Genomic DNA, 72,089 nt, shown 5'->3' on the forward strand with positions numbered 1-72,089 from the left:
TTGTATTGTCTTCTTTAATTATGAATCTTTTAGTTTAAAATGCTAGTTTTATGTTCACATATGTGATATTCTAGTATTTTTACTGTCCATCGTCGACAGGTTTTACTCTCCAAAATGTTTCTCTATTTATTGCATAAATTCACGATATGGCTGAGATATTGCCGATGTGACGTTAAATATTAACTCACTCACTCATTATGCCCACTCAAAAAGAACCCAAAGTCTACGTCCGTCCTAAACCCTATCCCCCATGAGAGCCGTAATGTAAACAAACATTTGTGTTTGTAATTGAATCTCTCACGGTTCATGACGTTATTCTCATTTACTGACTGACTGAAGTTGGTTTTTACGCCACTTTTAGCAATATTCCAGCAATATCACGGCGGGGGACACCAGAAATGGGCTTCACTCATTGTACCCATGTGGGGATTCGAACCCTGGTCTTAACTACTGTTAACTATGTTCTTTGTACTATCAGTAAGACTATATATTTTTCACGCTTTTTAAACAAAATGCCATAAACGATTCAAGTGCTCTGGATTATTTTTATCAAAGTACCTCAGTCATTAAACGTTTTCTGATTGGTTTGTCATATTTTCGCAAATAGCAGTCATCGAGAGGGCCGGCGAATCATCTTGGAGGTTACGAGGATGGGGAATGGTAATGAATAAACGTAATTATCACCAGCTGTTCACAATATATTCCAAAGGTATATTTTTGAATATTGAAGAATCACATGAGGGGTTGGTTTTATGGAATATGCAAATATACAAATATTTTCCCCGCTACCTAAGATCACCAGAACAGATGCTCAAATATGACTTCATAATATTTTTCAAACTGAACATTCGTGCAACCTTGCTGTCTCACCCCTGCTGGAATTTTAAATGAATTCGCTGAAAAATATGAAGGACCCCAGAAAGGTCTGACTAAAATATCCCCAGAGATGTGAAATGTAAATCCAATGTTAAAGATTAAAGTTGATTACTTATAAATAATACTATATTGTTTTAAAAATCGCAACGATTCATAATTATATTTTTATAAAAGTGTTCGAAAGCGGAAATCAGCAAGATCATCAGAAAAACACTCACTTGGACGTATGCGAACCGTTATGTAAACGAACGCCTGTGTGTGTATTCGAATCTCTCACCGTTCATGGTAATTGCTTAGTCTTCGCTTCACATTAGGAAACGCAATTCTGATAGCTACATTCATTGTACTGTCAATATGACGATATATATTTTTCCTTTTAACAATCACAAAATACAATTAGGAGATAAACATCATGTGTTGGCCAATTTCCGGGTGTTATTGAGTATTTGAAGCACGGGAATTCATTTGAAATCGACATTGTAAACACAAACGTAAACTAAAAGGTCCACACACGTTTTTGTGTCTGCACTCATTGACATCGTGTATGGGTACAGCAGTGAAATGTCATCAACCGGCCGTTTCGGCTGTCTTTTACGGTAGCATCTGGAACTACTCATTTGTGACGTCATTCGGACTCTACGTCACAATATGATTTGAATGACGTCATCACTGCTGACGACGTAACAATACAATGGTGTGAGCGATGTTTGTATGTATTAATACGCAGCGAATGTCCGGGAATCGAATACCATTTGATCACGTTTCTCAACCAATCAGATTAAAGAACACAGTGACTTTTGGTTTACAATAAACGATTTATGTACTCTGGATTGTTTTCATCAAGGTACTCCGATCAAAAGGCGCGTTCTGATTGGTTAGTCGTATTTTCGAACAAAACTTTCATCGCGAGTGGGGACTAGTGTTTTTGGAGGTTACGGAAAGGGACGAGTGGTGACGAATGCCTAAAATAAACAGGACATGACATTTACTGTAAATCAAATACTTCTGGTAAGACCAAAGGTACAGAGATGGATACAAATACATGCAGAAACTAAAGCAAGGGATATTTCATCTCAAGTTTCTTTCTTCCTGCTGCCAAACATGGGAGGGAACTCACTGGATACAACTGCCAGCAACATATACTCTACAAAAAAAGAAACGCACAGGTGAAAACTCAGGAATGTAAACACTTTATTTTGTTTCCAAATAAAACTTTAACTAATGATCGCACGAACGTAAAATTTCACATGGATGTTGTCAAGAGTCAGCTTTACAACATGCAGCTATCATTTGTCTCTGAAACCATTGCACCGGGCGTACAGATGGCGTGGAGGTCAGTACCTGTTGTGACCACCTCGAGCTTGCAACACAGCTTGGCACCTCCTGTCCATGGACATGATCAGTCTTTGAATCCGTGCTTGGGGATCCTCCTCCATTCCTCCTGCAAGGCTTGAGACAGTTGTTGCAACGTTTGGGGTTGAGGCTGACGACGTCGAACGCGTTTCCCAAGCTGATCCCACAAATGCTGTATTGGGTTCAAATCGGGGATTTTGAAGGCCAGGGAAGAACTGTGATGTTCTGATTCGTCAGGTAGTCCATCGTGATGCGAGCCACGTGCGGTCTGGCGTTGTCCTGTTGGAAAACGTGACGTTGAGGGTTGATGACAGGTAAAGATGACGTTGCAGAATTTCATCCCTGTAACGAATTGCAGTCAGGTTACCACGGACGTGCACCAAGTCACTTCTCCGTTGTAAGAAATGGCCCCCATACCATCACACTTCCCCTCCAAATCTGTCCGCTTCAACTACACAATTACGGGCGTAACGTTCGTTTCTCCGTCTATAGACCCTCGTCCTACCATCGTGTCTTTGAAGTTGGAAACGAGATTCGTCGCTGAACCAAATTCGCTGCCAATGTCTCCAATTCCATCTCTGGACGTTCCTGCACCATCGAACACGTGCCAGGCGATGATGAGGTCGTAGTGTGCATCCTACGTGAGGTCGTCGAGGGCGTATCCCGTGCTGTCTGAGGCGATTTCTGATGGTCTGGGCGGAGACGCGGCGAAGACCTGGGACGTTCTCTGCTGTTTGTGTTGCTGGGACGGCCCGGTTACGTAAATGGAACACCCGGATGTAGCGGTCCTGTGCAGCATTGGTTACCCGTGGTCTACCACTCCGAGGTCGGTCGCGGGTCGAGCCCAGTTGATTGTAGCGCCTCCATAAACGGGAAATTGTTGTGTGATGCACGTTGAAGTGTCTTGCAACTGATGACTGAGATTCGCCTGCCTCAAGACGTCCGATGGCGATGTTCCGGTCAGCTTCGCTAAGTCGTGGCATGTTGAATTCGTCAGTAAACTGGCGTTGAAAGTGAATTGAACACGTTAAACTGCCTTCCTCATATACCCTACACACTGGTGCATAGGTGAAGCAACTTTCACGTGCATATCGTTCGAAGTGTCATTTACACGTGAAAATTCCATGATATTTTCAAAACCATCATCAAACAACAATATTTCATGAAATGGTGTGTTTGAGCGATACTTAATGGATATGAACAAGTATACATTATGTTTGGTTAAAGTAACCGGGTTTTGTTTGCATAGAAATAAAATAAAGTTAATTTTAAATTTCATTATCACCTGTGCGTTTCTTTTTTTGCAGAGTATATCAAAGCTTGAAAGGACATTGTCTACCACGTTTACATTTGTAAAATTGTTTAGCATGCAAAGTTTAGCATTGTTTAGCATTGATGACATCATTGTTTATTCAAACCCGCCTTGAGAACAATTTAATTAATATCAATAGTAAAATCAATAAATTTAGAACGTAAAAAACTGTAATCGCAGGACAGTAAAAATACTAATGTATCACAGATATAAATTTAAAACTAGTATGCTATCATATAATTAAATCACTATAGAAAACAGTATTAAAAAAAACGGGCTATAGACCACCAACTACTGAAGGTAGATCACCATAAAAGAACACATATTCTGCGATTAGAAACGTAGTTAGATTAAATATACTTTGAATGGTTTGGGATTTGCGTATACTCTCAGGAGGAGTACTTTACAGTACTTTAACCCGCTTTGAGGATACAACCACTGACAATCATAGTTACGAATTTAATCCACCAATTTTAAAATGCCATTGATATGTCCCGTATATCATAAGGTGGTAGTGTTAGCTGCCATATCAGTATCATGTGACATGAGTGTGAGCTCGCCTGCCCAACCTATAGTGCCCGTCATGAGTGTGATGCAAAATGATAAGGTGTGATAAGGTGTGATAAGGTGTGATAGGGACAGTAACATGGACACAAATATGTTACTCTGCTAACTCATAATTGGGACCAGTTGACTGTTAGGCGCCGAACACAGAACTACCATTCAATAGACATGCATGCGTGAATGTACTAAATTTGACGTGAAGCTCTATTTCACCTCTGCAGATGACCAATTATACTGATATTATAAATTCACTCACTCACTCACTCACATACACGGTGACATGATCTGCGGCTGAAACTGTTGAGTCCACCATTTGATTTGAAATATATTTGCACATTGAATACACAATGCCTATTACTAAGAGGTCAAATGTTACATACACTGGCTGACAAAAGAATCTTCACCGTCGTTTTGAATGAGAGTGAAAAAGAATGAAAGACAAATATAGTTATGTAAATCAGTGTATTAGCATATTTAATGTTTCACAATATCGCATTTTATAAACAGATAAACGATGAACCTCCAAGTAATATAGTTTGAACACAGATAGGGCTGAAAATGACAGAGATAACAGGTTTATTGCAGAGCTCCAAATGTTTCTCTTTTGGGGATTTACATGTTTCTAAATACTGTAGCACATCCAGCCCATGTTGTTAAGCACAGACGGGAAATGCAGGATCAATGCCACTACGAGACATGGTAAAGACACGTGGCACTTTCTGGTGAGCGGATGTTCTTGGGAGGAGGTTGTCATTGATGACGAAAAGGTTTTGACATCTGTAAGAATCTCATATCATATAGCGAATTCGAATCACCGGCAATTTGACAGAAAAGTGAAGCATGGTCGAAAACAGGTTATCGATGTTCTCTAATGAAGTAACAAATATCCATTTTGTAAGAAAAATATTCATTTCAGAATACATTCAGGGGTCTTAAAAGCAAAACAAAACATTGTCTCCTTCCATACAACAGACCTCCAAACAATACATCTCTTATTTGTCTCGAACATCGTACTGTGTGAATGCTGTAAGTATACATTTTAGGGTACCGACCAAAAAGCCCATCAGGACAAAAGCCCCTCGAGCAAAAGCCCCTCGCTAATTTCAGCACCCCCGTAAAAGGCCCTCGATTCATATATGTCATTGCTCTTACATATTTTATCAAGTATTTTAAGTATTTTATCACATCAATGTAAGGAAATGGAGAAAATGGGAAAGACAGTTGACTAAAAATTGATCATGAATTTAATACGCATCAACAAGGCAGGTATCAAGTTGTCCTATGTTCACAAGGAAGACTGCAAGCAAGTCATACATGCGTTGGGAATGCACCAAACACAGGGAACTGGATTGTAGAGGATTACTGAAAACCAACCTTGCGGTTAGAGGTCCTTTTTGTGTACCGCTTCATTATTTATAAATGTACATTGTAAATTGTTAAAGGACTGGCCTTAAAATATGTTTAACATTTATTTCTTTGTGCATTTCTTACTCTCACAATAACGTTTCGCAACATTATATGTTTTAATGTAAACAATATTTTTTGTGTATATGAATAATTCTTGCACTTACAATACATTATCGTAAAAGTATATTTATTTCTTATTCAGATGCCCTTGTCTTTAGTATTATTTTCCCATTACTACATGAAGTGGGGAGCTTTTGTCCTGAGGGGCTTTTGACCTAGACTCACATTTTAGTATTTTGCAGACTGATGGCAATCAGTTCTGTTGCTGTGTTAGTCAATTGTAGAGTGATGTACAACTAGCGAACATTCTTTCCGATGTTGATACTTAACTCAGTTTGAAAACAACAAGTAAAATACACGAAGGGATATTTAACGATTAGTAGGGATATTTTGTACTGTATGGTAAAGGTATCTGCAAGCCAGTAGTAGACTGTTGTCTAGTGTTGGAGTCAAAACTACATACAGTAAAAAAATGCCTCATTTGTCTCGCACATCTGCTTGAATACAATAATTAAATAACAACTTGGGATATTTAAACGTTTTGCAAAGAGATGAAAGTGGATAGTATCGTGAAGCTAAGATTGAGTGTCGAAAGAATACGAAGTCACGCGAGGAACATGCTTTTTGTTGTTGATAATAAAGTCTGTTTGAATATGTCAAATATAGGTATTGTTACATTTCATGATTAGTAGAGATACATGACAGTAAACTGTTGAAGATGTCTGCAAGTCAGCAGAAAATTGCTGTCCAGTGTGGAATAAGACACTGGTGTCTTTGAATTATTCATCACCTGAAAAGAAAAAAACATATTTTATTTCAGGATACAGAGTAAAGTCCAAAATGTGATAAGAGGAAGTTTCCATCTTGAAGGTAAATACTCAGCTTTATTAACTAGTAATGTCACGATTCATCGATGCACCAGTGCCGGGAAGTTTTGCGGGATATGATACACAATTCATACGTTTTAGTATCGATTCATATTTTGACATATATCGAGTATTATTTTGATGTTGCACCATTTATTTCATTATTATTTCATACAAAACATGTTAATTAAACAGGACATTGTTAATTATTAACAGTGAACGTAACTCATTTTTCTCTTCTTAGTTTGTTATACAGAACACCAGGTATGTTATATATATGGTATGGTATGAGTTTGCCATTCAGGTGAGGACGTCTAAGCTCAATATGTCGGAAATGTATCGCGATACGTATCGAATGTGACCTCCGTTTCGAGATACATATCGTATCGTGAGGCACATATACCGTGACATCCGTATAATTGACTGCTGGGGGCATGGAGAGCCCAGTCGTTTCTGGAATGCAGAGGTGACACTCCTAGCAATACTTATGATCGTTGGGTCGAATCCCCATTCGCCCTAATAAAGCTTCTGGGTTTTCGGTACCATAAACGTGATCGTGAGTTTATGTGTATATGAATCACTACTAAAGAGTCCTGATACCGGGTGTTCGCGAAAGGATGACCTTACCCTGCCCCACTGGTGGAACCGGTCATAAACATATGTAAAGGGATTAAATGCGTGCACGTTTGTGTGTGAGAATGTACATCCCCTTTCAATTTGTATTGAATATTCAGTACTTTAAATGTCATGGTACGTCGTAAATTGTCAAAAGCTACAAAGTGGCAAATTAATGACATGAGAAATACAGGAATGTCCCTCAGCCAAATTGGACATCAAGTTAGGCTCAATCCTTCCATCATTTCAAAATCATTTGAATCTGTTGTTCGTGTGCAGGAAGGCTTCAGAACAAACTGATGGAAAGTTAGTATCTGGTCTTGAAGGACTTTATTCCTTAATTCCGTGAACAAGATGTGTGCATGGTTAAGTAAAGATAAGTGAAATTCGTAATATTATGCATGAAGCGACATCATTTTCCAATCTTTTCAATCCCCATCTTCAAATAAACGAGATAATGTTATTGTGCCATTGGCTATTTCTCCTTACCCCTATCTTTTCACTACAAAATTCATTTGATGCGGACATCTTTGACACATTTTATGCACCGGTTGAATAAAGTCACTTAGTCTGAGAAAGGTGGATGTTGCGTGGTTAATTTCCATATGCTATGAGTTACCGTCCTCACGAATCAACTGTATTGGTAGTATTCCAGAAACGATTGTGTAGTTAAATATTCAGATTGTTTTTGATAAAATTAATTCGCCCACCAGGTTATGGAATTATGTACAAATTAAAACAATCTAACTCTGAGTTGAGCTCTATGCACAGGACCAAACACGACCACGGGTTAATGACCTGGGATGTCACGATTAAGAGCTGAAAGATTGCTTAATCAGCGTTAAAGATTATTGATTCAATTCAATTATTTTAGTCAGTATAATGGGTGTTAGGCCCAGGGTACAAACAGTATGTACAATATTCTTGGTGTACAGAATACATAATAAATTTCAAAATATAGATTGCATGATACAATACATAACATTTCACATAGAAAGTTACAAATGACCAAGGCTTAGGTTGTGAATATATGAAATCAGGAATGCCAGCAGGTTTTTGGATATTGAGACAGGACGATTTGCCTATACAACAAACTGCTGGATGGATCTATGCCACATTAAGAAACGGCTATATGTGTTTAAGGATTTTTCATATTTTGATGAGTCTTGTCACTTCAGGCAGTTTTTAGTTTCTAAGCAAACTAATATTGTTATGTTACATCCATGTCCATGTTGACATGTTTATTATACCATCTGTTGCAGGGAGGGTTCACTGTTATCGAGGGTTGTCACGTCCGACGTATTGCCTGTAATGGACTCCGGCACACGAACAGTAGTAGGTTTAATTAGGAATACACATAAGTTCTCTTTCTTTGTCGATCCAGAATATTACTGAACACTTTCAATTTCTACTGTTTGACAGATTAGATAGGAGGGTTTGTATTTTACTGAAATTTTACTTCGATGGTGAGAACATATTTAAAGTGAATTGTGATTTGACTTTTAATTATGTAAACTGTATTGTCCTTGCAAAACACATACCTTAATTTGACAAGTTAAACCATCAACTGATTATAGTATAATGTCATATAATGTCCTCATCCAGGCATCTGATCACAGAACCAAAACAGAGTACATTTGATTTAAGTAATTGTTAATTTAGATAACTTGCAATTTGAATATTTGTATAGTGTGAGAGGTGCAGGTTTTGGTTGTATGTTCAGTGAGGATTTTGTTTCTATTTATAGGTTTGTTTCGGTGAGGGAGTATTAATGAAACGTGATTCTTGTAGCGAAAAGTATTTTATTGAAAAGGCGTTTACGTTTGTGTACCTAAATGAATCGGCATCCAAATACATTATAGTCAATGCTGCTCATGCTAAAAGTGAATTCATGTGATATATACTCATGCCAATACTTGTTGTCACCCCCCTCCCCACCCCAACCCCATACACACCTCACACCCACACCCCCTCTCCAATTAAAGAAATTGAAGGGGGTGACAACCATTATTGGCATGAGTATATGTGTAATGAACAAGGAAACAAATGAAAACATCCATGAATATGTTTCAAATCTAAAATCACGTAAGACTGAAAATAAATTAATCATATTATATTGGAAACTTAACACGAATATTTTCAGAGCACGAATCGTGCCCAGTAAACTAACCAAGTTTATCGGTACACCATGATACTAAGTGTGTATTGACTGCATATTTAGTCTTCCTCTTATTACAATTCCCCGTGTGAATGTTGGATCACACTAGATTCATGCCTTGGTATCATTGAGCTTATTTAACTGTTTAGATAATCTAAATGTCAATAATCTTACCTTGACATCTAGGCAATCCACAACCGACTTTCCTAATCTGTTCAGTTGCTTCACTGCCATACGCTGGGGCCGGGTGTCTGTATGACCTTTTTCTTCTCTCATGTTTTATGGCTGTTACTCCGCAGGTAACTGAACAATCGGGGCTGTCCCATGTAGACCACGGAGTGAATCCCCCATTTACTGGATCTGACGATAAACAGAGAATTACTACACATGCGTGGCATTACAAATATTATGCATGTAGCCTTCATGTTTGAGTGTCATGTGAGAAAGGGGCATTGCCTTCGGTGGCGGGGGTGGAAGGGTGGAGATCGAAGTTAAATTGATAGTTTTGTCATGATTACATAATATAAAAAAGAGGCAATCGATTTTTGTGTGTGGGGGTGGGGGGTGGGTGGTTATTTGGGAATCAACCTATATGTTTTTAAACAATGGACATGCCGATCTCGAGCAGTCGTTTTCCATGAAGTGTTCATAAACATGGTCGGGGTAGAGTCGATATTTACAGCGAAAGGTGCCAGTATGTTGCTGTACATTTCAATAATAAACAGTGAAAGGTGTTCAATTCTTGTTTTGAACTATTTATTTTCTTCACGTGGTGTCTGTCGAGTGAGGAAAGGTTACGCGCAATTGGCCTATTGGAAGTTGGAACAAGAGGGTACATGGCGTTTGCAGTGGCTGTGTCCGGAGTTAAGGGGTCGCTGCCAACCGAAGGGACTTTTTCCCAACATAATATGGAGTTGCAACGCTTGAAAAAGAGGGGCATATGGTGGTGAAGAAATTATATTTTAACCAGCTGACACACATCCTTCTTGAAATATATAGGCTGTCTGTCTTTGAATTTGTAAACTGGGACAACCAACCAATAAATGTAGAAAACTCGTCGAATAGGATTTGTTAAAGGATTTCCATCTGTCAACCGAAGGTCTCGGAGTTTTCTTTCATACGTAGGGAAATAAGGCGTAAATCAACTTGAAATTGTTTGTCCTTTAGCGGATGTTATCAAACCCTTTATGAACAAGTAATAAATGTGTGCTTGTAAACTAACTTGTGCTTATCACACAGTTCTAACATATATTCATGAATTGTTTGTTTCTGAGGTGGCGATGCAGGGTCTTCAACGCCCGAGAAATAAACGGAATGTGCGCAAACTGGAAACTGCCGGCCAATGACAATGGAGGGTGGTCGTCGTTTGACGTGTCTTCAGTTGAGTCCCAGTTCACTTGCACTGATGGGTGTGGTCATGGTGAAATGAACGTCAACCAATGTCACATTCGTCACCACTCGCCCCTTTCCGTAACCTTCAAGAAGACTCGTCCCCCTCTCGATGCTTGTTATGTGCGAAAATACGACAAACCAATCAGAACGCGCGTAAATGACTGCGGTGCTTTGGTAAAAATAATCCCGAGTTCTTAAATCGTTTATGGCATTATGTCATTGCTTAAAAAATCATGAAAAATATATATCGTCATATTGAAAGTACAAAGAACTTAGCTAACAGGATTTTGCTGTCTAATGTGAAGTTTTGGATAAGAATCATGCGATTGACGGTGAGAGATTCAAATAGACGCACGTGCGTTTGTTGACATAACGGCTCTCATGGGTCCAACTGAGGGTGATCTTGCGGGCTTGCTATCGAGATTGTACGTGCGCTTCCAACAAGTTTAGGAAATGTAATTATATATCGCTACGAGTTTCAAAACAATAATATTATATCTGTATGTAACTAATCAACTTTAATCTTTAACATTGGGCATATATTTCAATTCTCTGGGAATATTTTAGTCTGACCTTCTTGTAGTCATTCATATATTTTTCAGCGAATTCAGTTAAAATTCCACTTGTGGTAGCAAGGTAACACGTATGTTCAGTTTGACTAATATTATAAAAGTCATTTTTTGAGTTTCTGCATTGGGATTTAATGTAGCGTGTGTTTTTTTACAAATTTGATTTGCAAATTTAAAAAAAACAAATCCCATTTGTGATTATTGAACCCTTTTCAGAAATATAATTGGAAATATAAGGTGAATATCTGATAAAATTACGTCAGGATATGTCTTTAACAAATATCTTTTTTTCTTTCTTTTAGTTGTACCAAGAATTCTTTGGAATAAATAGCAAAAACAAAAACAGCAATACAATGTATGAGTACTTCGGTGATATTAAGTACCATTGGAATCAAACAGGAATAGAGTTATCGTTCCTGTTTGAAGTAGTTCTGATGTTCCTACGCCAATATGAAATCCTTCCAGAGGGCACGAGTCGCTATTCGGCTTGTCCCGGAATAACACCAGTTGGTCACGAATGCCAATGTCAGTCTGAGACATCATACCTGATTTGGCGGAGGTTCGGTAATGGCATCCTACTGGCACAAATCGTCTGTGCTCGTCTCGCCTCGCAGCCCAGCATCCATTTGTTTGGAAAATACATGAGAGGTAGATGTCTGCTTAATAACATTTTTTTCTCTTCAACCCAGCTCTCCTTGCAATGGTAAAACTCTAAACATAGCAAGTCTAGATTTCCCCCAGGTTCAGGTTCCTGAAGCTCCCAACTCACTAGGGCTACTTTTCAATTTAAATGGGTCTATTTGTTACCATCGATATTAAATATATTCAGGGACTAAGCGATAGTCTTTTTGGTCAGCGATATAGGCGGCCGACAACGTTGGCTTAACGTTGCGTGAGAAGTAGGACAGCATCCCTCGCCTTGTGATCACGTGGACATGAAAGGGAGACGTCCAAGTCAAGGACATGCGTGAGTGGGTGGAGACTGACTTGCAGCATCCCTTACTGTATAAACTCTGCTGTATAAACATCTCATTATTATTTGTACATCATTGGCTTCCACGCCTGTCCTTTGTCTACTCTCTGGCTTCATCAGCTTTCTGCCTAGCCAATTATGTTAATTAGGTTGTTTTCTTTGTTACATTGTTACATCAAGTATATATATACTCCCCCTTCTTCATGTCCCATTATGCTTGACAACGGTACAAGAATCTGTATCGAAACGTCGCACTCACGAATAAAAGAAGTTGTTATCCTTAAAGTTTGTTCTATTTTGAACTTCTCAACTTCTAAAATGCCACTCAAAGAAGCATCCCTCGTCGTTTAAACTTTGAATTTTCACAAGTTTCCCAAAGGTCCATTGGCGGTGGTCATGGCGTATATTGTTATACTTCACTACCGGTTGTATTGTGTTCCCTGTTTGTTGTGTATTTAACACAAAAAACTATCCCTAGAACATAACGTAATCGAGAATTACTCAGCTGTATCGGTTTATAGTCAGTAAACTACAAGCAGCCACCACTCAACGTCTGTTTACAAACACTCCCATTCCACATTATCCCGCCAAATAATATCACTTTTCCGCTCCATCACATCACACCACACCGAATAAATATTGAAGAATATTGTACATAATCGTAGCAATGTGTTTTACATGTATCGGGTCTGTACCTGCGATAGGGTTTGCACCCGCGTTAGGATCTGTTTCTGCGTTAGGATCTGTACCCGCGATAGGGTCTGTACCCGTGACAGGATCCGTACCCGTGACAGGGTCTGTACCCGCGATAGGGTTTGCACCCGCGTTAGGATCTGTACCCGCGATAGGGTCTGTACCCGTGATAGGGTTTTTCACCCGCGTTAGGATCTCTTTCTGCGTTAGGGTCTTTACCCGTGACAGGGTCTGTACCCGTGACAGGGTCTGTACCCGCGATAGTGTCTGTACCCGTGACAGGGTCTGTACCCGCGATAGAGTCTGTACCCACGATAGGGTTTGTACCCGCGGTAGGGTCTGTTTCTGCGTTAGGCTCTGTACCCGCGATAGGGTTTGTACATAAATGTGAATGCGGGTCCGAGGTAATAATAATAATAATAATAATAATAATGTCCACTTGTATGGCGCCGTTTCCACACACTAGTGTATGCTCATGGCGCCCCGTGTGTAAAGCTAAAACACTGCAGCAATTGTACAAGTCATTCGTAATATTTCCTGAAAAGATGGGTCTTCAATGAAGATTTGAATAAGTCCATAGTGACCATAGTTCTTGAGATTGACAAGGGGGTGTTGTTAGGAGGAACTGTTGGTGTGATCTCAGCTGTCGTGGTGGTGTGTACACTGAGATGAGTTCAGAGAGGTACTGAGGCGCTAGGTCATGTAGACATTGGAACACAATGGTCAAGATCTTGAATTCGATTCTGGCTTGGATGGGCATCCAGTGAAGAGACTTTAGGACAGGGGTTATGTGAGATCTTTTAGATGTTAGGGATACAATGCGGGCTGCAACGTTTTGGATTTTCTGGAGTTTTGTCAAGTGTGCAGAGCTGAGTCCAAACAGAATGCTGTTTGGTAGGACCGCTGCTTATCGCCCCCTCCTACAACATTCCCACTGTGCCCATTACATTGAACAAGACATCGTTAGTCGATCCTGCCAAGGCAATTTGGACATAATGTCTCAAATATCTATTGAAAGTTTCAATTATGTCCCAGTGCCCCCTACATTTTGGAATAACAATTTTTTTAATCAAATGTACACGAGTAACACTTGATGTCTTTAAGTCGCACTAGATAGAGACAACATGTTTCTTGTTCCCTCTTAAACAATGTACCATAAATATATCGATATTAATCTGTCACTCCTGAGATTATATTCATGAAAATGTGAATTTTATATTGCATCTCAAACCATAGAGTTAAATGCATAAATGCATCCGTTTTAAAATGACTCGATTCTGAATAAGGTTAGACGATGGAAATGGACTCCAGTTACCAGAACGGAAAAACACACAGAAACTAGTCACAATTTAATTACCATACCTTCCGACATAGCCTGCTGGAACATCATCACCACCACTCCGACAAGAAGCCATTCCAATCTCGAACAGAACATCTCGGAAAACTGAAATGAAGATTATGTTTAATAAAACATGGATTTCGTACTAAAGTATAGTAACATCTTTTACATTTTTGTATTTGTGATAAAACCAAATAACGTCCAAATACACAGTTTCACGACGGGAAATGGCACCTATGTCACAACCAGGTGTATATGCGACCCTACCATTCCCATTTTGCTCAAACCTAAAGCCGTTGAAGACACATGAGTATAGACAATAACAGAATGTTTCAACTGAATACTGCAAAACAATCCTCATCCAAGAATGTCTACAGTGTCAACATACACCGTGTAGTATAGAATGGTACCTATGTCACAACATATGCTACCCTACCATTCCCAAATTTTGTCTCCAACCTATAGACGTTCAAGACCCATATGTGTGGACATTATTCAGCCGAATACTCTAAACAAGTCCTGATCCAATTAATTCCTCAGTGTCAACATACACTGTAAAGTAAAACAGTGAATATAAAGAGAATCGCATGAAAGGCGTCTTAGTATGTCCATTGCATAATTTTACAGGTAAAACCAACTATAATAGCTGTTAGAAGTGAAGTACTTACGTTTATGCTACATAAAAAGGTATGTGCGCCTTTTCAAATCCCTCAAATCCCGAGACTGACTGGCGCCTGGGTAAGGGATTTTTTTATACTGGCATGTTGTTGTTCAAACTGTTTGCTGATTGGATAAGCTAATTCACTTAGGATTAGAGTATCTGCAAGTTGCCAATGCTTGGATGGATATAGGATCTATTGGTGGAGATATTTAAGTGTCAGTGGTGGTGGAGATATTTACATGTCAGTGGTGGTGGAGGTATTTAAGTGTCAGTGGTGGTGGAGATATTTAAGTGTCAGTGGTGGTGGAGATATTTTAGTGTCAGTGGTGGTGGAGGTATTTAAGTGTCAGTGGTGGTGGATGTATTTAAGTGTCAGTGGTGGTGGAGATATTTAAGTGTCAGTGGTGGTGGAGATATTTTAGTGTCAGTGGTGGTGGAGGTATTTAAGTGTCAGTGGTGGTGGAGATATTTAAGTGTCAGTGGTGGTGGAGGTATTTAAGTGTCAGTGGTGGTGGAGATATTTACATGTCAGTGGTGGTGGAGGTATTTAAGTGTCAGTGGTGGTGGAGATATTTAAGTGTCAGTAGTGGTGGAGGTATTTAAGTGTCAGTGGTGGTGGAGATATTTAAGTGTCAGTGGTGGTGGAGGTATTTACGTGTCAGTGGTGGTGGAGGTATTTTAGTGTCAGTGGTGGTGGAGGTATGTAAGTGTCAGTGGTGGTGGAGGTATTTAAGTGTCAGTGGTGGTGGAGGTATTTTAGTGTCAGTGGTGGTGGAGATATTTACGTGTCAGTGGTGGTGGAGATATTTTAGTGTCAGTGGTGGTTGAGGTATGTAAGTGTCAGTGGTGGTGGAGGTATTTAAGTGTCAGTGGTGGTGGAGATATTGAAGTGTCAGTGGTGGTGGAGGTATTTAAGTGTCAGTGGTGGTGGAGGTATTTAAGTGTCAGTGGTGGTGGAGGTATTTAAGTGTCAGTAGTGGTGGAGGTATTTAAGTGTCAGTGGTGGTGGAGATATTTAAGTGTCAGTAGTGGTGGAGGTATGTAAGTGTCAGTGGTGGTGGAGGTATTTAAGTGTCAGTGGTGGTGGAGATATTGAAGTGTCAGTGGTGGTGGAGGTATTTAAGTGTCAGTGTCCCAACGGGTCAATGACACGCCGATTTAATGGAACTGGCGCAACAACATTGGCCTTAGGAAGGGCCTGTATATGGCCCCAGCACTTTTATGAAAATCATAGCAAACCCTCGGTGTGTGTCTGGAGCTCTCGCAATCTGGTGCTTGTTCCAGGGTTGGTAACAGTTTCCCGGGACTTTCCCGCTTGAGCATAACGTTAAGAACTGCATCATTTAAATGCACCTTTGATCGATTTGTCTGTGACGGGCACTAAAATATTTTTATCGGGAGCGATTACTGCACAGACCTCAGAGTTCAGAGATGCAAATCAGGTTGAGCATTGCCCTCGTTTAAGATAAGGTAGCAAGTATATAATCCTAACTCATATCAAAAGGCCACGGAAGGTAATGTGTACCGTAACCTTATGTCCTCTGCTGAGACATGGGATGGGATGTTCTGGGGATTGTTGACATGAGGTGGTGGATGTAGTGGTGTGATGAGGATGTAGTGGTGAGGTTGATGTAGTGGTGAGGTGGTGGATGTAGTTGTGAGGTGGTGTACGTAGTGGTGTGGTGGTGGATGTAGTGGTGAGGTGGTGGATGTAGTGGTGAGGTGGTGGATGTAGTGGTGAGGTGGTGGATGTAGTGGTGAGGTGGTGGATGTAGTGGTGAGGTGGTGGATGTAGTGATGAGGTGGTGGATGTAGTGGTGTGGTGGTGGATGTAGTGGTGAGGTGGTGGATGTAGTGGTATGGTGGTGGATGTAGTGGTGTGGTGGTGGATGTAGTGGTGAGGTGGTGGATGTAGTGGTGAGGTGGTGGATGTAGTGGTGTGGTGGTGGATGTAGTGGTGGTGTGGTGGTGGATGTAGTGGTATGGTGGTGGATGTAGTGCGTGTGGTGGTGGATGTAGTGGTATGGTGGTGGATGTAGTGGTGCGGTTGTGGATGTAGTGGCCTGGTGGTGGATGTAGTGGTGGGGTGGTGGATGTAGTGGTGTGGTGGTGGATGTAGTGGTGCGGTGGTGGATGTAGTGATGAGGTGGTGGATGTAGTGATGAGGTGGTGGATGTAGTGGTGAGGTGGTGGATGTAGTGGTGAGGTGGTGGATGTAGTGGCCTGGTGGTGGATGTAGTGGTGAGGTGGTGGATGTAGTGGTGCAGGTGGTGGATGTAGTGATGAGGTGGTGGATGTAGTGGTGAGGTGGTGGATGTAGTGGTGGTGAGGTGGTGGATGTAGTGGTGAGGTGGTGGATGTAGTGGCCTGGTGGTGGATGTAGTGATGAGGTGGTGGATGTAGTGGTGAGGTGGTGGATGTAGTGATGAGGTGGTGGATGTAGTGGTGAGGTGGTGGATGTAGTGGTGAGGTGGTGGATGTAGTGGTGAGGTGGTGGATGTAGTGGTGAGGTGGTTCATGTAGTGGTGTGGTGGTGGATGTAGTGAGTGGTGTAGTGGTGGATGTAGTGATGTGAGGTGGTGGATGTAGTGGTGAGGTGGTGGATGTAGTGGTGAGGTGGTGGATGTAGTGGTGTGGTGGTTCATGTAGTGGTGTGGTGGTGGATGTAGTGGTGCGGTGGTGGATGTAGTGGTGCGGTGGTGGATGTAGTGATGAGGTGGTGGATGTAGTGGTGAGGTGGTGGATGTAGTGGTGAGGTGGTGGATGTAGTGGTGAGGTGGTTCATGTAGTGGTGTGGTGGTGGATGTAGTGGTGCGGTGGTGGATGTAGTGATGAGGTGGTGGATGTAGTGATGAGGTGGTGGATGTAGTGGTATGAGTGGTGGATAGTATGTAGTGAGTGAGGTGGTGGATGTAGTGGTGAGGTGGTGGATGTGATGTAGTAGTGGTGGATGTAGTGGTGAGGTGGTGGATGTAGTGGTGTGGTGGTGGATGTAGTGGTGCGGTGGTGGATGTAGTGATGAGGTGGTGGATGTAGTGGTGAGGTGGTGGATGTAGTGGTGAGGTGGTGAGATGTAGTGGTGTGGTGGTTCATGTAGTGGTGGTGAGGTGTGGTGAGATGTAGTGGTGTAGTTGTGGATGTAGTGGCCTGAGTGGTGGATGTAGTCGTGTGGTGGTGGATGTAGTGGTGTGGTGGTGGATTTAGTAGTGGGTGTGGTGGTGGATGTAGTGGCCTGGTGGTGGATGTAGTCGTGTGGTGGTGGATGTAGTGGTGTGGTGGTGGATGTAGTGGTGCGGTTGTGGATGTAGTGGCCTGGTGGTGGATGTAGTAGTCGTGTGGTGGTGAGTGGTGGATGTAGTGGTGCAGTGGTGGATGTAGTAGTGCAAGTTTGTGGATGTAGTAGCCTGGAAGTGGTGGATGTAGTGGTGTGGTGTGGAGTGGATGTAGTAGTGTGGTGGTGGATTTAGTGGTGAGGTGGTGGATGTAGTGGATGTAGTAGTGGTAGTGGATGTAGTCGTGTGGTAGTGGATGCTTAGTAGTGTGTAGTGGTGGATGTAGTAGTGCAGTTGTGGATGTAGTAGAGTGGAAGTAGTGGATGTAGTCGTGTGGTGTAGTAAGATGTAGTGGTGTGGTGGTGGATGTAGTGGTGTGGTGGTGGATGTAGTAGTATGGTGGTGGATGTAGTGGCCTAGAAGGTGGATGTAGTCGTGTAGTAGTGGATGTAGTAGTGTGTGTTGAGTGGATGTAGTAGTATAGTGGTGGATGTAGTGGCCTGGTGGTGGATGTAGTGAGTGTGTGGTGGTGGATGTAGTGGTGTGTGGTGGTGGATGTAGTGGTATAGGTGGTGGATGTAGTGGCCTGAGTGGTGGATGTAGTGTGTGGTGGTGGGTGGATGTAGTGGTGTGGTGGTGGATGTAGTAGTGCAGTAGGTGGATGTGAAGTGTGACGGTGGTGGTGGATGTAGTGATGTAGTGTGAGTAGTGGGGTGGATGTAGTGATGTGTAGTGGTGTATGTGGATGTAGTGGTGTGGTGGTGGATGTAGTGGTGGGTGGTGGATGTAGTGGTGTGGTGGTGTGATGTAGAATGTAGGTGAGGGTGGTGGATGTAGTGGTGAGTAGTAGGTGGATGTAGTGGTGAGGGTGGTGGATGTAGTGGTGATATAGTGGTGGATGTAGTGTAGTGTAGTAAGGTGGTGGATGTAGTGAGTGTGGTGGTGGATGTAGTGATGAGTGGTGGATGTAGTGGTGAGTGGTGGTGGATGTAGTGGTGAGAGTGGTGGATGTAGTGGTGTGGTGGTGGATGTAGTAGTGGTGTGGAAGTGGTGGATGGTGGTGGATGTAGTGGTGTGGTGGTGGGATGTAGTGTGATAGTGGTGGATGTAGTGGTGGTGGATGTAGTGGTGGGAGTTGAGGTGGGTGGATGTAGTGAGGTGGTGGATGTAGTGGATGTGGATGTAGTGGTGAGGTGGTGGAGTAGTGGTGAGAGTGGTGGTGGTGGATGTAGTGGTGTAGTGGTGAGGTGGTGGATGTAGTGGTGTGGTGGTGGATGTAGTGGTGGTGGTGGATGTAGTGGTGAGTGTGGATGGTGGTGGATGTAGTGGTGAGGTGGTGGATGTAGTGGTGAGGTGGTGGGTGGATGTAGTGGTGAGGTGGTGGATGTAGTGGTGAGGTGGTGGATGTAGTGGTGAGGTGGTGGATGTAGTGGTGAGGTGGTGGATGTAGTGGTGAGGTGGTGGATGTAGTGTGAGGTGGTGGATGTAGTGGTGAGAGGTGGTGGATGTAGTGGTGAGGTGGTGGATGTAGTGGTGAAAGTGATGTAGTGGATGATGTAGTGGATGTAGTGGTGTGGTGGTGGATGTAGTGGTGAGGTGGTGGATGTAGTGGTGATGGTGGTGGATGTAGTGGTGAGGTGGTGGATGTAGTGGTGTGAGGTGGTGGATGTAGTGGTGTGTTGTGGATGGATAGTAGTGGTGAGGTGGTGGATGTAGTGGTGAGGTGGTGGATGTAGTGGTGCAGTGGTGGATGTAGTGGTAGTGGGAGTAGTGGTGGATGTAGTGGTGAGGTGGTGGATGTAGTGGTGCAGTGGTGGATGTAGTGGTGTGAGTGGTGGATGTAGTGGTGAGGTGAGTGTGGATGTAGTGGTGTGGTGGTGGATGTAGTGGCCTGGTGGTGGATGTATGGTGTGTAGTGGTGGATGTAGTGGTGAGGTGGTGGATGTAGTGGTGATGGTGGTGGATGTAGTGGTGAGGGTAGTGGTGGATGTAGTGGTGAGGGTGGTGGATGTAGTGGTGAGGTTGGTGGATGTAGTGGTGAGGTGGTGGATGTAGTGGTGAGGTGGTGGATGTAGTGGTGAGGTGGTGGATATGTAGTGGTGAGGTGGTGGATGTAGTGGTGATGTAGTGGTGGATGTAGTGGGTGGTGGTGGATGTAGTGGTGAGGTGGTGGATGTAGTGGTGAGGTGGTGGATGTAGTGTGTGGTGGTGGTGGATGTAGTGGTGAGGTGGTGGATGTAGTGAGTGTGAGGTGGTGGATGTAGTGGTGGAAGTAGTGGAGTGGTGGTGGATGTAGTGGTGAGTGAGGTGGTGGATGTAGTGGTGTGGTGGTAGTGAGTGGATGTAGTGGTGAGGTGGTGGATGTAGTGAGTGTGTGGTGGTTCATGTAGTAAGGTGATGGTATGGTGGTGGATGTAGTGGTATGGTGGTGGATGTAGTGGTGTAATGTGAGTGGTGGTGTGTGATGTAGTGGGATGAGGTGGTGGATGTAGTGATGAGGTGGGTGGTGGATGTAGTGATGAGGTGGTGGATGTAGTGATGAGGTGGTGGATGTAGTGGTGAGGTGGTGGATGTAGTGGTGAGGTGGTGGATGTAGTGGTGAGGTGGTGGATGTAGTGGTGCGGTGGTGGATGTAGTGGTATGGTGGTGGATGTAGTGGCCTGGTGGTGGATGTAGTCGTGTGGTGGTTCATGTAGTGGTATGGTGGTGGATGTAGTGGTGAGGTGGTGGGTGTAGTGGTGAATTTAAAGGTGTAAATGTATTCATGTCGTTTCTACAACAAAATATAACACTCTCTTTAGCTCGCAACGAAAACATCAAAAATAGTTTTATGGAACGTTTTACTAGAACCTTAAAGTCTCTGATTACATGGCTCGTAACAATAACAAGTGTTCTTATCAGACCTGATATTCAATTACAACCATGCACTGCATTCGTCCTCAACTATCTCCTGCGCAAGTCCGTAAAGGCATCTGTTATTACGCCGCTTTTAGCAATATTCCAACAATATCACAGCGGGGACAGCAAAAATGTGCTTTACACATTGTACCTATGTAGGGAATCGAGCCCGGGTCTTTAGCGTGACGAGCGGACGCTTTAACCATTAGGCTACCCCACCGCCCCAACAAGACACTAACACTAATGACGTAGCGGTATGGGGGACATGTCTATGTGAAATATTTCAGAACAATCAACCCAAAAGCAAGACATATTTATTTAGTTTAGGTGATTTAGTTCATTTTAGTATCTCAGGAAACCTTTCAGCAAGGAACTCGATATCAGGTGAACAGGAGAATTGTTTTAAGTGTCTCGACGTTACAAGAGAAACACGTTTACATATTATAAACTGAACGATTTTCACGATGAACAGGTGATAGGCACGCTCTATACCAGCGAGCTAGAAAAAGTTAACAAATTACGTAGATATTCGGTGACTGGTAGAGATCAAAAGAAGAAACCCGTGACCCGTGAAAGCGATTCTGGGTTGTGTCTTCGGTCGAGCTCAAGTTTGGTAAACTGTACGTGACCTACATTACAAGGCCACGTCGATGTCTTGGGCAGTCTCCGTGACCCATAACTGGTGGGTGTAACTCAGGCTGGTTGAGATGTGTCGATTTGAGACAGGGACCCACCAGTCCGTTTGTACTGAATTAAATATCCATGTCAAAGTAAAGGCGTGAGTTTAGTCTTATGCCTCTATTAGCAATGTTGCAGCTATATCACGGCGGGGGGCACCATATATGGGCTTCACACATTGTACCCATGTGGGGAACGCTTTGACCACTGGGCTAGCCCACCGCCCCTAAAGTAAAGGAAACGGGTAATACTGAACTGTATTTAAAGTCATGTAACGCTATCACAACTTCATTCTTAACAGAAATGCGCATGCAACACTGCCCTTAAGACATTGTCTTTTAGAAGATTGTTAAATAAGGAAATAAACATCATGTGTTGGCGAATTTCCGGGTGTTATTGAGTATTTGAAGCACGGGAATTCATTTGGAACCGACGGCGTCAGCCGGAGGTTTCAAATGAAATATTCCCGTGACATCGAGTACGGGTACAACATTGAAATGTCATCAGCCGGCCGCTTCGGCTGTCTCCCATGGTAGCATCTGGAACTGCTGATTTGTGACGTCATTCGGACTTTACGTCACAATATGACGACAGCTGACGACATAACAATACAATGGTGTGAGCGATGTTTGTATGTATTAATACGCAGAGAATTTTCGGGAATCAAATACAATTTGATCGCGTTTTTCAACCAATCAGATTAAAGAACACAGTGACTTTTGGTTTACAATAAACATGGGATATCGCCCACTATATTATACACACATTATTTCGCTCGCTAGGTCAGTGGGAAAGCACAAGTGACTTTAAGTCGCCTATGCTTAAAAAGATCACCCTCTATGTTAATAATGTTAGTATTCCGATTCAACCCACCGAAGTGGATGATGTCGCCTGTTTTGTCAACATGCTGGATGGAATGGGACTGCTGAATAAATACATGGGAAACTCGATCTCCAGAAGTGAATTTCTCTTGGGGATGCCTTGTTCGTCTTTGACTTTGACAACTTGTGTGCAAATTTAGAGTACCTGAACTTTGTGAAATTGGGGAGTGTAAGACCTTGAACTCGAAATCAACTGACTCTCACCAAAACACTGTCTTGACCCTGAAAATTCCATCCTCGAAATTGCACAAGCTTGCAACGTGCTTGTGAAGTTACGTTCATTGATAGATACAGTTTCAACAACAACAAAAGAAAAAAAAGACGAAATTATAACCCCAGTTTAAATTCCCACGTCAAAATATACTGAACCATAATACCGCTTAGCATGCGTGTATAAGGTTGGGGACTCATTGCCAGCACGGAGAACAGCACACCAGGAGGTCGTCACTTGACAGCCATGTGCGCTAAAGGAAACAAAGCAAATTTAAACATTTGATTTCACAGGACACTTCCCACAGAAGGAAATAAAGTTGTGGTCTGATCTGTGAAATAAGCGCTTATTGTTGTTTATGGGTGACTGAATAATGACTTAATAATGATCACCGCTATATCCAAAAAACACCCCTCCATACCCCACCTCACCCATCCATAGCCCGCCTCACCACTCCATACCCCACCTCACAACTCCATACCCCACCTCACCACTACATGCCCCACCTCACCACTCATGCCCCACCTCACCACTCCTCACCCCACCTCACAGCTCCATGCCCCTTACCACTCCATACCCCACCTCACAACTCCATGCCCCACCTCACCACTCCATGCCCCACCTCACCACTCCCACCTCACAGCTCCATCCCTCACCACTTCATTTCCGTCACCTCAGCACTGCATCCCCACCTCGCTATTACATCCCCACCTCACCACTCCATGCCCAACCTCACACTCCATGCCCACCTCACCCTCCCACCCCCACCTCACAGCTCCATCCCTCACCACTTCATTTCCGTGCCTCAACACTGCATCCCCACCTCGCTATTACATCCCCACCTCACCCTCCATGCCCAACCTCACCCTCCATACCCCACCTCACCACTCCATGCCCCACCTCACCCCTCCATGCCCCACCTCACCACTCTGTGCCCCACCTCACCACTCCATCCCCCACCTCGCTACTACATCCCCAGGACACCACTACATCAACAGCCTAACCACTACGTACTCCACGTCACCAATACATCCTCATTCCATAGCTACATCCCTCACCTCACCATAACATCCACACCCGCGCCACTACATCCTCATTCTACCGCTACATCCCTCTCCTCACCACTACATCCATATGTCACCACTCCATCCCCCAATTTACCACTTCATCCCCCACTTTACTACTACATCCTCATCTCACCATTACATCCCCCAAACTCACCACTACATCCATCACCCCATCACTACATCCCACTCCTCAACACATCCTCATCACACCACTACATCCTCATCTCACCACTACATTCAAATGTCACCAATCCATCCCCCACCTCACCACTACATGAACACTACATCCACAACCTCATGTGTAAAGAGGATGTAGTGGTTGTGCATGTAGTAGTGTGATGGGAAATATAGTGGTTGCTGTAGTGGAGAGGTGTTGGTGTTGGGGATGTTGTTGGGTGTTGAGCAGTCGGATGTGGTGATGAGGTGATGGATGTGATGGTGAGGTGGTGGATGTGATGGTGAGGTGGTGGATTTAGTGGTGAGGTTGTGAATGTATTGAGGTGTGGGATAAAGTAATGAGGTGTGGATGTATTGATGAGGTGGTGGATGTAGTGGTGAGGTGGTGGATGTATTGGTGAGGTGGTGGATGTATTGGTGAGATGATGGATATAGTTGCGAAGTGGTGGATGTAGTTCCGAGGTGGTGGATGTAGTGGTGGTGGGGTGGATGTAGTGATGAAGTGCTGGATGTAGTTGCGAGGTGGTGGATGTAGTGGTGAGATGGTGGATATAGTTGCGAGGTGGTGGATGTAGTTCCGAGGTGGTGAATGTAGTGGTGAGGTGGTGGATATAGTTGCGAGGTGGTGGATATAGTTGCGAGGTGGTGGATGTAGTGATGAGGTGGTGGATGTAGTGGTATGGTGGTGGATGTAGTGGTGAGGTTGTGGATGTAGTGATGAAGTGGTGGATGTAGTGATGAGGTGGTGGATGTAGTGATGAAGTGCTGGATGTAGTGGTGAGGTGGTGGATGTAGTGGTGAGATGGTGGATATAGTTGCGAGGTGGTCGATGTAGTGGTGAGGTGGTGGATATAGTTGCGAGGTGGTGGATGTAGTGGTGGTGGGGTGGATGTAGTGGTGAAGTGGTGGATCTAGTGGTGAGGTGGTGGATGTAGTGATGAGGGTGGTGGATGTAGTGATGAAGTGGTGGATGTAGTGGTGCGGTGGTGGATGTAGTGGTGAGGTGGTGGATCTAGTGGTGAGGTGGTGGATGTAGTGATGAGGTGGTGGATGTAGTGATGAAGTGCTGGATGTAGTGGTGAGGTGGTGGATGTAGTGGTGAGATGGTGGATATAGTTGCGAGGTGGTCGATGTAGTGGTGAGGTGGTGGATATAGTTGCGAGGTGGTGGATGTAGTGGTGGTGGGGTGGATGTAGTGGTGAAGTGGTGGATCTAGTGGTGAGGTGGTGGATGTAGTGATGAGGTGGTGGATGTAGTGATGAAGTGGTGGATGTAGTGGTGCGGTGGTGGATGTAGTGGTGAAGTGGTGGATCTAGTGGTGAGGTGGTGGATGTAGTGATGAGGTGGTGGATGTAGTGATGAAGTGGTGGATGTAGTGATAAAGCGGTGGATGTAGTTATGAAGTGGTGGATCTAGTGGTGAGGTGGTGGATGTAGTGATGAGGTGGTGGATGTAGTGATGAAGTGGTGGATGTAGTGATAAAGTGGTGGATGTAGTTATGAAGTGGTGGATGTAGTGGTGAAGGTGGTGGATGTAGTGATGATAGGTGGTGGATGTAGTGATAAAGCGGTGGATGTAGTTATGAAGTGGTGGATGTAGTGGTGAGGTGGTGGATGTAGTGATGAGGTGGTGGATGTAGTGATAAAGCGGTGGATGTAGTTATGAAGTGGTGGATGTAGTGGTGAGGTGGTGGATGTAGTGGTGAAGTGGTGGATGTAGTGATAAAGCGGTGGATGTAGTGGTGAAGTGGTGGATGTAGTGATAAAGCGGTGGATGTAGTGGTGAGATGGTGGATGTAGTGGTGAGGTGGTGGATGTAGTGATGAGGTGGTGAATGTAGTGATGAAGTGGTGGATGTAGTTGCAGGTGGTGGATATAGTTGCGAGATTGGTGGATGTAGTGGTGAGTAGGTACTGGTGGATATAGTTGCAGGTGGCAGATGTAGTGGTGAGGTAGTGGATATAGTTGCGAGAGTGGTGGATGTAGTGGTAAGAGGTTGTGGATGTAGTGATGAAGTGGTGGATGTAGTGATGAGGAGTGGTGGATATGAGTAGTGAGGTGGTGGATGTAGTGATAGGTGGTGAATGTAGTGATGAAGTGGTGGTGGATGTAGTTGGAGGTGGTGGATATAGTTGCGAGGTGGTGGATGCAGTGGAGAAGTGGTGGATATAGTTGCAGGTGGCAGATGTAGTAGTGAAGGTGGTGGATATAAGTTGCTGAGGTGGTGGATGTAGTGGTGAGGTTGTGGATGTAAGTGATAGAAGTAGTGGATGTAGTGATGAGGTAGTGGATGTAGTGATGAGGAAGTGCTGGATGTATGTGGTGAGAGTGGTGTAAGATGCTTAGTGGTGAGATAGTGGATATAGTTGCAGGTAGTCGATGTAGTGGTGAAATTAGTGGATATAGTTGCGAGGTAGTGGATGTAGTATAGTGGTAAGAGGTGGATGTAGTAGTGAAGTAGTTGATTTAATGATAAAAGTAGTGGATGTAGTTATGAAGTGGTGGATCTAGTGGTAAGGTAGTGGATGTAGTGATAGGAGGTGGTGGATGTAGTGATAAAGCAGTGGATGTAGTTATGAAGTGGTGGATGTGTGTGATAAAAGCAGTGGATGTAGTGATAAAAGCAGTGGATGTAGTTATAGAAGTAGTGGATGTAGTGGTGAGGTGGTGGATGTAGTGATGAGGTGGTGGATGTAGTGATAAAAGCAGTGGATGTAGTTATGAAGTGGTGGATGTAGTGATAAAGCAGTGGATGTAGTGATAAAAGCAGTGGATGTAGTTATGAAGTGTAGGTGTAGATGTATTAGTGGTGAGTGGTGGATGTAAGTGATGAGGTGGTGAATGTAGTGATGAAGTAGTGGATGTAGTGATGAGAGTGGTGGATGTAGTGGTGAGAGTTGTGGATGTAGTGATGAAGTGAGTGGATGTAGTGATAGAGTGGTGGATGTAGTGGTGTGAGATAGTGGATGTAGTGATGAAGTGATGGATGCTTAGTGATGAAGTGATGGATGTAGTGATAGAAGTGCTGGATGTAGTGGTAGAGGTGGTGGATGTAGTAGTGAGGTAGTGGATGTAGTGGTGAGATGAGTAGTGGATGTAGTACTAAAAAGTAGTGGATGTAGTGATGAGAGTAGTGGATGTAGTGTTGAGGTGGTGGATGTAGTGGTGGTGGGGTGGATGTAGTGATGAAGTGGTGGATGTAGTGATGAGGTGGTGGATGTAGTGATGACGTGGTGGATGTAATGGTGAGGTGGTGGATGTAGTGGTGGTGGGGTGGATATAGTGATGAAGTGGTGGATGAAGCGATGATGTGGTGGGTGTAGTGGTGAGGTGGTGGATGTAGTGGTGGTGGGGTGGATGTAATGATGAAGTGGTGGATGAAGTGATGAGGTGGTGGATGTAGAGGTGAGGTGGCGGATGTAGTGGTGGATGTTGTGGTGAGGTGGTGGATGTATTGATGAGGTGGTGGATCTTGTGGTAAGGTGGTGGATGTAGTGGTGACGTGTGGGATGTAGTTGTGAGGTGGTGGATGTAGTGGTGAGGTGGTGGATGTAGTTGTGACGTGTGGGATGTAGTGGTGAGGTGGTTGATGTAGTAATGAGGTGGTGTGTGTTCTGTCATATAGTTGTGAGGTGGGAAATTGAGTGGTATATATGTAGTGGAGTGTAGGGGATTTGAGTGGTGTGATGGAGATGTAGTGGAGTGTAGGGGAATTGAGTGGCGTGATGGGGATGTAGTGGAGTGTAGGGGGTGGAGTGTGGTAATGGGGAGATGTAGTGGGGCGTAGGGAGTGAGTGGCGTGATGGAGATGTAGTGGAGTGTAGGGGGGTGAGGCGGCGTGATGGAGATGGGCGGAGTGTAGGGGGAATTGAGTGGCGTGATGGAGATGTAGTGGAAGTAGAGGATTGAGTGGCGTGATGGAGATGGAGCGGAGTGTAGGGAGATTGAGTGGGGTGATGGAGATGCTTAGTGGGTGTAGGGGTTGAGTGGGGTGATGGAGATGGAGTGGAGTGTAGGGGAATTGAGTGGCGTGATGGGATGTAGTGGAGAGTAGAGGTGAGCAGCGTGATGGAGATGGAGTGGAGTGTAGAGGGAGTGAGTGGAAGTGATGGAGATGGAGTGGAGTGTGGGGGTGTAGGTGGCGTGATGGAGATGGTTAGCTCTTCACGCCGAATACCCTGGTTCGATTCCCCATTTCTAATTCCTCTACCCTGATATTGCTAGAATATTACTTCAAAACGGCGTAAAACTAAAGTCACTCACTATTATTAGCATCCTATTCCTCTGTCATACCCGATACAGTGAATGGCTCAATTCTTCACTTTGAACAGGATAAGGTCCAGCTCGAACTTGGCGTCTAACATAGTCGAAAAGATGCTCAAGGGGTTTATATGGGAGGCTCCCTTCAGGCCATGGTAATGTTTTCGATCGAATTGTTCTCTAAAAGGGTCATAACGGCACGAGACGACCTAGCGTTATCCTCTATGAATGTCTGATGATAGAAAGTTAACAAAATGTGGCACCAAGGCCGTATCCAGTACTTCCTGTCGAAAACGTCTACCGTTGTGTTTCAAAGTACTGTAATGAGATCAACTGGTAGTCACACGAAACGTAACCCCACACCATCACTGATGGGTTCAACTGCATAGATCATCTCACACATATGAATCCATGTGTTACAGCAATATCAGAAGAGGCAACTGTTACCACTCCATTTATTGACAGGAGCTGTAACTGTACAAAGTTGAAACCTCATAGGCGGCTCAGAGGTGGGGGTGGGGTGGGGGGGTATGGTGTCAGGGGTGCGCACCCAACTTTTGAAGAAACCGATATTGACATGTTGCTCATGAAGCAAAATATGGCCATGGAAAGATTATGTGACGAACAGTAGCTGCAGATGTTGTAGTCCTTTCGGTAACCATCGATACATGCCATCCTACCACACATGCAGCTCTTGTACAGCCTGTTAAAAACAACACGAGGCAGGACATGTATGGGGTACGTCACTTCTTCCACAGCCTTAACTCTGGATACAGCAGGACTCTCCTTATTTTCAAGACATTTAACCAGTTTATGTGGAGTAATTAATATTTTGGTTAAAATTTTCAACATGTAATGCATTGATGGGCTTTCCATGAGTGAAACAGTAGCGAGATAAGTACAATTTACCATCTGCAAACCCCGGTGAAGATGAGAGTTTGAATTGGCCATCTGGAATACATAATTGTGGTAGAGGCGACTTATGTGATTGGGTGGTCATCCTCGCTAACATTATTCAAGCACTCCACCGCAATGCACACACGCTTACAGCGAATACGGCACGTTTCCTTATGCTGAGTGTAACATTCTACTGAAGGGGGCGGTGGGGTAGGCCAGTGGTTTAAACGCGTCCTCCCGTGACGCCGAAAGGCCAGGTTCAATTCCCCACATGGGTACAATGTGTGAAACCCTATTTCTGGTGTCTCCCCGCCGTGATATTTCTGGAATATTGCTAAAAGCGGCGTAAAGAAACTATACTCACTCACCACAGTAGTCTTGCCATGGGTATATGTGTGAAGGCTTGTTTATTTTGTAACTCGAGGAGGTGTGGGAGGTTTGCACTCACCATAATAATTAAGCCACACTATCAACTATGCACAAGGTGACTCTTAATATTATGTGAGTAGTGTCTGTAGGGACGGTGGGGTATTGCTGTCGTGATACTGCTGGAGTATTGCTAAAAGTGGCGTAAAACTAAACTCACTCTCTCACTCTGTGTCTGTACTGTTTTACCAAATCACTATCACCATGCATTTGCGTCAGATTGAGACTTTACGTCATCAAAATACATTGAAAAGGTGTTGCAACACGCCATATTTCATAGCATTAATATGTTACCAATAACCATGGCAAATGACCTTATCAAAACCCTCAAGGAATATATTATTTGGTAAATCTAAACACAAAATGGTCGAAAAACTTAAGTTAATTGTGAGAAGCAAACCTGGCAAAACATTGACTTATGTTCTGCTGATAACTATGGTCGCAAAAAGAACTTTTGTTTTCAAGATGCTGGCATTCAGTGCCTATATCTGTATCGAAATGTGGTACAACAACCCTGTCTCGGATGTCAGTGATATACCGTTTTTCCGACGATTTGTAAGTCACTCTCCTTTTGACATGAAAAGATGGATTCTTGTGATTCTCAGATTCAGAGATAAATGATTTAACGGTGTTACAGGGACACATGACTGTTTGGAACATCAGATGACCATATGTTTTGTTAGATGATTGGCATGGATCCGCCTCTATTCTCAAGACAATCCCGGCTTCGACGAGGCACAGTCCTAATCAAACGAGGCATACTCTTTATCAAACGTCCTTTGTAAGCTTGGTTCATCTCATTATCCCTGCAGCGCTAAATTCGTTAAGAATGGTCATGTTGTTTGACGGTGATGTACGCACGCCCATGGATATCCCAGAGATATTCGATGAGTGACCAGTCTGGACTGAGCCCTGGCCATGGTACGGTGATCATGTTGTTTGGAGTAACAATACGAGCCCTGTGTCCTCCTTGTCTTCCAGAAACCAAACATGACGCTCAGGTCGGTCTTCAAAGGACACTACTTTTGCTTCAAGGATGTTGCCACTGCAGTACTGCCAAGTGACACGACGGTTCTGTCAGTCACGGTGATCCCACCCCACATGATGGTAACACCATCGTTTTGTCTAACGTTACTGGCTTGAAAGCGAGTATTCTGTCTGCGCCAAACTCTGTTGTGCATGTCAAGGAAGTTCAAAGTAAACCTTGATTCATCAGTAAACACAGCATTTACCTACCGATGATTGGTCCAGTTCTTGACACCAACGACGTAATGTAGTAATGTGACGCTCCGTCATTTGGTGGATGACAAGTGGACGCCAGGCATGCAGGGTCCTCTTGTTTAGTCGATTACGAATCGTCTGTCCACTCACTCTAAAACTTGTTTCTCTGTGAATTTCATGTATGATTTTACCACGGTTTTGTAACACAGTCGTTCTGAAGAAGTTGTCGTCCTTGGCTGACCAGACCGACGTCCGTCATTGACGTTATTTGTGATACGCAATGAACAAAACAGTTCTCCATTGCCTGTATCGCCTGGGCGTGTTGTTGGGCAAACTGTAGACGTTCACGCCGATGACGAGAGGTGAGGATAGGTCCACGGTAAGGTCTATGGCAATGGTTACAATACGTAGCTTCCAGTGCTGCGTTGCATGGTTTTTTCTTCTAACGCCGCATTCAGGAATATTTCAGCTGAATGATGGCGGTTTTTACATAATCGAGTTTGGCCTAAACAATACATTGATCAAAAGCATTAGGAAAAACAACAAAAGTGTTTTAACCTGTGAAAACCATTCAACTTTACAGTGTTGCAGGCAGGAATACATCCATCTTAAATGATAAAAAAGGTTTTTTAACTTTTAAACAAATACTCGAGCAAAGAAAAAAGAGGGTACGGGTGGATGCGGGTAGTGAATTTAAAGGTGTAAATGTATTCATGTATTCATTCTACAACAAAATATAGCACTCTCTATAGCTTGCAATGAAAACATCAAAAATAGTTTTATGGAACGTTTTACTAGAACCTTAAAGTCTCTGATTACATGGCTCGTAACAATAACAAGTGTTCTTATCAGACCTGATATTCAATTACAACCATGCACTGCATTCGTCCTCAACTATCTCCTGCGCAAGTCCGTAAAGGCATCTGTTATTACGCCGCTTTTAGCAATATTCCAACAATATCACAGCGGGGACAGCAAAAATGTGCTTTACACATTGTACCTATGTAGGGAATCGAGCGCGGGTCTTTAGCGTGACGAGCGGACGCTTTAACCATTAGGCTACCCCACCGCTCCAACAAGACACTAACACTAATGACGTAGCGGTATGGGGGACATGTCTATGTGAAATATTTCAGAACAATCAACCCAAAAGCAAGACATATTTATTTAATTTAGGTGATTTAGTTCATTTTAGTATCTCAGGAAACCTTTCAGCAAGGAACTCGATGTCAGGTGAACAGGAGAATTGTTTTAAGTGTCTCGACGTTACAAGAGAAACACGTTTACATATTATAAACTGAACGATTTTCACGCTGAACAGGTGATAGGCACGCTCTATACCAGCGAGCTAGAAAAAGTTAACAAATTACGTAGATATTCGGTGGCTGGTAGAGATTTTGAAAAGAAAACAGGTCAAAAGAAGAACCCCGTGACCCGTACTTAGAAGAAAGCGATTCTGGGTTGTGTCTTCGGTCGAGCTCAAGTTTGGTACACTGTACGTGACCTACATTACAAGGCCACGCCGATGTCTTGGGCTTTCTCCGTGACCCATAACTGGTGGGTTGAGACAGGGACCCACCAGTCCGTTTGTACTGAATTAAATATTCATGTCAAAGTAAAGGCGTGAGTTTAGTCTTATGCCTCTATTAGCAATATTGCAGCTATATCACGGCGGGGGGGGGGGACCAGATATGGGCTTCACACATTGTACCCATGTGGGGAACGCTTTTACCACTGGGCTACCCCACCGCCCCTAAAGTAAAGGAAACGGGTAGTACTGAACTGTATTTAAAGTCATGTAACGCTATCACAACTTCATTCTTAACAGAAATGCGCATGCAACACTGCACTTAAGACATAGCTAAATAAGGAGATAAACATCATGTGTTGGCGAATTTCCGGGTGTTATTGAGTATTTGAAGCACGGGAATTCATTTGGAACCGATGGCGTCAGCCGGAGGTTTCAAATGAAATATTCCCGTGCTTCAAATATCAATAACACCCCGGACATTCGTCAACACATGATGTTTATAGACATTGTAAACACAAAAGTAAACTAAAAAGTCCACACACAGTTTTTGTGTCTGCACACATTGACATCGAGTACGGGTACAGCGGTGAAATGTCATCAGCCGGCCGCTTCGGCTGTCTCCCGTGGTAGCATCTGGAACTGCTGATTTGTGACGTCATTCGGACTTTACGTCACAATATGATGTTAATGACGTCATCACAGCTGACGACGTAACAATACAATGGTGTGAGCGATGTTTGTATGTATTCACACGCAGAGAATTTCCGGGAATCAAATACCATTTGATCGCGTTTTTCAACCAATCAGATTAAAGAACACAGTGACTTTTGGTTTACAATGAACATGGGATATCGCCCACTATAGATACACATTATTTCGCTCGCTAGGTCAGTGGGAAAGCACAAGTGACATTAAGTCGCCTATGCTTAAAAACATCACCCTCTATGTTAATAATGTTAGTATTCCGATTCAACCCACCGAAGTCGATGATGTCGCCTGTGTTGTCAACATGCTGGATGGAATGGGACTGCAGAATAAATACATGGGAAACTCGATCTCCAGAAGTGAATTTCTCTTGGGGATGCCTTGTTCGTCTTTGACTTTGACAACTTGTGTGCAAATTTAGAGTACCTGAACTTTGTGAAATTGGGAAGTGTAAGACCTTGAACTCTCACCAAAACACTGTCTTGACCCTGAAAATTCCATCCTCGAAATTGCCCAAGCTTGCAACGTGCTTGTCAAGTTACGTTCATTGATAGATACAGTTTCAACAACAACAAAAGAAAAAAAAGACGAAATTATAACCCCAGTTTAAATTCCCACGTCAAAAGTCTTTTCACAAAATATACTGAACCATAATACCGCATAGCATGCCTGTATAAGGTTGGGGACTCATTGCCAGCACGGAGAACAGCACACCAGGAGGTCGTCACTTGACAGCCATGTGCGCTAAAGGAAACAAAGCAAATTTAAACATTTGATTTCACAGGACACTTCCCACAGAAGGAAATAAAGTTGTGGTCTGATCTGTGAAATAAGCGCTTATTGTTGTTTATGGGTGACTGAATAATGACTTAATAATGATCACCGCTATATCCCGAAAACACCACTACATCCTCCACCTCACCACTACATACCCCACCTCACCACTACATACCCCACCTCACCACTACATACCCCACCTCACAACTCCATCCCTCACCACTTCATTTCCGTACCTCACCACTACATACCCCACCTCACCACTCCATGCCCAACCTCACCACTCCATGCCAAACCTCACCACTCCATACCCCACCTCACCACTACATACCCCACCTCACCACTCCATACCCCACCTCACAACTCCATACCCACCTCACCACTACATATACCCCACCTCACCACTCCATGCCCCACCTCACCACTCCATACCCCACCTCACAACTCCCCACCTCACCACTACATACCCCCCACCTCACAACTCCATGCCCCACCTCACCACTCCATGCCCCACCTCACAGCTCCACTCCATGCCCCACCTCACCACTCCATGCCCCAACTCACCACTCCATGCCCCAACTCACCACTCCATCCCCCACCTCGCTACTACATCCCCACCTCACCACCACTCCATGCCCAACTCTCACCACTCCATGCCCCACCTCACCACTTCGTTCCCCACCTCACCACTCCATGCCCCACCTCACCTCCATGCACCCCACCTCACCACTCCATGCCCCACCTCACCCTCCATCCCACCTCGCTTCTACATCCCCAGGATACCACTACATCAACAGCCTAACCACTACGTACTCCCACGTCACTCCTCATTCCCGCATAGCTACATCCTCATTCCATACCCGCGCCACTACATCCCCTACATCCCTCACCATAACATCCACACCCACGCCACGCCCACATCCTACATGCTCCAACCAGCTCCATCCCTCTCCTCACCACTGCATCCATATGTCACCCTCCATCCCCAATTTACCACTTCATCCCCCACTTTACTACTACATCCTCATCTCACCATTACATCCCCCAAACTCACCACTACATCCATCACCCCATCACTACATCCTCCTCAACACATCCTCATCACACCACTACATCCTCATCTCACCACTACATTCAAATGTCACCAATCCATCCCCACCTCACCACTACATCAACACTACATCCACAACCTCATTGGTGATCAACAGAGGGATGTAGTGGTGTGCATGTAGTAGTGTGATGGGAAATATAAGTGGTTGCTGTAGTGGAGATGGTGGTTCAACCAATGTGTTGTGGATGTTGTTGGGTGAGCAGTCAGATAGTGGTGAGGTGATGGTGATTGAATCTGATGATGAAAGTGGTGGATGTGAATGATGAAAGTGAATGGATGTGAAATGATGGTGGATGTATGATGAATTCTTGATGATAAAAGTCAATTGAATCTGTGATGAATAACCAGTGGTGGATGTGATGATGAGTGTGGTGAATTTAGTGGGAGTGAGGTTGAGGGGTATGAATGAGCCATGATCTCCGAAACCAGTGAGTAAGTGATATAAACATTATTGAGGTGTGTGGATGACAGTAATGAATGTGAAATGATAGATGGTAAAAGTGGTCGAGAAGTGATAATTAGTGAATAATGATAATGTGGATGAAAATGATGAGGTGAATGTATGTGAATTGATGAGTGGTGGGGTGTGGTGGTGTGATGTGATGAAGTGGTGATAATGTGTGAATGTATGTATGTGGTGAGGTGGTGAATGTGTGTGGTGATGATGAGGTGATAGTAGTGGATACGTGTGGGATGTAGTGGTGAGGTGGTGGATGTGAGTGGTGATGTGAGGTGGATCTGAAGTGGTGGTGAAGTGGTGATGAATTGTAGTGAGGTGGTGGATGTAGTGGTGGTGGGGTGGATGTAGTGATGAAGTGGTGGATGTAGTGATGAGAGTGGTGGATGTGAATGATGAGATGGTGGATATAGTTGGTGGTGGATGCTCAAGTGGTGGTGGTGAGTGTGAGTGGTGGAGAGATGAAGTGGTGGATGTAGTGATGTGATGAAGTGGTGGATGTAGTGATAGAGGTGGTGGATGATAGTGGGGTGGATGAATCTTGGTGAGTGGTGGATGTAGTGGTATGGTGGTGAATGTGGTGGTGATGAGGTGGTGGATGTAGTGTAGTGTGTGGTGGTGGTGGATGTAGTGAGTGATGAGGTGGTGGATGTAGTGATGAAGTGGTGGATGTAGTGGTGATGAGGTGGTGGATGTGAAGTGGTGAGAGTGGTGGATGAAGTGATGAGGTGGTGGATGTGAGTGGTGAGGTGGTGGATGTAGTTGAGGTGGTGGTGGTGGATGTGGTGGTGATTTAGTGGTGGGGTGGATGTAGTGGTGAAGTGGTGGATGTGTAGTAGTGGTGAGGAGTGGTGGATGTAGTGATGAGGTGGTGGATGTAGTGATGAAGTGGTGGAGTGGTGTAGTGGTGGTGGATGTGGTGGATGTGGTGGTGAGTGGTGGTGGATGTAGTGGTGAAGTGGTGGATGGTGGATGAGTGATGAGGTGGTGGATGTAGTGATGAGGTGGTGGATCTTAGTGGTGAGAGTGAGTGGTGGATAGAGTGGTGAGGTGATATAGTGGATGTAGTGGTGAGGTGGTGGATGTATGGTGTTGTGGAGTGGTGGATGACCAAGAGGTAGTGGTGAGGTGGTGGATGTAGTGGTGGTGAGGTGAGTGGATGTAGTGGTGTGTGGTGGTGGATGTAGTGAGGTGAGGAGTGGTGGATCTAGTGGTGAGGTGGTGGATGTAGTGATGAAGTGGTGAGATAGGGGATTTAGTGGTGGATGTAGTGATGAAGTGGTGGATGTGAGTGGTGAGGTGGTGGATGTAGTGTGTGAAGTGGTGGATGGATAGTGGTGAGGTGGTGGATATGGGGTAGTGAGTGTGAAAGTGGTGCTTGATGTAGTGATGGATATAGTGGTGGGTGGATGTAGTGATATGATGTAAAGTGGTGAGAAAGAAGTGGTGGATGTAGTTATGAAGTGGTGTGATGGATAGTGGTGAGGTGGTGGATGGTAGTGATGGTGATGGGGTGGTGGATGTAGTGATGAAGTGGTGGATGTAGTGATAAAAGATATAGTGGTGAGGTGGTGGATGTAGTGGTGAAGTGGTGGATGTAGTAGTGGTGAGAGGTGGTGGATGTAGTGATGAGGTGGTGGATGTAGTGATAAAGCGGTGGATGTAGTTATGAAGTGGTGGATGTAGTGGTGAGGTGGTGGATGTAGTGATGAGGTGGTGGATGTAGTGATAAAGTGGTGGATGTAGTTATGAAGTGGTGGATGTAGTGGTGAGGTGGTGGATGTAGTGGTGAGGTGGTGGATGTAGTGTGGTGGGGTGGATGTAGTGGTGAAGTGGTGGATGTAGTGATAAAGTGGTGGAGTAGTGGTGAGATGGTGGATGTAGTGGTGGAGGGTGGTGGATGTAGTGATGAGGTGGTGGATGTAGTGATGAAGTGGTGGATGTAGTGGTGAGGTGGTGGATGTAGTGGTGAGAGGTGGTGGATGTAGTGGTGATGGTGGTGGATATAGTGGTGCGTGGTGGATGGATGTAGTGGTGTGAGGTGGTGGATGTATAGTTGATGAGGTGGTGGATGTAGTGGTGAGGTTGTGGATGTAGTGATGAAGTGGTGGATGTAGTGATGAGGTGGTGGATGTAGTGGTGAGGTGGTGGATGTAGTGATGAGGTGGTGAATGTAGTGATGAAGTGGTGGATGTAGTTGCGAGGTGGTGGATATAGTTGCGAGGTGGTGGATGCAGTGGTGAGGTGGTGGATATAGTTGCGAGGTGGCGGATGTAGTGGTGAGGTGGTGGATATAGTTGCGAGGTGGTGGATGTAGTGGTGAGGTTGTGGATGTAGTGATGAAGTGGTGGATGTAGTGATGAGGTGGTGGATGTAGTGATGAAGTGCTGGATGTAGTGGTGAGGTGGTGGTGGATGTAGTAGTGGTGGTGAGATGGTGGATATAGTTGATGAAGTAGTCCGATATAGTGGTGAGGTGGGGTGGATGTAGTTGTGAGGTGGTGGATGTAGTGGTGAGGTGGTGGATGTAGTGGTGAGGGAAGTGGTGGTAGTGGATTTAATGATAAAGAGTGGTGGATGTAGTTATGAAGTGGTGGATGTAGTGGTGAGGTGGTGGATGTAGTGATGATAGAGGTGGTGGATGTAGTGATAAAGCCCGTGGTGTGGTGGATGTAGTTAGTTATGAAGTGGTGGATGTATATGTGATAAAAGTGGTGGATGTAGTGATAAAGCGGTGGATGTAGTTATGAAGTGGTGGATGTAGTGGTGAGGTGGTGGATGTAGTGATGAGGTGGTGGATGTAGTGATAAAGCGGTGGATGTAGTTATGAAGTGGTGGATGTAGTGATAAAGCGGTGGATGTAGTGATAAAGCGGTGGATGTAGTTATGAAGTGGTGGATGTAGTGGTGAGTGGTGGATGTAGTGATGAGGAGGTGGTGAGATATAGTAGTGATGGAGTGGTGGATGTAGTGATGAGGTGGTGGATGTAGTAGGATGTAGTGAGGTTGTGATATAGTAGTGATGAAGAGGTGGATGTAGTAGTGATAAGAGGTGGTGGATGTAGTGGTGAGATGGTGGATGTAGTGATGAAGTGATGGATGTAGTGATGAAGTGATGGATGTAGTGATGAAGTGCTGGATGTAGTGGTGAGGTGGTGGATGTAGTGGTGAGGTGGTGGATGTAGTGGTGAGATGGTGGATGTAGTACTAAAGTGGTGGATGTAGTGATGAGGTGGTGGATGTAGTGTTGAGGTGGTGGATGTAGTGGTGGTGGGGTGGATGTAGTGATGAAGTGGTGGATGTAGTGATGAGGTGGTGGATGTAGTGATGACGTGGTGGATGTAATGGTGAGGTGGTGGATGTAGTGGTGGTAGTGGAAGTGGTGGATATAGTGATGAAGTGGTGGATGGAAGTGATGATGTGGTGGGTGTAGTGGTGAGCTAGGAGTGAGATGGTGGATGTAGTGGTGGTGGGGTGGATGTAATGATGAAGTGGTGGATGAAGTGATAAGAGGTGGTGGATGTAGAAGGTGAGGTGGTGGATGTAGTAGAGGTGGATGTTATGGTGGTGAAGTGGTGGATATATTGATGAGGTGGTGGATCTTGTGGTAAAAGGTGGTGGATGTAGTGGTGACGTGTGGGATGTAGTTGTAGATTGAGTGGTGGATGTAGTGGTGAGGTGGTGGATGTAGTTGTGACGTGTAGGATGTAGTGGTAGATAGTGGTTGATGTAGTAATGAGGTGGTGTGTGTTCTGTCATATATAGTTGTGAGGTGGGAAATTAGTGGTATATATGTAGTGGAGTGTAGAGATTTGAGTGGTGTGATGGGAGATGTAGTAGAGAGTGTAGGGGTGAGTGGCGTGATGAGGGATGTAGTGGAGTGTAGAGGGGTAGTGTGGTAATGGAGATGTAGTGGAGCGTAGAAGGTGAGTGGCGTGATGGAGATGTAGTGGAGTGTAGGGAATTGAGCAGCGTGATGGAGATGGAGTGGAGTGTAGGGAAGTGAGTGGCGTGATGGAGATGTAGTGGAGAGTAGGGAATTGAGTGGCGTGATGGAGATGGAGTGGAGTGTAGGGGAATTGAGTGGCGTGATGGAGATGTAGTGGAGTGTAGGGGAATTGAGTGGGGTGATGGAGATGGAGTGGAGTGTAGGGGAATTGAGTGGCGTGATGGAGATGTAGTGGAGTAGGGGAATTGAGCGGCGTGATGGAGATGGAGTGGAGTGTAGGGGAATTGAGTGGGGTGATGGAGATGGAGTGGAGTGTAGGGGAATTGAGTGGCGTGATGGAGATGGTTAGCTCTTCACGCCGAATACCCTGGTTCGATTCCCCCATTTCTAATTCCTCTACCCTGATATTGCTAGAATATTACTAAAAACGGCGTAAAACTAAAGTCACTCACTATTATTAGCATCCTATTCCTCTGTCATACCCGATACAGTGAATGGCTCAATTCTTCACTTTGAACAGGATAAGGTCCAGCTCGAACTTGGCGTCTAACATAGTCCGAAAGATGCTCAAGGGGGTTTATATGGGGGCTCCTTCAGGCCATGGTAATGTTTCGATCGAATTGTTCTCTAAAAAGGGTCATAACGGCACGAGACGACCTAGCGTTGTCCTCTATGAATGTCTGATGATAGAGAAAGTTAACAAAATGTGGCACCAAGGCCGTATCCAGTACTTCCTGTCGAAAACGTCTACCGTTGTGTTTCCAAGGTACTGTAATGAGATCCAACTGGTAGTCACACGAAACGTAACCCCACACCATCACTGATGGGTTCAGCTGCATAGATCATCTCACACATATAGATCCATGTGTTACAGCAATATCAGAAGAGCCAACTGTTACCACTCCATTTATTGACGGAGCTGTAACTGTACAAAAGTTGAAACCTCATAGGCGGCTCCAGAGGTGGGGTGGGGGTGGGGGGTATGGGTGTCAGGGGTGCGCACCCAACTTTGAAGAAACCGATATTGACATGTTGCTCATGAAGCAAAATATGGCCATGGAAAGATTATGTGACGAACAGTAGCTGCAGATGTTGTAGTCCTTTCAGTAACCATCGATACATGCCATCCTACCAACGCATGCAGCTCTTGTACAGCCTGTTAAAAACAGCTTACGAGGCAGGACATGTATGGGGTACGTCACTTCTTCCACAGCCTTAACTCTGGATACAGCAGGACTCTCCTTTATTTTCAAGACATTTAACCAGTTTATGTGGGTAATTAATATTTTGGTTAAAATTTTCTTTGTAATGCATTGATGGGCTTTCCATAGTGAAACAGTAGCGAGATAAGTACAATTTACCATCTGCAAACCCCGGTGAAGATGAGAGTTTGAATTGGCCATCTGGAATACATAATTGTGGTAAGAGGCGACTTATGTGATTGGGTGGTCATCCTCGCTAACATTACTCAAGCACTCCACCGCAATGCACACACGCTTACAGCGAATACGGCACGTTTCCTTATGCTGAGTGTAACATTCTACTGAAGGGGGCGGTGGGGTAGCCGAGTGGTTTAAACGTCCTCCCGTGACGCCGAAGGCCCGGGTTCGATTCCCCACATGGGTACAATGTGTGAAGCCTATTTCTGGTGTCTCCCGCCGTGATATTTCTGGAATATTGCTAAAAGCGGCGTAAAACTATACTCACTCACCACAGTAGTCTTGCCATGGGTATATGTGTGAAGGCTTGTTTGTGTAACTCGAGGAGGTGTGGGAGGTTGATGTCAAATCATGAAGATTCGAGTTAAACAACAGGATCGTGTGGTCAGACTCGCTGACTTGGTTGGCATATATTCCAACTGCTTATATCGATGCCCATGCTGTCGATCACTGGATTGTCTTGTCCAGAATCGATTATTTACAGACCGCTTCCATACAACAGGAATATTGCTGCGTTAAAACAAATAAACAAAACCTTCTGCGCATGCGCAAAATGAAATTCTTTTGAGTGCCTCCATATCTGAAAATGTTTACTATGCATCAATCAACAAATGTGCAAAGTTTTATGCTTTAGTCATTATTTCGCATAGTTTAATTCATGCTAGTTAGATATGTTCCCTAACACCAGTCCTATTTGTGGTGAGATTATTCTATCTTTACCTTAGTGTAATAGGGAATAGGGTGAAATATAAGCATTTATATTAACTTCATGCGTTGCGTTATTTTTTATCAAAATGTATATACATCTGTGTTGTTTTGGGTTCAACAGAGGTTCATTGTGTTCACAATGAGCAGTTGTCGGCAACTAGTGTTTTAAGTGCTAAATGCAGGTCTCTGATTGTTTTGGATCATTCCATTACAAGGTCATAGGGTAATTAGGTTATTCTATCTTTCTGTCAAGTATGTGATTTGTAATGATCACCTGGTTGATTGGGATTGGCTTATTTCAAATCATAGGTCATCAGCCATTTTCACTCACACAGCACTTGTCACCCTCACCTGATGTGCTCAGAACTTGTTGTCAGTTCTACTTGGTGTGCACAGCAAATCAACACGCTAAATAAGCTACTTTCAAGGTATCACAGTCCTGTAGTATGAGGAGGGTTGACCGCCGGTAACAACACTCTCGTGTCACCCACAGGAGTGTCTACTGATATCAACTGATATCCACTGAATCCTCAGAATAAACGAGTTGACCTCGCACCCGCAGCCTTTATTCTCACTGACATAGAGGGTAAATCCCAGGCCGCAACACTAGGACCTCCGGTTGACTGCTGGAAATCCTTTAAGGAATCTTATTCGCCGGGTTTTCTACACTTATGATTTATTGCTTGGTTGTCCCAGTTTAAACATTCAAAGACAGTCTATATTTTTCTGGAAGGATGTGTGTCAGCTGGTTAAAAACGTTTCACTTGAAAAAAATTTTTCTTTCTTCTATGACAGGAGTATTCATTGTCCTCCAACATTGTGGAGTAGCTTTCCCGTTGCCTCTGACATCATCCATATCGCAGGCAGCATCCTGCCCATCATATTAAAGCTACTTTAACCTCTCAGTCTTTGCCTTCCGTCACATTTCCTCTGCCCCTGCTGTTTATTCTTACACGTCATATCACATACTGTGATCGAGCTCAACAACCTATTAACGATACTTCGTGATGATATGGCTGAAATATTGCCTATGTGACGTAAAATCTATACTCACTCAGCGTTATATTAACACTTGGATACATTAAGCAGTTGAGACTTAATAATGGTTCAGAATTTGATAGGTGATAGTATCCGTTAGGAACCCCATGTTCTGAAGTAATATCATTAATAATATTTTGTTCTCTGTTTAAAAATTCAATATCATCATGGTTCTTATCTCTATTATAACTACCGGGTCACAAGAGGAATGTTCATTGATATATTACTACTCATTCGCACAATACTGTATAACTTTTTTCTAGAGATAATATTGGTATTTGGACTTGCTAGTTACAATTACAGTTCACGTACATGCTTTTTCTGACTTAGTACTAAGCCTATTCATGTGATTTCCATATTATGCATACATGTATAACACGTGTGAACTGGATAAAGAACCGTCCTCTAATTTGATTTTGTCCGTCAATATCGTCCTATGTCTTGATAAGCCTGTATTTTTCTCATAGCTAAATTATACCTACTTTTAAGCTTTAAAAGTATTAGTTTACGCCGAATGACTGATGAGTAGTTTACAATAGACCACGAGGAATGATGAGACCATAGAATGATGTAACTTTGAACGAATCAGAAATGTTATATCTGGACATGTGACAAGGGCGGAGCAGGCTCGAACTCTCAAAAAAGACACCGTCAACATTAGCCACACAAGCAGCCTTGTGTGCGGTAATCATTGTATGAATGTGCGCCAGTGCATGAATGTGATATGGACGGTCTGATAGGAGTCACAGTCATCCGACCCCTCACTCATGAACGGACCATGTGAGAAGTCCGAGCTTACAGCCCCGAGGACAACATGGAACGGCACTACGATTAGGTAAATGTTGCAGGGTCTGTTGACGCCCGAATGCAATTACGACATGGTGGAGTCTGCGGGTTTTTCTTTTGTGACCCATGTTGTAGTGCTGATAACTTTGACTATATGACTTGAACACGGGGGTCATTTTCTTGCTTACAATCCCGAGAAATCACAAAAGTAGCGTTTTTACAATCCGCCAACTACAATAACATCCCTGACCTCCTCCTCATTTGACGTTGAAGTATTGTGTTCCACACTCCGGCTGGTCGCATGGAACTCTGGGTAGGAGTGTGATTCTGTTCCAGTCGTGACGGAAATCTGTACTGGACATGTCTCTCGTGTATTCTGTGGCCCGTAATGCCCAAACATGGTCCGTGGGATTGAGATCTGGACTTTTGGTTGTCCAAAGTGGCGTACTACCCCCTCTTGAGATGAGTCACGAAGATCTTGCATTGTCTTCTACTGTGTGAGGATGGTCATCAAAATGTGGTACAACAACCCTTTCTAGGATGTCATTGATGTACCGTTGTCCATTCAAATTTTCTCTGCATTCTCTCTGACCGTCACAATGTCAAGTTTACACTCATGTGAGATGCAACAACCCAACCCCACCCCCGAGATCAATGGACCCCCCTGAACCGCCTGAACTTAATCCAAGATATTGTGCGGCGCCCAACACCAGATCGGCCATCAGTCTTCAACTACACAAATCGAACTTCGTCAGACCAGCAAACTCTCCCCTGGCAATCCCAGAGACGTCGAGCTTGACACCAAGCTAGTCCTGCTTGTTGGTGCTATGAACATGATAACAAACGTTTGATAGGTTGTCTGGCTCTATTTCTATTCGATTTTAGGCACTTTCGGACCGTTCTGCTGGACAAGCGACGATGTGGAAAACACTCTCTTTTTTAACACGCCACTTGAATTGAACGTATGAAGTCCAGTGATTCTGAAAAGGTCTGTCTCCCAAATTTGATATTTGTTTAACCACGGGTACACATATCGATATTACACGTGATGCTGGCCTTTGATCGTAACACGTGCATATCTTAATTCAGTGTGTGGTGCGGGACGGGTCACAAGAACATAAAAAATAACAAAACATAATTATGATAAGAATATCACTGACTCTATGGGGGTAAAAAGAAGTTGCTGCGATATTATCTTCCATGTGTATAGTAATATAGTTACTACAGCAACAGTCCGACTTAAATATTTACATTGCAGGTATGACGACGATTGGTCCAGCGCTTCCAGTAATGAGACAATCCGTAGGATAACACGTGAACCATGCATGTTCCACCTGTAGCTTTGTGAACCTCATCTATAATATGAGAGGCATGTTGACCAGTTTTGTAACAGTCTGATGAAACAGTCTTGTGCGCCAGTCATCAACAATATTTGTCTGTCGAACTCGTGATTGAAATCTCCTAACTGCTTTCTGTGAAACTATGTAGGTTTTGCCACACTGTGCCCTCTTTTTCCAACCACAGTTTTGTAACACTCTGATCAGTCATCAACAATATTCGTCTGTCAATATCGTGATTGAAATTTGCTAACTGCTGCTTTTCTATCACTGAAAGGTACAGCAACGATACTGGCACGTTTCGCTGTAGATTTTGACTTTACCCCGCACATGTTTATGAACATAACATGGAATACGACTGCGCGAAGTTGTATACAAACATACAACTTGATTCCCAAATAATAGAATATATCCCAACCCATTTTGAAAAAAAAATGGCATACGCCTTTTTTATTAAATAATCAGGACACATCTGACATATGTAACCAAGGTCGCAATTTTGACACACAAACATGAGGGCAATATGCACATTAAATATAATGCCAAACAAGTGTAGAAATTCTTTATTTATCATCAGCTCCAGTCAATGGTGGATTCACTCAGTGGTCTGAATGGGGCGGCCCCGGTTGTTCAGTTACCTGCGGAGAAACAGCTTCAAGACGTGAGAGAAGAGAAAGATCATGCACAAACCCGGCTCCAGCGAATGGCGGCAGTGAGTGCACTGAAGCAGATATACAGATTAGGACAGTCAGTTGTGGGTTATCTGGATGCCCAGGTAAGATTAATGACATTTTAGATTATCTAAATAGTTAAATACAATGAATGATACCCGAGGGCTTGGCGCTAGTGTGATGCAACATTCACACTTGAAATTATAACATTGGAAGGCTAAAGATGCAATCAATACACACGTTGAGTTTAAAACAATATGTACTTTCAGTCTGTTTTTTATGGCTGACATGTACAGCAACGCACTGACACGTTTCACTGTACATTTCCAACTTTATCCCGATCATATTCATGTGCACATCATCAAAAACGACTGCACAAACTTGACGTTTTAAAAACGGGTTGTGAATGAAACAATAATCATCTGAATCCACATACAATTATACGAATGTTCCCAAAAAAATATCACCCCCGAATAAAACATCCCTCACTTTTGTGATGTTACTTATTCAGAGTAAATGTGGTATTTGTCACCACGATTGCAGGTTTGGAACACCAACATGGACAAAAAGGTGTGCAGATCGTGTAAAATGTCACAAATGTGTAGAAAGTCTCTGTTTACCGCCTTTTCCAGTCAATGGTGGATTCACTCATTGGACTGATTGGAACGACCCCCCGTGTTCTGTTACCTGCGGAGAAACAGCTACAAAGACTCAGAGCAGAGAAAGGTATTGCACAAACCCAACTCCAGCGAATGGAGGCAGTAACTGCACTGGACCCTATACAGAGAACACGACAGTCAGTTGTAGATTGTCTGGATGCCTAGGTAAGACTATTGACATTTAGAATATAATATATATAAATACGTAAATCAGAAAGATGATATCCGAGAGTTTAAATCTGGTGTGATGCACTTCCAATATGCCAGTTGCATGAAGGTGTTCCTGGCGAGATAGACACCACATGAACAAAAATAGTTGAAAATATCAGAACTCCATTTTTATCATTGAAATGTACAGCAACATACTCACACGTTTGCTGTAAATTTAGACTCTACCCCGACCATATTTATGAACACATCATGGAAAAGAAATGCGCGAAATTGGCGTGTCAATTGCACGTTGTGAGTGGAACAATCATTCTCAAAATCCACATATAAACATACAACTTGATTCCCAAATTATACCTCCGAACACCCACCCCCCAAAAAAAAAAAAAATAAAAATAAATAAAATAAAATAAAATATAAAGTAAATAAATAAATACAAATAAAAAAATAAAATAATAATGACAATAATAAAAACAAATAAATCAAAATTAAAGATATATAAAAATAAAAAAAAAACAAGAATAACACAAAAACCAAAAGACTACATGTGCATTAAATATAATGCCAAACACGTGTAGAAATTCTCTGTTTATCGTCTGTTGCAGTCAATGGTGGATTCACTCAGTGGTCTGAATGGGGCGGTCCCGGTTGTTCAGTTACCTGCGGAGAAACAGCTACAAGACGTGAGAGAAGAGGGAGGTCATGCACAAACCCGGCTCCAGCAAATGGCGGCAGTGACTGCACTGGAGCAGATATACAGATTAGGACAGTCAGTTGTAGGTTCTCTGGATGCCCAGGTAAGATTAATGACATTTTAGATTATCTAAATAGTTAAATACAATGAATGATACCCGAGGGCTTGACGCTAGTGTGATGCAACATTCACACGAGAAATTGTAACATGGGAAGGCTAAAGATGCAATTTATACACACGTTGTCGTCATGGTTTACCGATGAAATCAATTAGTTTATTGGACACGATGGATGCTCTGAAAATTATCGTGTTAAGTTTACAATATGATATGATTAATTCATTCTCTATTTTATTTTTTTTTAAATTTAAGATATATTGACCTTTTTCTTTCTGTCCTTTACACATATATCCCATTGATTCACATTCAGCATGAACATATAATGGCTATTAAATAGGGTGTTGCTTCATTTCGGTACAGAAACGTAAACGCCATTTCAATAAAATACTTTTTGCGGCAAGAATAACGGTTCATTAATACTCCCCCACCGAAAGAAAACCTATAAATAGAAACAAAATCTTCGCTAAACATACAACCAAAATCTGAACCTTTCACATTAAACAAATATTCAAATTACTAGTTATCTAAATTAATAATTACTTGAATCAAATATACTTTGGGTTCTGTGATCAGGTGCTCGGATGAGGATATTATTAAATATTATAACGAGTTGATAATTAAATTGATTTGACAAGTTAAATTATGTGTTCTGCGTGGAAAATACAGTTTACAAAATAAACATACAGTATAAAAAAACCTTGATACAAACCAACCTATCTAATCTATCAAACAGTAGAAGTGAAAGTGTTCTTCGAATATTTTGGATCGACAAAGAAAGATGACTTATGTGTATTTCTAATCAAAATTTTACCATTTGGGCACCACAGTCGATCACAGGCAATACGTCAGAAGTAACAACCCTCGATAACAGTAAACCCTCCCTGCAACAGAAAGTATTATAAACATTACAACATGTACATGAATGTAACATAACTATATTAGTTTGCTTAGATGTTAAATAGTACTGGTGGTGACAAGACTTATTGCAAGATGGAAAATCCATGAACATATATGGTCGTTTCTTAATGTGGCAAAGATTCTTCCTACAGCTTGTTGTACAAGTCTCAATATCCATGAAAACCGCCGACATTCCTTATTTCTTATATTCATAACATTAGCTTCGGGATTTAACATTGTTTTACATAATTCCATAGCCTGGTAGACGAATTAATCTTATGAAAAATTAATCTGAATGTTTAACTCACACAAACGTTTCCTGAATATTACTAATACAATTGATTCGTGAGGACGATCCCTCATATATGCATATGGAAATTAATTATAAGTGGTACGTTTAGAAATTCCTGTGATAAAAGGCTTGTGAGTCCCAATTAAACCAGCAAAATAGAACACAAACAAGTCTATTATAAATACTTAAATATATATTGAATGAAAAAAACAACGTTACAATGAATGATAATACATATTTCTAGTACAAAACAGTTGGATCACAAATATAAAATATCAACTCACCAAATTCTTGATATTCCCAGTGAAACAGATATACTGATTGAAGTTTGTTGACAGCTGTTGAAAGTTCAATGTAGACGAGGCCTCTTGAGTGGTCGGTCTTGAAACGTCAATTTTGGCAGACAGATGAGCATAAATCCAAAGTCGTCTCGTCATGTATTTCAGCAACCATCCCTTATATACCTATTATACAGTCCTACAGTGTTCTGACAAAAGCTGCGCCCTGTTGCCATCTTCTCAGATTTTCTAGAATCCCACATTCAGCGCTTTAAACTTTTGTGACCTATAATAAGTAAAAGTTAATGTGAAATTATAATTAACAAAAACACATCTTCATAACATAAGCAACACCAGCCTTTTCTCAAAATAAGCGACTTTAATGAACCGACGCATAGGGTTGAGGAGAAATATAGTCAACATTACAATAACATTATCTGGTTTATTTGAAGATGGAAAAAAATTGGAAAATGACGTCAATTCAAGTCCAGATACTAACTTTCCATCAGTTTCCTGTGTAGCCTTCCTGCACACGAAGAACTGATTCAGGACGCCTTCTCATTCCTTGTATCCTTTGATGTTGATGAATCCTGTTCCATTCCTCATACAAAGTAATTTTGATAAATTAAAGCAGTCAATTCATTGAGCATCTGGGCAGGTATGCATCTCTGTCACACACATAAATTAATGGTCTAAATGCCCCACAGATTCTCAATTTGATTGAGATCTGGGCTCATGGCTGGCCAAAGGATGGTGTCAACAGCATTCTTTTGCAAGACCTGGTTGATAACACGTTGCCTGTAAGGCCCGACATAGTCATCCATAAGTTTGTCTTGTAGCTAGAGGATGCTTATCAAAATGTGGGACAACATACCTCTCAAGGATCTCCTGTTGCTACCGAGACCCTTTCAGGTTATCACGAAGGGCAATGGTATGCATCTCCATACCATGATTGATCCTCCCAAAGGCAACCGTGTCTGTTCTCCTTTGTCTCCAGACACGTGTGCGACCATCAACATATGTATTAGGAAACTACTCTGATCAAAGATGAACCATCAGCCATGATACAATAAGAATTTCAACATTTTAAAATGTTGTATTGTGGATATGTGGAACTTTGACACATCAGTGACAACAATGGTGACAATATAATTTCATATTTTGACTCGAACAATAATTACCCAACTTTTTTCAGGTGAACAAATGAGTAGCCTTTGCATCTGGTTATGACCAGTTCCACCAGTGGGGCAGGATACGGTCATCCTTTGCGAACACCCGGTATCAGCACTGATTAGTAGTGATTCATATACACAAATGGTGCAGATCTGAGAATTGGACTCACGATTACGTTTATGGTACCGAAAACCCAAAGCTTTATTGGGGCGAATGGAGATTCGACCAAACGATCATAAGTATGATTAGGAATATCATCTCATTAGAAACGACTGGGCTCTCCGTGCGCCTGCAGTAAACGATAGGGATGTCAAGATACATGTACCTCACGATACGATACGTATCTCAAAACCGAGGTCACGATACCATACGTATCGCGATACATTTCCGACATTTTGAGCTTAGCAGCCATTATCTAGATGGCAAACCCATACCATAGCTCGCCAGTCACAAAATATTTTGGTTGAGATTACTAGACAAGGGCAGACTGAGTATCATCCAAGTATCCATCAACCATGACTAGCAAATCTTGTCAAATCTGATGTTCTGCAGTGGTGTAGTGGTTAGAGCGTCCGCCCGGAGAGCGGAAGGTCGCGGGTCCGATCCCCGACCGAGTCATACCAAAAAGACGTTAAAATATGGTACTTGTTGGTCCCTGCCTGGCGCTCGGCATTAATGGGTACAACAAGGACTGGTCGGCTCGGAATCACTATAATGTGTCTGAGTGGGGTATTCATGCTTCACTGTGGCATGGTATCTCAGTGGGCTAGCACTATAAAACCAGCTTCAGTCTGGGCTTGTACAAGCAGCCGCACATACACATACACACGCATGCACGTCGTCATATGAGCGAAATATTCTCAAGCACGACGTTAAACCCAATTTCACCTCACCTGATGTTCTGCATAACAAAACTACAAGAGAAACATGTGTTAAATTCACAGTTAATAATATTCTGTTTGCATTTATGGAACTTGTTTTATATGAAATGATAATGAAATAATGGTGCAACATCAAAATAATAATCGATATTTTTCAAAATATGAACCGACACTAAAACATATGAACTGTGTATCGTATTGTGAAAAGCTTCCCGGCGATTCACCTGTGCAACGGTGAATCGTGACATTACTAGTAAATGGAAACTTCCTTTTATCACTTTTGGGACTTTACTCTGTATCCTGAAATAAAATATGTTTGTCTTTTCAGGTGATGATTAATTCAAGGACACCAGAGGTCATTTCCACACCAGACAACAATGTTCTGCTGACTTGCAGACATCTTCAACAGTTTATTGTCACGTATCTCTACTCATCATTAAATGTCACAGTGCCTATATTTTACTTCTTTAAAAAGAGTTTATTGTCAACATCAAAAGGCATGTTCCTCGCTCGACTTCGTATTTACAGAGACTCATGCAATCCTGATCTTAGCTTCACGATATTATTCACTGTCCAAATGTTTAAATATCCCAAGACGTTATTTGCTTATTGTATTCAAGCAGATGTTCGAGTCAAATAAGGGACTGACTGTAGGTAGGCTTGTTGTATGCGTGTAGACTATGCTTTGTTTTCGTCCTATTTCCGCCGACTCCTACACAGGACAGCAGCCTACTACTGGCTTGTAGATATCTTTACTACACAGTACGATATATCCGTACTAACTCCTGGGGAGCATCATTAAGTATCCCATTAAGTTTTACTTGTAGTATTCAAGCTGAGTTAATTATCAACAAAGAAAAGGATGTTAGTTGTTCTACAACTGACCTTACAAACACTCGATCCACAGCTCAGCGACATAACCTGTTGCCATCTGTCTACAAAATAAGAGAATATAATTTTATGCGTACTTACAGCATTCAAACAGTAAGATATTCCAGACAAATTGCTGTAGACGATGTTTCATATTTTGTCTTTAAGTCCCCTTGATGTATTGTGAAATAAATGGTGTTCTAGAAAAGGATGTTCATTTACTTCATTAATAAATGTAGAAAACCTGTCTAAGATCTGGCTTCACTGTTCTGTCAAATTGTCGCTATGTGATATGAGATTCTTACAGATGCCAAAACCTATTCATATTCGCTGCGGTCTTCCTCCGAAGAACATCAGCTGACGAGACAGTGCCACGTGTCGTTACCATGTCTGCTTGTGGCATTGATCCTTTATTTCCCGTACGTGCTTAATAACATGGTCTGGGTGTGATACAGTGTTTAGATACATACACAACAATGTTATTGACGTACTCATGGACAGACCAATGTCTCGGTTTTAACATTGTGTATCCACAGCTTTAGGTCGTGGAAAGGGAATGACAGTTTAAACTGAGGGATACACAAAGTACGTGATCTGGACTACAGACATTCATTTTGCGGAAAACTTGGTGGCTAGTGGGTTAGATTGCTGACTTCCTGTGCTGGTGATTAGGAACCTCAGTCTGAAAGTGTAGGTAAGAGTCCTGGATGGGACTCATTACAAAAGGTACGAGATTCTGTACTTTACTGAGAAAGAGTAATCCCAAATATAACATATACTGACGCACATGACAAAGACCTCCTTCATTAAAAGAATCAATTGGTTTGAGTTTTTGAAAGGTTTCTGGTCTGAAAACATTTGCCCAAACACTACAACGGTGTCGAGGCATAACATTAAATATCACTACGAAATGTTCATGCTTTCCGTAGAGCCAAACAGCACCTGTAAAACATGTTTCACAAATGTATCAAGACGAGGTTCTTCAATGTGGACAACCACAGAAAACCGCTCTCTATAAAGACAACGTCCGGGGTCTAGCATGGCCAGCATGTTCCCAGGATATGAAACCTGTTGAATACTTTTTTGACCTCTTAGTTGTCTGTCCAAGAAACCATCGACACTCACCAGCCAACAGAAATCAACTGGAACAAACTATTTTAGAGTCCTCAATGACGTCACCGTGAGACTGCCATCAGTACGACGACGTGTATTGGAATGTAAGGACGCTCAAGGACACCACTCCTTATTAGGCTGTATATCCCCAAAAGAGAAACATTTTGAGCTCAACAATAAACCTGGTATTTCTGTCATTTTGGGTCCTACCTGTGTTCAAACCTTATTTCATGGGTTTTCTGGTTATAACATGCGATATTATGAAACATTGAATATTCTTAAACACTGATTTAAATAACTATCTTTGTCTTTGATTCTTCTTTACTCTCATTCAAAATGAGTGGGAAGAATCTTTTGTCAGTCAGTGTATGTTACATTCTGAGAAGAATATAGAAGGTGGTATTCAAGTATAAGGCACAATATTATGGATGTCAACTTCTTGTTTATTCGATACACAACCTTTCTCGGCTTTTCCTTTCCCCTTCGTCAGGTGAATGGTAAATATCAGGTATAATTAATTAATTAAATAATGAATTTGTCAGGCATTGGGTAGGTAAACTCCTTCATCTCTATTCATGTGTGGCGTTAATCTTTTGATGCTGATTGACTCTGAGATCTTGCGTCGTCGCCAGTCATGGATGTTTGATGCTATGATGGTTAGACTAATTGGTTTCATCTATCACCTCTTAATCCACTGTAAAACCCCGCCCACCTTTGTACAATGATTAGACCCAATTGGCTTCTATCATCAATAGGGGCGGTGGGGTAGCCTAGTGGTTAAAGCGTTGGCTCGTCACGCCGAAGGCCCGGGCTCGATTCCCCACATGGGCACAATGTGTTAGGCCCATTTCTGGTGTCCCCCGCCGTGATATTGCTGGAATATTGCTAAAAGCGGCGTAAAACTAAAACTCAGTCAGTCAGTCTATCATCAATATATCTATTCTTTCCCCTGTTTATTGTATATATGTTACAGTAAATGAGTCAAATCAGGAATTGTGTAAATTTCCTGGAATATTAAGGAAATATGTACATTTCCTGATTCACTCAGTAGATGTATACATTTCCTGAATATTCCAGGAAATCTACACATTTCCTGATTTAAGGGCCTGATTTTTTTACACATTTCCTGATATGAAGATTTTGCTTAATTTGCAATGAAAACAGGAGAATGTGGCCAGATCTGCTGATGGTACACGGCATGCCTCGTCATCCCAAAACGTCTTAACTGTGACATCAAGGATATGTTAGATGCCGGGTTAGCGGACAATGACACAACTGACTGGCCTACTGGACTACGATTTGTGCAGTTCCAGAAAAACAGCAGCCATCACTCTGGAATCACTCACCTTTCAGAGCCCTGTTTGGAAGTGAGCCGAGAGTAGGCCTTCATTCAACTACCCTCCCCCTGAACTTGGACTGCGTCAAGCTGTGCAACAAGAACAAATCTGTGGTGGTCAAGGATACACTAAGTGCACTTGTGCGCAAAGTGCTAAGCAGAGCAAAACCAACAAATGTAAATGTTACAAAGCAGGACTTAAGTGTAATACCCGTTGTCATTCAAACTTGAATTGCCACAATAAATGAGTTCGTGAAAATTGATGATTTTGTTTGTCCTTTAAATCGAAGCTGTATTATTTGAGTTTGCAAAAAAATCAAATCAGGAAACGTGTAAAAATATCAGGCCCTCAAATCAGGAAATGTGTAAATGGCAGACTCAACAGTTCCATCCTCAGATCATGTCACCGTGTAATGTGTGAGTGAGGGAATTTATGATATCATTATAATTGGTCAGCTGTAGAGAGGGAACAGAGCCTACTGTCAAAATCAAGATGACTTCATTCACTCATATATGTTTACTGAACTGGTTAGTCGGGACATGCTAACACTCATGGAAGGGCTACAGAAAGACCAGGGCATGCTAACATTCTAGACATATACTACAGACAGGGCAGAATATGATCACACCCATGATATCTGCCTCGGATACTGCAGGACATGCTCACTCTAATGACATATGTCTCAGATAGGGCAGAACGTGTTCTCAATCATGACACTTGTCTCTGATAACCCAGGCCAATGACACGGGTCTCAGATTATGCGGGACATGCTCACACCCATGACACGTTATCAGATGAGGCATGACATGCTCACACTCATGACACGTGTCTCAGATTATGCGGGACATGCTCACACCATGACACGTTATCAGATGAGGCATGACATGCTCCCACCCATGGCATGTGTCTCAGATTATGCGGGACATGCTCACAACCATGACACGTTATCAGATGGGGCAGGACATGCTCAAACCCATGACACGTGTCTCAGATGGGGCATGACATGCTCACAACCATGACACGTGTCTCAGATGGGGAGGACATGCTCACACCCATGACACGTGTCTCAGATGGGGCATGACATGCTCACACCCATGACACGTGTCTCAGATTATGCGGGACATGCTCACACCCATGACACGTTATCAGATGAGGCATGACATGCTCACACCCATGACACGTGTCTCAGATGGCGCAGGACTTGCTCACACCCATGACACGTTATCAGATGAGGCATGACATGCTCACACCCATGACACGTTATCAGATGGGGCAGGACATGCTCACACCCATGACACGTTATTATGGGGCATGTTGGTTGGCTGGTTGTTTAACTCCGCATTCAGACATATATGGCGGCGGTCTGTAAATAAATTGAGTCTGGACCAGACAATCCAGTGATCAACACACGAGCATCGATTTACGCAATTGGGATACGATGACATGTGTCACCCAAGTCAGCGAGCCTGCCCACTCGATCATGTTAGTTGCCTCTTACGACAAGCATTGCTGAAGACGTTCTATCCTCACGGGTCAGATTGGGCAGGACATGCTCAAGGCGGGTTTGAATAAACAATGATGTCATCAATGCTAAACAATGCTGAAAAATGCTAAACAGTGCATGCTAAACAAATTGACAAATGTAAACGTTGCAGACAATCTCCTTTCAAGCGTTAATATGTTGCCTGGTTGTTGCAAAAATCAAAATTGGCACCGATTATATTCCATGAGTTTCCTCCCGTGTTTGGCATCAGGAAGAAAAGAAGCTTGATCACACCCTTGCTTCAATCCCCCAACGTATCAGTATCCATCTCTGTACCTTTCTTACAGAAGGATTTGATTTACAGTAAAGGTCATGTCTTGATTATTTAAGGCATTCGTCACCACTCGCCCCTTTCCGTAACCTCCAAGAACACTCGTCCCCCTCTCGGTGAATGTTGTGTGCGCAAATTCGACAAACCAGTCACAAAGCGCCTATTGATTGGTGTACTTTGATCAAAATATCCAGAGTACCTAAATCGTTTATTGTATTGTGCGATTGTTTAACATAAATCGTCGTATTGACAGTACGATGAAAGCAGCTAACAGGATTGTGTTTCCTAATGTGAAGTGAAAAGAATAAGATTAATGCCATGAACGGTGAGAGATTCAAAATGCGTTCGTTTACATGATGGCTCTCATGCGTCCAAATGAGTGTTTTTCTGATGATCCTTCGGGCTTGTTTTGGAGATTTTACGTCCACTTTCCAACATTTTTTTTAAAAACAGAGTCAAAGGCTAAAGTAAGTGTGATCAACACATTTGTTTATATAAATGAGAAGTTTTTTATAGCGTTTTTTAATATTCTTAACAATACAACTAATCCATGACCCAAACAAGGACCTGTCGGTAACTTTCGTGCTTTCAGGTTCCGCTACACTAAATCAGAATCACATGCTCACTGAGCGAGCACCGTCTGTAAACAACTGAAGAGATAGAGACTTGTGACAGCTGTGATTGGATGAAATAGTGTAAGAGGTTTATGTTTTTTAAAAGCACATCCATCCAGTAATTAAAACTGACCACATTTTTAAGTATTTAGTGCTGTCATTTTTATCACCAAGACTTATGCTTTTTGTGTGTACAGATATTTTCCTCTAGGTGACATTTGGTGCGGAACTGAGGTTGATGTGTTCCGCTTCCTGTGCTCGGAAAATGAGCCGGACAATTTGGCCAGAAATTGTGTTTTATTGTAGTTTAAAGGCCTGACTGTACCCATGGTTGTTGATAGCCTGGATAATGTTTTTATAAAAAATATAAGGTTACTATAGAAGTCTATGGTTGTGTAACCTTCAAGAAGCCCGAGGAAAAATGGCATAAAACGTGCCATATAAAAAGTGTGGCCCAAAACCTCGATCGTTGTCACCCAAATCATTGTTTAAACGTTGACAGGTCCGAAAAACACAAATGTTGAAGAATCTGCTTCCATTTTTCTATGCCACGGCCAAAAATGAAAAATGGTGATCTATTGGAATGCTTGAAACCGGAACACCACAGCGCAATGTTGCACAGCAGTTTAACGTGCTCAGAAACACCATATGCCGCTTGTGGAGACGTTATTAACAAAACGCCGTCGTTGCAGACCGTCCCCGAAGTGGCCGTCCACCTGTAACCATCCCACGAAACGATAATAATAATAATAATTATAATAATAGCCATTTGTTATGCGCTATAATCCATACACTAGAGAGTCAGTACTATACGGAGAAGAAAATATGTAGAAAAGATAAGTCTTCAGTTGTGATTTGAAAGCTGTCAGAGAATGAGGAGTGGAAGTGAATTCCATAGTCTTTGGGCTGCATGAAAGAACGATCGTTTACCAAATGAGGAAAGTCAGAAAGTAGGTACAGTAAGTAGGAGCTGGTTCTGAGATCGAAGAGTTCTGAATGGTGTGTATACAGTGATCAAGTCAGTGAGGTAGGATGGGGCTTGGTCCCATCACAAAGCCTTGAGGAACACCGCAAGATAGAGCGGACTTCTTGAAGAGAGTATCGGCAACTAACAATGACTGGCTTCTGTCAGGTAAAGAGGAAATCCATGACAGGGCAATACCACCTATCCCAACATGATGTTCCAGAGTATGTAGCATCTTCTTATGATCGACTGTGTCGAAAGCTGCACTTAAGCCCAAAAGCACCAGTGTAGCCACATTTCAAGCATCCACGATACATCACTGATCACTCTCAGCAGTAAGGTTTCTGTGGAATGATGCTGTCTGTGGACTGACTGAAAGGAGTCCAGTATGTTGTTGATTTACAGATGCCCCATCAGTCGTTTTGGGGCAGCTCTCTCGATCAACTTGGACAGGAAGGAGAGGTTAGAAACGGGCCTGTAGCTTTTCATTATGGCATCAGAATCCAGTGTCTCGTTCTTGATGAAAAGTTTAACAATATCATCTTTCAACAGTTTTGGAAATATTCCAGACGACCAGCTTTTGTTGCTTATATCTGTGATGGTCGGTAGTAATATGTCGAGATGCTCCACTACAAGCTGACTTTGGACTGAATCAGTCAGAAGCAGAAGCAGATGTCGGCAGGATTAACTCAGTTTTTCTACCCATGAGAGAGTTTAAGAACTGCCGAAGATGACGTGGTTTGTCAGCAAGATTAACAATCTGCTTCCTTGAATGTGTTTACAACACTTACTCCTCATAGACTTGTACATTTGACTGTCAATTTCGAGTTTTGACTTTCGCCCCGTTAGTTCCGCCCGTCTCTGGTTTTGTCTGGTGTACAATGTTGTTGTACCATGCACATCCCGGCTATGAATGAAAGTCCTAGTTTGGATTGGAGCATGACAGTCCAGAATATGACGAAGAGTGTCATTATACTGTTTTGTCAAGTCATCAATATCAGGCGCAGAATGCAGGGGAAAATCTGAAGCAGCAATCTCCTCAGATGATAGCATCTCCACAAGCGACATATGGTGTTCCTGTGAACGTTAAACTCCTGTGCAACGTTGAGGTGGGGTGTTCCGGTTTCAAGCATTCCAATGGCTCGCCATCTTACATTTTCAGTTAGCCGTGCAAGCAGATTCTTCCAAATTTGTGTTTATCGGACCTGTCGACGTCTAAACAATGATTTGGGAGACAATGATTCGAGGTTTAGGGCCACACTTTTTAAAGGGCACGTTTCATGCCTTATTACATGGACTTCTTGAGGGCATGAAAAACTACCTACAGGGCCTTGTTTGGGTCATGGATAAATTGTATTATAAAGAATATTAAAATGCGTTATAAAACAAGACCCCAAAGATCATCAAAACCACACTCACGCACGAGAGCCGTCATGTAAACAAACGCACGTGTGTATTTGAATCTCTAACCGTTCATGGCATTATTCTTATTCTTTTCACTTCCCATTAGGAAACAAAATTCTGTTCTGCTACATTCATTGTAGTGTCAATATGACGATTTATATTTTTCACGAGTTTTTAAACAATTACATATTCCAACAAACAATTTAACTCTGGATTATGTTTATCAGAGTGCCACAGTCATAACGCACCTTCTGATTGGTTTATCGTATTTTCGCAAATTCATGGAGAGGGGTACGGGTGTTCTTGGAGGTTACTGGAATGGGCGAGCGGGGACGAATAACAATACAATATACAAGGCATGAGATTTACTGTAGCTCAAATACTTGTGTTATGCCCAAAGTAACAGAGATGGATACTGATACATTCGAAGGGAGAATTTATCTCAAGTTTCTTTTTTCCTGCTGCAAAACACGGGAGGCAACTCACTGAATATAACTGGTGCCAGTTTAGCTTTTCGCAACAACCAGGCAACATAACAACGCTTGAAAGTTTGTGTGCTGGCGATTAGGTGCCTGACTCTGAGGGTGTGGGTTCGAATCCCGGATGGGAGTCAACCCCCAAAAGTACTAGTATCTGTACTTTACTGAGAAAGTGTAATTCCAAATATAACATATGTTACATTTGACCACTTTCTAAAATGGCATTGTGTATTTCATAGCTTTCGGCCGTGGGAGCCGTGCCAATTAACACTTATCAGAGGGGTACACAAAGTCCGCAGTCTAGATTACCAGTTGTCCGACTTCCATTTTGTGGAAGCCGCGGTGGCTGAGCGGTCTGACGATTAGGTTCCTGACTCTGAGGGTATGGGTTCGAATTCCGGATGGGACTCAACCCCCCAAAGAGTACTAGAATCTGTACTTTACTGAGAAAGTTTAATCCAAAATATAACATATGTAACGTTTACATTTGTCAAATTGTTTAGCATGCTTTGATGACATCGTTGTTTCACACCAATCATGAGTATGATCATGTCCTGCCCAATCTGACCAGTGAAGATAGAATTGATCTTCAGCAACCCATGCTTGTCGTAAGAGGCGACTAACGGGATCGGGAGGTCAGGTTCACTGACTTGGTTCACAGAGGATGAGAGAGGATTTCCTTCCCAATCTGAGAAAATGTCCTGGGTGTGAGCAGGTCCTGCCCTGTCTGTAATATATGTCTAGAATGTTACCGTGCCCTGGTCTTTCTGTAACATTCTGATTATTAGCATGTCCCGTCTAACCAGTTCCGTCTATCATAAGATGGTAGTGTTAGCTGCCATATCAGTATCATGTGACATGAGTGTGAGCTCGCCTGCCCAACCTATAGTGCCCGTCATGAGTGTGATGCAAAATGATAAGGTGTGATAAGGTGTGATAGGGACAGTAACATGGACACAAATATGTCACTCTGCTAACTGATAATTGGGACCAGTTGACTGTTAGGCGCCGAACACAAAACTACCATTCAATAGTCATGCGTGAATGTACTAAAATTTGACGTGAAGCTCTATTTCACCTCTGCAGCTGACCAATTATACTGATATTATAAATTCACTCACTCACTCACTCATATATTACACGGTGACATGATCTGCGGTTGAAACTGTTTGATTTGAAATATATTTGAACATTGAACACACAATGTCTATTATTAAGCGGTCAAAAGTTACATACACTGACTGACAAAAGAATCTTCCCCCTCGTTTTGAATGAGAGTGAAAAAGAATGAAAGACAGATATAGTTATGTAAATCAGTGTATTAGAATATTTAATGTTTCATAATATCGCATGTTATAAACAGAGGAACAATGACCCTCCAAGTAATATAGTTTGAACACAGACAGGGCCAAAAAGGACAAAAATAATAGGTTAATTGTAGAACTCCAAATGTTTGTTTTGGGATTTACATTTTCAAACCAATTGATTCTTTTAATGTAGGGGGTCTTTTCATGTGCGTCAGTGTATGCTATATATGGGATTACACTTTGTCAGTTAAGTACAGAATCTCGTACCTTTTGTAATAAGTCCCATCCGGGATTCTAACCTACACTTTCAGAATGAGGCTCCTATCTCCAGCACAGAAAGTCAGCAATTTAACCCACTACGCCACCAAGGTCTCCGCAAAATGAATGCCTGTTATCCAGATCACGTACTTTATGTATCCCTCAGTTTAAACTGACATGGTTCCCTTTCCACGACCTAAAGCTGTGGATACACAATGTTAAAACCGAGACATTGTTCTGTCCATGAGTACGTCAATAACATTTGGGTCCATGTATCTAAACAATGTATCACACCCAGACCACGTTATTAAACACAGACGGGAAATACCGGATCAATGCCACTAGGAGACATGGTAACGACACCTGGCACTGTCTGATAAGCTGATGTTCTTGGGAGGACGTGATCAGTGATGATGAAAAGGTTTTGGCATCTGTAAGAATCTCATATCATATAGCGATTTCGAATCCCCGGCAATTTGCCAGAATAGCGAAGCAAGGTCGAAGACAGGTTATCGATGTTCTCTAATGGAGTAACAAATATCCAAATTGTAAGAAAAATATTTATTTCAGAATACATGCAGGGGTCTTAAAAGCAAAACAAAACATTGTGTACATGCATACAACCGAACTCCATACAGCCAATCTCTTGTTTGTATCGCACGTCTTACTGTTTGAATGTTGTAAGTATACATTATATTATTTTGCAGACTGATGATGAAATGTTCTGTTGTTGAGCTGTGGATCGAGTGTTAGTCAGTTGTAGAACGATGTACAACTAGCGAACACCCTTTTCGTTGTTGATAATTAACTCAGGTTTTGGCATCTGTAAGAATCTCATATCACATAGCGACAATTTGACAGAACAGTGAAGCCAGATCTTAGACAGGTTTTCTACATTTATTAATGAAGTAAATGAACATCCTTTTCTAGAACACCATTTATTTCACAATACATCAAGGGGACTTAAAGGCAAAATATGAAACATCGTCTACAACAATCTCTTATTTGTCTGGAATATCTTACTGTTTGAACCCTGTAAGTACGCATAAAATTATATTCTCTTATTTTGTAGACAGATGGCAACAGGTTATGTCGCTGAGCTGTGGATCGAGTGTTTGTAAGTTTGTTGTAGAATGTTGTATAACAACGAACAACCCTTTCTTTGCAGATAATTAAATCAGCTTGAATACTACAAGTAAAACAAACGAAGTGAGATATTTAATTAGTACGGACATATCGTACTGTATGGTAAAGATATCTTAGCATCTTGGGATATTTAATCGTTCTGAAAAGAGATACCAGTGAATAGTATCAGGAAGCTAAGATCAGGATTGAGTCTCTGTAAATACGAAGTCGAGCGAGGAACATTCTTTTTGATGTTGACAATAAACTCTGTTTGAATAAGTAAAATATAGGCACTGTGACATTTAATGATTAGTAGAGATACGTGACAATAAACTGTTGAAGATGTCTGCAAGTCAGCAGAACATTGCTGTCTGGTGTTGGAAATGACCTCTGGTGTCCTTGAATTAATCATCACCTGAAAAGACAAACATATTTTATTTCAGGATACAGAGTAAATTCCAATAACCTTCACCAAAATATTTGGTGACAGGTGAGGTATAGTATGAGATTGCCATATAAGTAATGGCTACTAAACACAAAATATTTGGTGACTGGTGAGGTATGGTATGAGCTTGCCATACAAGTAATGGCTACTAAACACAAAATGCCTGAAATGTTGTTTCTGGAATGCAGAGATGAGACTCCTAGTCATATTTGAAACTTATGATCGTTGGGTTGAATCTCCTTTCGCTCAACTAATGCTTCTAGGTTTTCGATACCATACACGTGATCGTGAGTCAAATCTGCACCACGTGTGTGTATGAATCACTATTTAACAGTACTGACACCAGGTGTTCACAAACGGGTCACTGTATCCTGGCCACAGGCAAATTGTAGCGCATATACGGTTTCGCAACAGATAGATAAATGACAAGTGTTGCTATATGCCAGCAAAGCGAGCAAATGTTGTGGTGGAGGTGAGAAGGTAGGCTCATCTAAGTGTATAGCGGTGGAGGTGAGTAGGGGGGCACATGGAAGAAAGAGTGTAAGTTCATAGCAGTGGAGGTGAGTAGGAGGGCACATGTCTGTAGGGGTGTAAGTGTATAGCACAAGTATGGAGGGGGTAAGTGTATAGCGGTGGAGGTGAGTAGGAGGGCACAAGTATGTAGGGGTGTAAGTGTATAGCAGTGGAGGTGAGTAGGTGGGCACATGTATGTAGGGGTGTAAGTGTATAGCAGTGGAGGTGAGTAGGTGGGCACATGTATGTAGGGGTGTAAGTGTGGAGGTAGCAGTGGAGGTGAGGAGGGAGGGCACAAGTATGTAGGGATGTAAGTGTATAGCAGTGGAGGTGAGTAGGAGGGCACACACAGGGTAGGTGTAGGGGTGTAAGTGTATAGCAGTGGAGGTGAGTAGGAGGGCACATGTATGTAGGGGTGTAAGTGTATAGCAGTGGAGGTGAGTAGGAGGTGAGTAGGTGGGGCACAAGTATGTAGGGAGTGTAAGTGTATAGCAGTGGAGGTGAGTAGGTGGGCACATGTATGTAGGGGTGTAAGTGTATAGCGGTGGAGGTGAGTAGGTGGGCACATGTATGTAGGCAGTGGAGGTGAGTAGGAGGGCACATGTATGTAGGGCACATGTATGTAAGTGTAGTGTAGCGGTGGAGGTGAGTAGGAGGGCACATGTATGTAGGGGTGTAAGTGTATAGCAGTGGAGGTGAGTAGGAGGGCACAAGTATGTAGGGGTGTAAGTGTATAGCGTAGTGGAGGTGAGTAGGGGGGCACATGTATGTAGTGTAAGTGTATGAGTAGGGGCACAAGTAAGTGGAGGTGAGGTAGGGCACATGTATGTAGGGGTGTAAGTGTATAGCAGTGGTGGAGGTGAGTAGGAGGGCACATGTATGTAGGAGTGTAAGTGTATAGCAGTGGAGGTGAGTAGGAGGGCACATGTATGTAGGGGTGTAAGTGTATAGCAGTGGAGGTGTATGTATAGTGGAGGGGGGTGGAGGTGACATGTATGTAGGGTGTGTAAGTGTATGTAGCAGTGGAGGTGAGTAGGGGGCACATGTATGTAGGGGTGTAGGGTGTGTAGGAAGTGTGGTGTAGAGGTGGTGGGAGTGGAGGTGAGTAGGAGGGGCACATGTATGTAGGGGTGTAAGTGTATAGCAGTGGAGGTGAGTAGGTGGGCACATGTATGTAGGAGTGTAAGTGTATAGCAGTGGAGGTGAGTAGGAGGGCACAAGTATGTAGGGGTGTAAGTGTATAGGGGTGGAGGTGAGTAGGTGGCAACCTTTTCAGTTAGGTCAGCAGTTAAGATAATCCACGGTTTTTCGGGATCTGCCGTTGGTTTAAACGGTTCATTACCGAAACGTCGACCTTCTATTTAAAGCGTGTCAAAACAAAATGGCAAGGGAGGAGCCGACAGTCACAAAGCACCACTGACGAGTTACAATGGGATTAAAATGTTGTTGCAGTCACATGGGTTATACAGAAAACAGGAACGACAAATATACGTGATATTCGTCATGCTGCCTTATTATTCTCAATAGTGGGCACCCCCTTTCTCAAAAGCTGCCTTATTATAGGTGTGATATGATTGGATTAATTGTCTGATCAGTTTAGTCTCATTTTGTGATACTAATCTGAACACTTTAGTTTGTTCATGTCCCTATAATGTGAAGAGTGGAGTTTAGATCAACTAAACTCATTTGCGTCAGGACCGCCTCCGTGGTGTAGTGATTAGAGCGTCCGCCCGGAGAGCGGAAGGTCGCGGGTTCGATCCCCGACCGCGTTATACCAAAATACGTTAAAATATGGTACTTGTTGGTCCCTGCCTGGCGCTCGGCATTATTGGGTACAACAAGGACTGGTCGGCTTGGAGTCAGTATAATGTGTCTGAGTGGGGTATTCATGCTTCACTGTGGCATGGTATCTCAGTGGGCTAGCACTATAAAACCAGCTTCAGTCTGGGCTAGTACAAGCAGCCGCACATACACACGCATGCACGTCGTCATATGAGCGAAATATTCTCAAGCACGACGTTAAACCCAATTCCACCACCACCACCACCACCATTTGCGTCAGTTGGTTTTGTTAAACAATACAGATCATAACAATTTAGTTTTGTTAAGCTACTCTAAACTGGATAATTTAGTTTGGTTGAGCTACACTAATCTGCACCTTTAGACATGCACATACCATGTACATTTCTTTAAATATAATGCCAATTGATGTTCATTTTTCAACACAAGTCAAAAGGTCTAAATCAGCAAAATATTCAAGTGTAAATGTCTGCAGATGGATATTATCCTGTTTATGTGTTTAGAATTGTCTTCATTTTCCGTCTCACAAAGGAGGATCAAATGAACTTAGTGTAGTGTAAACATATTTTATTCAAAATGAATAGAACAAGGATTGGTAAACAAGTCGTAATGGCTTATTTGAATACCTCTCCATAACATTAATATATGAATACAACAAATATCAAATAATATGCAGCATGATAGGAAAGCATGCAATCTGCGTATTGAACATCATTAATCATTGATCAAACCTATGCGAATTTATTATAAAAGTATGGACAGATTTTAGTATAAAAGAATTTATAAGTTTAGTTTAGTTTTGTTTGGATTTCCATTCAAGACTGAATATAAATTACATCCTTGAACATCAAAAATACATGTGATATCTGATTTTTTAATAATTAGGACAAGTAAAGAAGTAATGTAAAGTATCCTCATAGGGGTGACCACAGGAGCAGAATGGATCAACTGAAATGGGCCGTTCAAACATGTGCGCTTTCACTGCACCCAAGTCTGGGGCGTGAGTGGATAATTTGGTAGAAACGTGTAACAAAGTTTTAATCAAATATATTAGAATTAAGTGGTTTTGATGATTGTAATACATTTTTCAACTGGCCTATAGTTTCAATCTCATACATATTCTCAGGCAAATCATTCCATTGTCTCATTGTATCCGGTAAAAACGAATTGCTGTACAAATGACTACGACATAGTTTGAATGTTACTGTTTCTTAATTTATGGTCACCTAACTGTGGTACTTTTTCGGGTAGTAGGTCAGTTAAATAAACTGGTGTCATTTGATAAACCATTCTGTAAATTAATGATAGTTTGCTATTTTGTCTACGGTCAACTAGGGGCATGGGGTTAATTTCCTTATAAATTAAATCACGACTTGTTCCTCGAACTGCCCCGCAAATCGTCCGCAGAGCATCTAAATGTAGATTTTCAACAGTTTTGTCTTGTTCTTTAGTACAATTATCCCAAAGGTGCGAACAGTAATCGAACATTGGTAATATGTACGACTTGTACATTTTCTCTAATGATTTTCTTGATAATCTATATTTAAAACTACGAAGACAATTTACCAATGGATGAACCTAATAACTAATTCACCGATAAGGGAGTTCCATTTGCAATCTGATCGTAAGGTTACTCCTAAGTGTTTGTGGGAGCTGACTTCAGTAATGTCTACTCCTTGCATTTTAAGCCTAGGAGTTGGAAATTGATTACCGGTATTTCTGAGAGTGGATAGAACAGCTTCAGTCTTACCAGGATTAATACTAACCTGCCATATTTCAGCCCAGTGAGAGATCCCGTTTAAGTCATCATTTAAGGAAGCGGCAGTAAAACATGATTATCACAATAACATATACCGAAGTATCATCGGCAAAAAGACGAAAGTTACTATTGATACTCTCAATGATATCATTTATGTAAACCAAAAACAGTAATGGCCCAAGGACAGATCCTTGTGGCACACCAGCAGTGACTTTCTTTGGATCTGAATTGTTATTGTCTATCGCTACTCTCTGTAATCTATTATCAAGATAACTGGAAAACCAATCAACTAACTTACCCTTAATACCATAAGCTACTAATTTTACTATGATTCCCTTATGCCACACCTTGTCAAATGCCTTGCTTATGTAACAGAAAACTGCCCTGACGTAGTATAAAACCATACAAGTATGTCTGTTGATATACAGTACCATCCCCAGGCATGAATCCTGACTGCAAATTGGTCAATACGTTATTCTCTAGAAAAAAGTTAAACACATGTGTAAAAACATCAAATGAACTTATTTCCAGAACACACGCCAAGCCCTTGTATTACTGCTTCTACTATTTTGGTGAACGATAATCGAAAGTATTAGTGAAATATAATGTGGTTATCAATAATCTTACCTGGACATGTCGACGATACACAATTCAAAAGGTCTAAATCAGTCAATATCAGATGGATACTTACTTGTTCATGATGATCTTTACATTCTACATCTCATTACGTTTTACAGACTCTTCGCATTGAGAAATCGGGCATGGCCTTCGTTTCCTTGCTTCGAAGGAGTAACCATGTGATATGTTTAAAATTGTCTCCGTTTTCTGTTTCACAAAGGAGGATAAAAAGAACTGGAGAACTTATTTCCAGAACACACGCCAAACCCTTGTAATTGCTTCTACTATTTTGGTGAACGATAAGCAAAAGTAAAATATAATCTGGTTATCAATAATCTTACCTGAACATGTCGGCAACTGACAATTGACGGTCTCTGCTTCCTGACGTTTGCCAACACAATCATTGCCGTTAAAGGCTGGGGTCGGGTTAGTGCACGTCCTTCGTCTTGCCCGCCTTGTCACTTCTTGTCCGCAGGTAACAGAACACTGGCGGTAGTTCCAGTTACTCCACTCACTGAATCCACCATCGACTGGATGACAAACAGAGCATTCCCTGGTTAATGCACACGCACGTCATCACAACTTATAAAGTGGCATGGAAGACTGGGGTACTGGACCAATCAACCTAGATAAAGCCATGTTTCAGGCCCGATTACCAAGTATTCAAATGGAAATTGAGACGACATACAAACAAATGTAATTCATTAGTGTCCTATTCCTATGTTCTAGGTTGGTTTGTTGTTTTGTTGTTTAACGCTGTACAATATTCCAGCTATTTGGCGGCTGTGTTCTTAGTGACAATCAACCTGGCTGTTTTAGGTGTGTTTCAGCCCCGATCACTTAGCATTCATATGACATACAAACAAATGACATTGATTAGTGTCCCATTCCTATGTTGGTTGGTTGGTTGGTTGTTTACATGGCGGCTATGTTCTATGGCTATGATGCCCACCCATTTCATCTACTACCAGCGCTCTGGGTTTGGCAAGGAAAGATTCTCGCGCCTATTCTCTTCACTAATACCACCAGTTCTTGTTTAGTTATATTTGAGCGAATCTCTTATTTCATTTTGTTGTAATTGGTGAGTTCTGATAAAACTTAACAAACTCTTCTTCAGATATCTTCTCTATAAGTTAATGCTATTGAGATATAGTTATCAGTACTATTTAACTTAGGGCAGCACATGGATGCCATGTCATTATGCTTCCTCGCTTTTTCAAATGTGAGAACATGTAAGGTAGGTATGGCGACTATATGTTATTTAGGTGGCAATTAGAAGCATGTACGAACAAGATAAAAACGTTTCATGAATTGAAAGCGACTCTTTCAAGTGGATTTTGGTATATATGCTAACACAATGCAATTGATGTTTATATGCATTGTGACTGCATGACTGATAGCTGTGATTATGGAGGCAGATTGATAAAGTCGGGAAAGGATTACTGTTACTACACCATGCCAGGCTATTTTGGAAAAGAAACCTGTACAAGACACCAAGTAAAACGAAAGTGGTGATTGGAGACGTCTTATTAGTCTTAGGATATAACTACATTGCGGTCGCTAATGATGAACAAGCACTTGATGTCAAATCTGATCTTAACACCACATTAAGTTGGAACCATAATAGTCAAGGTGCAGTCAATGTAACATGTTGAAAGGGCAAATAACTTTGTAAGTAACAAGCCGTATATTGTTGCCCGAAATCAACACATATCAATAACAAAACTTGACTTATAGTAGGTGCAGTCGCCACAGGTGTCCCCCTGACTTCGTTACTTATGTGTTTAATAGTCTTTATCAACATACAGCAACATATGGCAAATATTGTTATTGCTGCAATCACTGCCCGAACGTTTTGACTGAGCGAGGTAACAGTCATAACTAATGAATGTTTTAAACATTGATCTATGTTTCAAGAATTGAGACGACATCATTTAGACATAAATAAATTGACAGGGCGGACTGTCAAGGATGATATAATTGCATATGAATGTGGGTTCTTATTGAGGTAATATAGATTACTTCATCATTTGGACTGATGCAAAGCCTCGTATTTATTATTTATTGCCACCTATTTTGTGGATATTCTATCAGTCAGCACCATCTCCTAAGCATATGGATACACAAACAAGCATTCTGCTAATGTCGACTCCGATGGGCCTTTTTTCAAGGTACTCTGGACTTTGACAAAAAAGATGACTCTAAACGACTGTGCATCGATTTTCGCCAATTAAACGAAACCAACAGATCCCTTCCCATGTCTGGTCTTTTAATTGATGACATTACGATTATATATAGTAAATGTGGTAAGTGAAATAACACGTTATAGGAATATATGAATCTGTGATGTTATACCTTTTAGCAAATACGATTCCTACCTACCATTACATAAAAATTCCATGAAGTGATATTACTGAAACAATTTCAGCTATTGGATACATTTAGACATGCAGGAATAAGGACACTCTTTGAAAATTATACCCATGCAATAAAAGGGACAAAAAGCTTTCCACATCGATAAGAAATGTCACGAGCATGTGTTTGTTTGTTCAATGGTTCACTCAGCAATATTACAGCGCTCTGTAAATAACTGAGTTTGGCCAGACAAACTAGTGACTGATATAATGAGATATAATGAAAGAGCATGTGTATATGAATAGCTGTCAAATAGTGCTGATACCAGGTGTTTGGGAAATGGGAGGCATATCCTGCACCAGCAGAAGCACCTGTCAGAAACACCTGCAATGTCTTATCAGTTGTTCACCTGAAAACGTTACTTGAACATATGATACAAACAAATAAAGGGAACTGCACAAGAGACGCATCAAATTTGGAAATGTTCTTCATATGTCTACCATCCTACCATCCAAAAGCCTTGCTTGGGCCTTGATTGTTGTGACCTCGATCAAACAACTCCTGAAATAGAGGTGTATGACGGTCCGTGAAGTTGAGGATGCTCTGGTCCATTTGTGATTACTACTGGATCGGATTCACATGCAGAATTCATGTTTAGTGCATGGAGGATTTCATCAAGTAACAAAGGTGATAGTGATATGTCTTGTTTATTGGTTGCTACGAAAATAGAACAACATGTGTTTGGATGTCAGTGAAGCTGTGGGAACAAGAGTTACATGATGCTCTTATAAATCTCTGTTAAAAGAGCATGCTCGGTTGTACCTCAAAGGTTGTGAAATGGAAACAGTACAGACTGGAGCCATTGGGATATTGCTCGAAACAACAGGGAAGTTGGCTGATCGAAAGTTTATTGTCACTCTGTATCTTTTTGCATAGATGTTAACATGATGGTCTCACTTGTCTTCTATATTTAAAGGCACAATCTCGACAATAGTTTGGCCTATATTATATTTATTAGGGCATACGCACTCATTTTAGCTTCCTTATGATGCAATAAAAGACTTGTATCCCTTACGAATTGCCTGAAACACTTGCCATATATGGAATGTAAACAATTGCTCCGTACATCGAAAACTGTCACACAAAGTGTTGTCGGTTTTTCTCGAACTGGTTTCAATCACAAGTTGTGCATGGGATATTTGTAAAAAGCGGTCCAAGGGGCATAACTATATGGGGTTCCCAAGAAATAATTCGGCAAGTAGAGGGCGCGAGAGTCGATTTAATGCAACGTCGCATTAATTCTTTCGAACTTTTTAATTTAATATTGTGATCTAAATAAGTATTTTTTAAAAATATTTTATATGGTAGCTTCCCTGAAGGCTGATAGTAAGTATTAATGAGAAACATGTATTATTTATTTTCAGAGAAGTGTGGTGTTATTTTGGATGTAACTAAATTGACATACAGCTTATATTCCTTGCATTGCCCACCATGCCCCATATTGATGGTGGCATGTCCTATTGAGACAGGACGAATTGCCTGTACAACAAACTGTTAGATGAATCTTTGCCACACTAACAAACGGCGATATGTGTTTATGGATTTTGCATCTTTTGATGAGTCTTCTGACTACCAGTGCTATTTAACATCTAAGCAAACTAATAAAATTATGTTACAATCATGTACATTTTGATTGAAATTTTACTTCGACGGTGTGGACATAGTGATGGGTAATTTGACTTATAATTTTGCAAACTATTGCCCATACAGAACTCATAAGTGTCTTCTGGTTATAAGACCGCCTCCGTGGTGTAGTGGTTAGAGCGTCTGCCCGGGGAGCGGAAGGTCGCGGGTTCGATCCCCGACCGCGTCATACCAAAAGATGTTAAAATATGGTACTTGTTGGTCCCTGCCTGGCGCTCGGCATTAATGGGTACAACAAGTACTGGTCGGTTCGGAGTCAGTATAATGTGTCTGAGTGGGGTATTCATGCTTAACTGCGGCATGGTATCTCAGTGGGCTAGCACTATAAAACCAGCTTCAGTCTGGGCTAGTACAAGCAGCCGCACACACACATACACACGCATGCACGTCGTCATATGAGCGAACTATTCTCAAGCACGACGTTAAACCCAATTTCACCTCACCTCACCTCTCCTAGCTATAATATTTTATAATGTCCATATAGAGGCATCTGATCACATAAGGACACGTTGAGAGCAGAGTAGACTGCATCAATATTGGGATCCGGTTCTTGTTTACTTAATATGCCAGGTCACATATGTACTTTTGTTTCTTTGCCATCCTAATGTTCCTTCGAACAAATTATCCAAAACAGAGTATATTTGATTTAAGTAAATGTTAATTTAAATAACTTGTATAATGAATATTCGTTTACTGTGAAAGGTGAGAATTTGGTTTGTGTACTCAGCAAACATTATGTTTCTACTTAGCAATTTTCGCTGAAGAAGTGTTAATGAAATGCGATTCTTGTCGCAAAACGTATTTTATCAAAATATAGCAGTACCAAAATACTTAATAGCCAGTAAATGTTCATGCTAAAGGTGAATCCACGTGATATATGTGTAATGAATAGAAAGAAAAAAATATCTTAAGAGGTAAATGAATATGTTTCAAATTGAAAACCAAGTGATACTACTGAGACTGAATATTGATTAAAATCATTTTATCTTTAACAAGATAATTTTCAGAGGACGCATCGAGTCAAAAAACAATTTCATTTTACTATCATTAGCGTTCCCCTGATACAATACATCGTGTAAATGTTGCATCACACTAGATTTAAGCCCTCGGGTATCCTT

At 42.4% G+C, this 72,089-nt stretch overlaps 2 protein-coding genes and 1 long non-coding RNA gene across 3 annotated transcripts in view; 1 reads left to right on the forward strand and 2 right to left on the reverse strand.

Annotated features, from left to right (window-relative positions):
• Positions 1–4,602: 4,602 nt before the first annotated feature.
• On the reverse strand, positions 4,603–12,159 carry LOC124268750. Its single transcript, XR_006896344.1, has 3 exons — positions 11,718–12,159; positions 9,386–9,571; positions 4,603–6,362 (listed from the first exon to the last, which is right to left on the reverse strand). It is a non-coding gene; the product is annotated as an uncharacterized LOC124268750 (long non-coding RNA).
• Positions 12,160–23,371: 11,212 nt separating this feature from the next.
• On the forward strand, positions 23,372–24,184 carry LOC124268775 (protein TRACHEARY ELEMENT DIFFERENTIATION-RELATED 7A-like). The gene has a single exon (XM_046703799.1). It carries the CDS (start codon positions 23,372–23,374, stop codon positions 24,182–24,184), a length of 813 nt encoding a protein of 270 aa, XP_046559755.1.
• A 37,997-nt stretch (positions 24,185–62,181) lies between these two features.
• Positions 62,182–72,089, reverse strand: part of LOC124268776 (coadhesin-like) — an 18,209-nt gene continuing 8,301 nt past the window's right edge. The window contains exons 6-7 of the mRNA XM_046703800.1: positions 67,254–67,442; positions 62,182–62,192 (exon numbers count right to left, since the gene is read on the reverse strand). Coding sequence (XP_046559756.1) covers positions 62,182–62,192; positions 67,254–67,442 — 200 coding nt within the window. The remainder of the gene's footprint in view (positions 62,193–67,253; positions 67,443–72,089) is intronic.

The sequence above is a fragment of the Haliotis rubra genome, unplaced genomic scaffold, assembly GCF_003918875.1.
Source record: "Haliotis rubra isolate DU_JTF1 unplaced genomic scaffold, ASM391887v1 Scf14, whole genome shotgun sequence".
NCBI classification, from domain to species: Eukaryota; Metazoa; Mollusca; class Gastropoda; order Lepetellida; family Haliotidae; genus Haliotis; species Haliotis rubra.

Excerpts from the sequence above, each read along its gene's own strand:
- LOC124268775 (XM_046703799.1), top strand. The coding sequence starts at position 23,372 with ATGCCCCACCTCACCACTCCATGCCCCACCTCACCACTCCCACCTCAC.